We start from the raw sequence: 70170 nt of genomic DNA on the forward strand, positions 1-70170 counted from the left end.
GAGAAGAGGAGACGAGGGCGCCGTAGAGAGCTAGGATGAGAGAGAAAATCTCTCCTAGGGTTTTTTTCATAAGAATATGGAATATTTGAAAATGGGAAGGGGTAGATAATAATGATACGAAGTCAATGCTATCTACCAAACACGAAATTCAACATTGAGATGTAAGATGCATTGAAGAGGAAGCTTCCTATAGGGGATGAAGTCAATATGACTCAATATTTATAGAAAACAATCAGAAAGTCACTACGTTTGAGTTTCAAGGTCCTTTGTTTTATCATGTATATTGTAATCTGTTTTAGTGGTGCATTGACATGTTCTTTTATCTCAGTTCATTTTTCCCCTAATTCTCATCTCAGATCATGCAGTCACAAAAGGCTATAGCTGAAACACTGAAACTTTGGACAAATATGTAAAATTTGTTTCAGTTGAACCCAACTAACTCGAAAACATAAAGCTGAACATGAACACAAGAACATAACTTCATCTCAGACTAACATAGAAACTATGAATCCGAGGCAGAATTTTGATACACTAGTGGAAACAAAATGCAAACACAGCGTAAGAGTAAGCAAAAACCTTTAGTTGGCTCTGCTCCTAATTTGGAAAAACCCTACCGCCATGCCATGGCTTCAACAAAGCCTTTCTTATTTTGTTCTGTAAAGAATTTTTCTTTTGTTTTTGTTTGGAGGAGGGTTATAATAGGCAGTTTAGTATATTGTCTTCGCTAAAGGAAAATTTAGTTAGAAATGTGGTCCTTTTCGACCAAATTGAGTAGGGTTGTACTAGAAGTTTTACCTTGTAATTTTACTTTTCTTATAAAAATTTTTTAAAAAATAATTAAAAAAAAAGAAGGAAAATTTGCAAGGCTTGTGATTCGCTGTCATATATCGTCCACTCAGCAGAGTCCACACGAAAAGACAAACCTTTTCTGAAAATACAAGGACAGAATGTGTTTTCTGGAAAATGGTGATTGCAAGGCACAGATCAATCCTTACTGGGCAGCAGAAACCAAAAGTAACAAACAGAACAGCAGATTTTGGTTACATAGTGAAAAGCTCAAATATGAAATTAAAAACACTGCAGAGCTCTTACTCTTGAGAACCCAAAATAAGAATTAATTTATGATGAAGGATATGTTTTTTACAAACTTGAATAGCACTAGCTCGACTACAATAATTAGACAAAAGCTAATACAAAGTTTATCTTCCGTCTTGAACTCCTTCACTTGAACGATCACCAAATATCACTCTTCTTTCTTCACAGCCTCTCTGCTGATCTCAAGAGAATTTATGCATATGAAAACTTGATCAAGAACACTTATACATGGACCAAGTGTTTTGACTCTTGTAAAGACTCAAACTTAGATGAACAAGCAAGACTTCCAAATATTCTTGCGTTCAAGACCTCTATTACTATGAACGTCTCTTTTCTCAACATATACCAAGGAGGCCTCACCATGCACAAAACAAAACAGATTTTTCTTACCCTAATTCCACTCCTACAAGGAAACAATCTTTTGTTTTAAAGATAACCAATTAAAGACACCAAACCCTAAAATACTTGGGAAATCAATTACACAATTTGGCAAACAGAAAAAATATCTTTAAATAAAGAATATTAAACCCCAAAGATACTTTCCTAGACCAACCACTAATCTACCATGTATGCATGGATGCATTTACCTAAGATTCTCTTGGATCAGCTTGGAAGATACTTCACCGTCAATACACCAAGTTGGTCAAAACTTGTACCTACATTTTCTAACTTTGCCGCCTCCAGTTTAGTGTTACAGTCTTCATCTCCCTCTTTTCTAATCTTCAGCCAAAACCCGGAGGCCAGAGCATCATCACCACAAGATGTAACTCACAATCTCTCTATCAGTCTCTGTTTTGTTATATATCATGATGACCATACTAAAATACTTATGAGACTTTATTTCTTTCTGCACATTTGGGTTTTATGAAACAGGGAGGGTGGATTAAAGCCAATGGATACTGAGCAGCTCAGAGAGAATGTTCACAAGATGGTTGATTTCATAGCTGATTACTATAAAACCATTGAGAACTTCCCCGTTCTCAACCAAGTTCAGGTTACTCGAGTAAGGTTTTTAATGAGGCAACATTTGAAGCGTCATGACATCACCGACACCAAGTTTGAGTGGCACAAGGGGGAGTGTTGAAGAATATTTGATTTTAACGAGTCAACATTTGAAGAGTCATGATGTCACCAGTGACACCAAGTTTGAGCGGCACAAGGGGGAGTGAAGAATATTTTACTTTTGTGTGTCTGGTCAAACTAGGATTATTTTCTATAGTTGCAATAGGAGAGAATGTTCTAGATTCCAAGTTCTAGTTAGAATGAATCCTTATACTCCAAGATTATGTACTTGTACTCCCTATATATATGGTTCTTATTATCAATGAAAGACACACCAATTCTCTCTACAATTGCCTTTGAATCTCTTATTCTAAAACAAAATGCAGATGTACAAATTAATTTGTACAGGTTTTAGATAATAGTAAAAGGCGGAGTAGTCTGCTACTAGTGTTTATGTATGCATGTGGGCTTCAAGGGATATATATACCTTCTTCTTCTTTTTGAGAAGAACAAGGGATCTATACCTACGCCATATATATATTTGATGGTTTGCTTGATTACTTTCTGATTAGTATAAATTATAAAACTATTCATCAGCCAAGTTCATGCATGTTTCTTTCTTCATCAATTTGTGGGAAAGAAATCACGAAGAAAACCGCGATCGCAGCGTAAATGTTCTAGCAGAACGAATTTGAATGCTTGATGAGTCTCCAAGGGAAGAGTGGGTACCAAATAGGCTCATATGAATGTCCTGACAAGAAATGCTAGGACAGGCATCCGGAACAAAATTAGTTTCTTAGATAAATTAAACACAAGAAACTTGATATCACACAAAAGGCATGCACCAAGGAGGAGCATGTTCTTCCTGAATGCAAGCAATAAGAATCTTTAAGTCTCCCTCAACTATAATTTCAGAACACCGAGCGTTTATTGTATTTCAAAGACCCTCCCTCGATCAGAACTTGGTCAAAATTAAGCACATCAGAACAACCAATCTCTTATGGTCATGGCACTAGAGGAGACCCAAACAAGCTCAGAATACAATACACCATCTACCTCGCTAGCTCTCGTGCACACTGTCACTTACATTTAAAAGCAAAACAAAATTATTTCATTGGAAACAACACAATTTCCCTGGTTTTCATTGCAGGACAAGCGACCTTGCAAGCAGGAAGAGTTAGAATTTTTGTAGTACCTGGAAATTAAACATCAAAGTGTTCCACCTGAAGTACTCTGATGAACAGAATGCCCTAGTTTATCATACAAAGTACTTCCATTCCATTGCATGACAAGCCATGCACCCTTTGCGAGAACTCAAATCCCCCAAGAAAATCCATTATAAATTATGCATCTACCAAAAATGAAATTATTTAAGCAATAGCCCTTTCTCATGAACTCTTTTTTATACACAAACAACCACCCAAATCCACTGAACTTGATGTTGGTTTCAGTTGTGTCTGAAACTGCCACTCCTACAAGCACAAAACACCGCCATTACAAGTACTCAAATCTTCCAAGGAGAACATTTCAAGACAGCAAATATTGCATCAAGCAAAGATGAAATTCCATCTTCAGAAATCAGAAATATACATATGAGTGATATGACAAAGAAAAACTGTCTTTGCCACGGTGTTAATGTCAAGTAATGGAGGCCAATCCTGTGTACCTAAACAAAGAGATTCAATACAAACTCAAATTTTTTCTTGTGAAAGTGAGTGTGCTCAAATAAATGACGGCAATATCCACTCAAACGATCTTTGGGCTCATATGAAAAATCAAGATGAGCTGGATTCTCCTCGCAATTTCTGAAATGAATCTGACGCATATTGTAAATATAATTGCAAAGAAAGTATTTGCCTGTCCACATTTGATACTTTGATGCTGACAATGATCCATTCCCAGTAACAATATTGTAACTCCAATAAGGCGCTTCAAGTTGTACCGTAATATCTTCACTTTTGGATCGGACGTCCTTATTTTCCGATTCATACACAAGTTGGATTCCAAATTCCTTTGCTGGAAGAACGTCTCGATGACCAAGAGGGTCAAAGAATATAGCTCCATTATGCACCGAGACACGTAATTCATCCCCAGCCTCCAACTCATGGTTCTCAAACAGCCAATGACTTAGCCATAGCATCAGTCCATCCTCTTTAGGAACACCAACAGTGACGGGGCAGTATGTCCACATAAGACCCTTCGTGTCATTACTGACTTTAAGGTGCTGGCATGGGCCTAGTGCATATAGAATACATACATTTAAGCCTCGGATCTTAAGCTTAAGATGGGAAGGAACAGTTATAGACAACACTGAATCACCCATGCTTCTGTAGGTGTAGCAGTCAGGAATTGTGCTTCCATGAAGGAAAATGCTAAATATTCCACATTCATAGAGTCCCTGTTTCATGAAGATCATATCTTCAGAAATTATATATGAAGCTAGGTAACTTCACATTGTTCTTTTTTTTTTTTTTTTTTTTTTCTTTTCTTTTTGCCATCAAAGCTAATTAATCATAAAAATTATGCATATAAAAGAGAGACAGAGAGAGGAAGAAAGAGAAACCTGGAGTGGACCTGTCTTGTTTGTATCTGTCAGGTGATTGCTCATTTCGACTTCAATGCTTTCAGTGGATTCCAAATTGTACAGACCCATATATTTTATCATCTGTATGTCGATGCTTCTCAATGGTTTTATAGTGAATAAGCTTTGAACTTCAGCTAATTCTTTGCAATCCGTAAGATATGGTTGTAGGGATATGAAAAAGTTTGGTAAGTTCGTAACTTTTCTCAACGATGTACAACCTTCTGCATGCAAAGTACTTAAACTTGGTGGGAGCTCTGGAAGCATTTTGAGCTTGGTGCAGTCTCCAAAGAAAAGAGTGTCGAGCATAGTAAGAGTCTTTATGCTCTCTGGAAGACTTAGCATTGGGTTGTCACTTATATCCAGATGCTTTAACGAGGACAGAACACTAATATCATCGGAAATCTTTGATAGATTGCAACCAGCCAGACTTAAGCTTCCTAAAGACCGTGGCAAATATGCCAACGAGAAGCTGCTGGTTGCTTCAAGACTTTTTCTTGGTGATACCCACGAACAGATTGATAGCCATGGTTTATTTGATAAAAGACCGAGTTTCTCCGTATCACCAAGCTTTGAGCAGCCAGAAAGGATTAGCTCATGAAGAGATCTCAACATGATAATTCTTCTTGGAAGCTTCAAGAGATTTTTGCAGTCTTTTAGATTCAAGAATACAAGTTTCTGAAGTTCTCCGATGGATTCATCAATCTCGACAATATTTATGCAATCCTTAAGAATTAATCTCTCAAGGTTTGGGAGTCCGGACAAGTCTGGGGTTCTAACAAGACCCTGTGAATGACTGAGATCAAGGATTTTCAATGCTGGAAAAAACTGTTTCAAAGAGAAGTAATTAGAATGTAAAATAACCCCTAAATTTTTGACACAGAGAAACAGAGAGTAACATACCTTGGTTTCCTTCCATACAACTTGCAGGATGCTATGCTTCAACTCAAGAGCAACTAGATTTTTCAAACAAAAATCGGCTGGTATTGATTTCATGGGGAACCCTTGCCAAGACAACCATATTAGTGTTTTGGAAACTCTCCGTAGCCACCACTGACTTTTACATTATTGAGCAGGAGAAGTTGAAGATTGGGCATCTTTTTGAATGCCTCTGTCTTGAAGTCTGCCACACTCGATATAGAAGCTAAATTTGTAGAGGAATAGTTGATTGATTGCCAGGAGAAGAAACTAAGTCGACGCCGTCTTGAACAATTTCCATCTGATTCTTCGGCATGCCCTCGTTTATTGTTAAGTATTGCCTTGGAACTTGGAAGACATACCATCCATTAGCATAGAAAGGTTGAGCAAGAGACCCTTGATAGTTTGCGTGCCCTGCTAACATATTAGAAGACTGGGTAACTAGTTAGTGATTTAGTACACATGTACAATATAATTATGATTTATGAATAACAGAATGCTTCTTACCGATGCGTTTTTCAAAATATCATAGGCATCTTTTTGCGCCACTCTACTACGTTTTCCAGGGTCCTCAACTGATTCTTCGCGAACAATTCCTCTTCCCATGTCTCTGATTAATTGATGCATCATCAACCTGCCGTCATTAATTTGCAGTAGACATCTATCAACTAGATTTTGAACTCCACTTGCTGTGAAAAACTCAAGGTTGTCCAGTACTGTAAATGTCAAGTTTCTCTTCTTTCCTATGAAGAAACATCCTATATGAAGGAATAAAGTTTTGTCATGATGATCTTGTAGATAATCGTAGCTTATTCTAAGAATTCTTTGAATTTTGCTATCAGGAACCACATCTAACTTCTCTAATGTACTGTACCATACATGTACACTTTTTCCAAATAGAGAAGACCCCAGAACTTGGAGGGCTAACGGTAGCCCTCCACAGTGTTTTACTATGAGTGCTGAAACCTCCATGTAGCCTTCGATAGGATGAGCTTGTCTGAAGGCATGCCAACTGAAAAGCTGAAGTGATTCATGCTCATCCAATTCTGGAACCATGAACATGTTAGAAACCCCAGTGGCCGTTAACAAGTGTTTATCTCTAGTTGTTATGATAATCTTGCTTCCTGGATGAAACCACTCTCGCATTCCAAGAATCGCATTGAACTGGTCCAAGTCGTTCACATCATCAAGAACAATAAGTACTCTTTTGCAGCATACAACATTCTTGATTTTGCTTGTACCTTCATCCACGCTGTTTATCTTTTTTGTTTTTCTCCTTTGAATATCTGAAAGAAGGTTCCTCTGCAAGCGAACCAAACCATTAGGTTGTTCTGTAGTTGCTCTAACATCTGCAAGAAAACTTCTTCCTTCAAATCTATCCCGGTTCAGATTATAAGCAGCTTTAGCAATAGTGGTCTTGCCAATTCCACCCATCCCGTAGATGCCAGCCGCACCAACATCAACTGATCCATCTCTTAACCACATGTTGAGGTCTTCCACACGAGCATTTATTCCAACAGCATATGGAGCAACATTTAATGTAACGGGATCCATTTTTTTTTCAATCTCGTCAACAATATTTTGGATGAGCTGTGATTCGTACCTGTTGTAGATTGATATCAAAGATTTAAAATAAATAAAGCAAAATGAAATAACATTTCCATTTCGTTAGGGTGCAACGACTATTTGGCATCATATAAACAATGATAATCCTTCTGCTAATTCAAATTGAATACAGGAAATAACACAACTTAATTTCCTGAGAAAAGTTCTGTGTGGAACTGTGGATTCATGACAGAAGACAAAACTAAAGTCCAACAATTCCACAATGCTTTACCTACAATTCACTTAATTAGTTAGTATTATAGATATTTTGAATTATAACAGGGTCTTTAAGATTCTCAAATTGCATGTGCTTATGAAGAAAAAGTGAACAATTTAAAGTTAAAGTCCATGGTAGAGTTAGCTAGGGAATTATTTACTTACTGATCTCCTAAGACCATCCCTCCTAGATCGGCTACATCTTTAAGAGCTTTTCTCCACTTGTCCACCTTGCCGATCTCCTCCTTGAAGCGCTTTTCATGTTTGGCAAATGCATCTGCAAAACTCCTAATCTGCCACCTAACAACAGATGGATCCACCTTATAGAAAACTGGCACTACCATGTATCCATCGGTCCTTTTACGTTCCATGATCTTGGTAAGTTCGTCCAAGCACCAACTTGAGGAAGCATAGTCATTAGAGAAGACTATTATGGCTACTCGTGACTCATGTATAGCTTTATGTAGCTCTGTAGCTATATTTGCTCCTCTCTCAATTTCATCATCATCTCTGAAAGTGTGAATTCCTGCCAACTCCAAAGCTCTATAGAGATGATCACTAAAGCCCTTGCGTGTATCTTCGCCCCTGAAACTCAAGAAGGCATGATAATGACACCGGTAAGTGCTGGAAGTAGTATCCAGAACACCAGCCATTGAGAAGACTGAATTAATCTATCTTGCAAATCAATCAATGAATGATGAAGATATTGTGCTGGTTGTGAGAAAATGGATGGATTATGTGAAAGTCAATCCAATAACATGAGATCCCAAAAGGACCAGGTATAATGAGATTGAAGAGGAAGCTTCTTCTAGGGAATCTGGAAGTCAATATGAGTATGTGGATACAGCTAATTAAGGCTCCAACTTCTTTATTCATGAGAAAGGACCAAGTCTTACCTGTTTCTATCATACTTCTTTAGTTCTTTACGAATTCTTTCTCTGTTTTCACATTTTACTTAATTTCTCAATAAAAAATAAATAAATAAAATAAAAAAACTGAAGTATGAATATAAACGAGACAAGAATTGTGAATCAGAAGAAGAATTAATTCCGTCACTCTTGTGAAAAAATAAAATGCAGACCAGACTAACATATATATAGGGTTTAGGAAGATTAAAATTCTACCTCTACATGGTTCTGCTCATGTCATACAGTTCACATTCCATTTCAGGTAACAAAAATCTACTCATCCTGCAAAGAAAAAAAAGATCCGCTTGATTCTTTTTCCCTCTGAAGTTAGTTCGACAGTGAGAGAATCCTTTTCATTTCCCTAGCTCCTCCGTTTGCTATAACCTTGATAGGAAAAGCAGAGTGTCGATCAGCACCAAAAGAGGCAGGTCATTATCTCTCCATCTCGTTTTTTGTTTAATATGGAGATCCGTATCCTTACTATTCAATTTGGGTAAGAGCATCATTTGATGGTACCAAGTAACAAAAACAAGAGGAGCATTATAATTTCATCTCAGACTATAACAGAAACTGTGAACCAGCGGAACAATTTTGATAAAGAACATGCAAACAGAACACTAGTAAGAGCAAGTATAAACCTTTAGTTGGCTCTGACCCTATGGATCAAACTCTGACTGGAAGAAACGCCATGGCGGTAGGTTCAACAAAGCCATTCTTATTCTCTTTCCCTTGTTTTTATTTGGAGAAGGGTACAACAGGAAGTTTAAATATATTGTTTTCGCTAAAAGAAATATTTGCAAGGCTTGGGAAGTTGTGATTCGCGGTCACATATCGTCCACTCAGCAGAGTCCATACGAAAAGACAAACCTTTTTCTAACTTTGCCGCCTCCAGTTTAGTGTTACAGTCTTCATCTCCCTCATTTCTAATCTTCAGACAAAACCCAGAGCATCATCACCACAAGATGTAACTCACAATCTCTCTGTCTCTGTTTTGTTAGATATGATGATCATACTAAAATACTGATGAGACTTTATTTCTTTCTGCACATTTGGGTTTTATGAAAACAGGGAGGGTGGATTGAAGCCAATGGATGCAGAGCAGCTCAGAGAGAATGCTCACAAGATGGTGGATTTCATAGCTGATTACTACAAGACCATTGAGGAATTCCCTGTTCTCAGCCAAGTTCAGGTTACCATACCATCCATCATCTCTCACTTACATTTATATGCAAACCCAATCATTTGATTGGAAATAACTCAAAAGTCGAATTCTTTGTAAATTGTCCAGTGATCCTAATATTTTGGCCCAGATCATGATTGCTGGCTCTCTTACTTTGAAATTTCCATCAGTGTAACTTTGTTTAGCCACATATTGCAGCCTGGATATCTCCGTGAACTTCTACCTGATTCTGCGCCTACTCAACCCGAATCTTTGCAACATATTTTTGATGGTGAAGTTTCATGATTGGGTTCTCATGTTCTAGACATAGCAACTTTCAGTGCACTTCATTATGCTGTCACTTGTTTTTTCTCATATGCTTGAGTATGTCATTCTTAAAATCTATAAAATGTTGCGTTATGTGAAGAACAAAGTGTTATGTGATTGCAGATATTCAGGCTAAGATACTACCAGGGGTGACCCACTGGCAGAGCCCAAACTTCTTTGCTTATTATCCTTCTAATAGCAGCATTGCCGGATTTTTGGGAGAGATGCTCAGTGCTGGTCTTAACATTGTGGGTTTTAGTTGGGTAACTTCTCCTGCAGCTACAGAGCTCGAAATTATTGTTCTTGATTGGCTCGCCAAATTGATTAAACTTCCCGACGAGTTTCTTTCAGCAGGTGTGGCTCTAGTGACTATTTTCTGACTGAAATTGTTTGTGTGAACCTTAAAGCTTATATTTTGCCAAAGAAAGAATATAATGCTTATATTTGATGACTAGGAAATTTTCTTCAGCTGTGTGTAGTGGGATGAGAATCACATATTTAAAATTGACAGTAATTCAATTGCGTTGAGCATATGGACTTAAAGTTGGAGATGTTGTTGCAGGACAAGGTGGTGGTGTGATACAAGGCACTGCAAGTGAAGCTGTTCTGGTTGTAATCCTGGCTGCTCGTGATAAGATTTTGAGAAGGGTAGGAAAAAATGCCCTTGAGAAGCTTGTTGTTTATGCATCTGATCAAACACATTCAGCTTTGCAGAAAGCCTGTCAGGTATCATAGTTTCTCTTTTTTCTATTCTTATTTTTACACTTCAAATTTTCAGAGCAGAATGTTTATAACCCATTTATAGTTCTTAGTAGATGGGCAGTGAGGATAATTTCAAGCAGGTTATTTATGTACTAACATGATGCCATAAAATCTGCAGGCATTCTCTCAATTCTTTTGTTTTTTGCAACTTTTTATCTCTACTTCATGGTGTTTGCATGACTTAATCAACATGCATTCTTGTATTTATTGTTTAACTGCATATTGATTATGTATTTCAATTTTCTTGGTGTTTCTTGTTTAACGGCAGATAGCAGGAATCCATCCTGAGAATTGCAGGACGCTGAGTACCGACTCAACTACTAATTATGCTCTTTCGCCCAGTGTACTTAATGAAGCAATTTCAAATGACATCACCAGTGGTTTAATTCCTTTTTTCTTATGTGGAACAGTATGAAACAAACACTTTGTATACTAGTTTGTTTTTTACCATTTTGTTCTCGATCATACCTTTTCTTTTCAAAACCTACAAATTGGTTTTGCCTTGTTATCTCAGCTACTGAAATTTTGCATTTGAATTTACAGGTTGGTACTACTTCTTCAACAGCGGTTGATCCTTTGGGAGAACTGGGAAAGATTGCTAAGGTAACTAGTTATTTTAAGATCAATACAAATATCTAATCTTGGTTCTGCATCGCCAATCAATTTTTTGAAAAACCGTTTAGATATTAAGACCTGGCAGAATAGTTTTTTGGTGCTTGTTCCCAACTTCCTGCTTGTAGTGTTGTGGTGTTGGAAGTCAGTTTTCACAATAACGGAACACAATGTAATCAACACACATTAAAGCCTTTATCCAGTTTTAACATAACGGTATTGCTTTGCATCTTCCCAGAGCAACGAAATGTGGTTCCATGTGGATGCTGCATATGCTGGTAGTGCCTGTATATGTCCAGAATACCGCCACTACATTGATGGTGTTGAGAAAGCAGACTCATTTAACATGAATGCACACAAATGGTTTCTCACAAACTTTGATTGTTCGGTGCTTTGGATCAAGGTATGTCATTTTTCTGTTAGTGTGAATTTTTTGTTTGCTTATTACTTTGAAGATCCTCTGCATTTTTTCCACTGCTCCTCTGAATCATATGCAACATCTTAAGAAGGATTCAGCCTGATATGAAACTTAAGAACCTGACGCATACAGTTTTACAAAAAGAATACCTCTGGGAGTTGAATTGAAATGCAAAAAATTTTATTTTCTTTACGTCAACCTTTTGCTCTCATCTGTCAGTTCATGTTGCCTATTAATACAGCAGATACTTATTTCTGATAACAGGATAGAAATGCTTTGGTCCAGGCCCTGTCTACAAATCCTGAGTTCCTGAAAAACAAGGTAAACTTGTTTCCACATTATTATCTTTTGGGAGATTCGACATGAAAACAGACCACATTTAAATCCAAATTACGAATATACATTGATGCCTATGTTTATGCTGCCAGGTTAAGACCTAAGAGTTACTTGATGTTGTCCGACTTTTCTCTCTACCAGGCTATTTGTTTGCTTAATAATGCTGTTGATACTGCAGTCATCTGAAGCAAACATGGTTGTGGATTACAAAGATTGGCAAGTTCCACTTGGACGTCGGTTTAGGTATGCCTTTAAACGTATTTTTGCAATACGAGATAGTGAGTACAATCTTTCTGTTTGAGAAGGTAGTATAAGTTGCTTTTGAGCTTGATTGCTTGAATGATAAGAAAGCTTCATGTCACATTCTAGCAGATTTATGTCATCTAATGGTTCTCAAGCTGTATGCTTTAGAATGAACTAAATGTAATTCATCTTAAAGAACTGACTGATGCGTCCAGATCATTGAAGCTATGGATGGTGTTACGACTTTATGGTTTGGAGAACCTCCAGTCCTACATAAGAAACCATATCAATTTGGCCAAAAAATTTGAAGAGCTTGTTGCTCAAGACCCTAGGTTTGAGGTAATGGCATTCTCCATGAACTTTTTTGTTTGACTACTATATTCTTAACTTGTGTGACTTCTTCAACTACTTTGCTTCTTTCTGATAATTTGCCATAACTGGCAGATTGTTACTCCAAGACTTTATTCGTTAGTTTGTTTCCGCCTTCTGCCCCCTCATGGAAATGAGGCCTGTGCGAGCAAATTGAACAATGAACTATTAGATGCTGTAAATTCAACAGGGAAGATTTTCATTTCTCACACGGTAAGCTCACAATCAAACACCTCCGGACACATTGACACTATGTCTTGGTTCTGGTTTTAAAATGGTCATTATTGTAACGTGTACCTAATGAGAGATTATTATACAGGTCCTGTCTGGTACATACATATTACGTTTTGCAGTAGGAGCTCCATTGACTGAGGAGAAGCATGTGAATGCAGCATGGAAGGTTTTGCAAGATGAGGCCTCTGCACTGCTAGCAACCTCTTTAGGATGACCTTTCTTCCCACTACTTCTTAAGCCTTTTTTTTCTGTCGCAGTGCAATGCCAATTAAAACCCATAACATATTTTTACATTTAAAAAAGGCCCTTAATCGTAATTTTCGTACAAAGGTACAGTCAGCTAGCTAGTCATGTCTGCACAACCAAATGCCTCGAAGGCTTTAGTTCTTTTTTCATTTTTCCCCTTTCATAGCCAATGCTAAAAATGCTTGAAAAGAATGCTATTGTTTTTGAGGCATTTGGATATGAGGAGGAAAAAATAACCAATAAAAAGAAGACATGTGTTCAATAACTTATGGAATATTCTTCACATTCTGGTTAGTCAAGTATTATCCATTAATTATCTCAATATATACCTATGCCGTTAAACTCAATTGCACAACTTAATTGCTTCAAATCCCTCAATGAGCAATTGAGGTTTGAGCATGTCAATGAGGTTGCTTTCTCTTGGGATGTCATTGGGTCCATTATATTTTGCAGTGGGATAAAGAAGTAGATACTCTTACTCAAAAATGAGGCCGGTATAATCCCCTCGCTATACACATGGCTCAAGAGCTCTTGTTTTTATTTATCTTTGTCCATCTCTTACTTCGTCGGAGGACAAAATAAGTAGAAGGAAGAAGTTAGTAAGTAAATAACAAAATTGTCCTACATATATCCAAGTGGGCTTTACATCTGTATATTTTCATTATTTTGATCTAGAGGACTCGTCGAAAGTTGGAGAGAAAATGGTCATTTCCCTTCAATTCCAATCCTTAACGTTTTTCTTTTTATTTTCTGTTCCAACTTATGAAGGGGCTCGAAGGGATTGATTACGGTTCTAATTAATTACCAAGACCTTAATTAGTTTTCTTTTTATAAAATTAAATCAACTAATTAGTTCAAAAATAGAAGTTTTTGATGCTCTACAATCTCAATTTAGAGATAATTAACAGAAGGAATCTTACCCAGGATTTTGTACACCCTCTAGTGGCGGCGAGATTTTCCCGACGGTTGAGACTTGGAGGCTTCATCATCATCTAACAACCATTGCCTCCATCTTGGTGTGGTGGGCGGTGTCGTTTTTAATTTCGTCAGGGTGTTGTTTTATCTCGTCGGATCCAACTTGTAGGGACTTATTGACTTTTGGGTTGGTTCGAGGGCCTTGACGTGGATTTGATCGGCGACAAGGGCTGGTGATCAGCAGCATGGTGTTTGGTTGCCTGCATCTGTTGTATATCTATTTTGATCTTCTCTGGTTGTGATATATCAATTGTTGGTTTCGGTTCATCGGCGATTTTTCAGTGCGCTAGAGGAATATGATTTACTGGAAGTGTCGACTGCAGGAACCTTGGCGGCGGCGGTGATAGACTGGCAGAAGGTGCAGGTTGCATGTGCTCTCGTCGACTTTGCTTGGGTTTGGGCCTTGGGCATAGACCTAGGTCTTGTGGGTGCAAGTTCACATGGTTTTTTTTTTAACTCTGCTAGGAAAGCTCTTAGAGAGCTCTTTGTTTTTTTTTTTTTTGAAATGAGCCTTTGTCAAAATATTTGGTTTCATCGTACTACAATTGTGTGCTTGGTGTCTGAAGTCAAGTGGAATACATTACCTATAATGCGAAGTGTTTTTGTTTAATATAGATTACTCAGTGCTCATATTATTATCATAGAGTAGTTGTCTTTGTACTATTTTAACTCATTTTCAGAGTCATATTTAATACTATTAATCAGAATTTTTTGCTGGTGTTTCTAATTAAGTTATTTCTCTCATAGGAATCATTTAAAATGGATCCCACAAGCGCCGATTTTTTTCATTTCTAGTCTAAATGAAAAATATTTAGGTCCAATTGATCTAGAAATGAGTTGGTCCACATAAAAATGAAAAATTGAGTAAGATAACTGATAGGGAAAAAGATATAAACAGTACCCGACCTATGGTCCACTAGTAACTTCAGTACCCAAGTTTTCAAAACTATCACAATGGTACCCAAAATATCCTGCCCGACCCAACTTTCATACCCGCCGTCCATGACGGCGTTAATTATCATGCCACGTGGCATTTTCTTAGGGGTAAAACCGACCCTTACCTCCACCATTCCCAGTTCCCACCATGGTTGCCATCTGCAAATCCAAACGCAGAGGAGACCAAGGCTAATCTGCAAGCATCTTTAGGGGAGGTTAGGGAAAGAATATAGGCTCAAATCCATTTTTCAATCACAACCCAAAGAAATCTTGTGTGTATGTTTCAAATGGAAAATTAGGAGGAAAAAATTTCTATTTTCAACGAGAGAGAGAGAGAGAGAGAGAGAGTTTAGGGAAATCGGTGAGCGATCTCGGTGGTGGAATCGCTGGTTGAAGCCCCACAGCTGGCCAGACGAGTACACCAGGCCGAGCGCTGGTTCCAGCAGCCCCGCGTCTCCTCCTCTCCAGCCCAGCGTCCCCCCCCCCTGCCGCAACCCCTGCCGCGAAGCCCCCGCCAGACCAGCAGCCTCGCCTACCCCCCCTCTGCGCGTACATCTCCCTCCACGCTATTGCCCCAGCATCAGCAGCCCTGGGTCCGCGTCCCGCGCCTGCTCTTGCGCAGCCCACCCAGCGCAGCAAGCCTACAGCCTGCCCACCCTCGATCTACCAGCAGGGGAAGGAAGAAGAAGAGAGAAAAGAAAAAAGGAAGAAGAGAGAAAGAGTGGAAAAAAAAATTGTGACCCAGCCCAAAGAAAAGAAAAAAAAGAGAGAAAGATGGGTGATGCCTGATCAGATCCAAGAAATGAAGTTAATTTGCCCCAATTCTGGGTTTCATTCTTTTGCCAATGGTCCGGAGAAGATGATGACAGAGTTAGGAGGAAGAAGAAGATGAAGAGAGCTTGAGGAAGAAGAAGAAATTCAGTGAAATGACGAAAATACCCTTCAAAATTTGACAGTTGACTAACTCCGTAACGGCCAACAGTGTTTTAGGTACTAAAGTTGGGTCGGGGTCCGAACTTCAGGTACTATTGTGATAGTTTTGAAAATTTGGGTACTGAAGTTACTAGTGGGCCATAGGTTGGGTACTGTTTATATCTTTTTCCCTAACTGATATTATGTATTTGATTGCTGAGAGATTTGTGACGTGTGAAAGTAAAGATAAACGTCTATAAACATCTAATAACCTAGTGTATGTTGCAAGGTCCATCACCATTCACAATCACATTTTGCCTGTTCCTAGCATACAAATCTCTGGCAACATTGTATCAAAATAAAGAATCTGTGGCAACATGTAGCTTTGCTAGCCTTGGACCACTAATGTACCATTTTGAAATGAGCTCCTTTTCGCCATCACAATCAAAATGTAACACATATGATATGACTTTGTGATCAAGAAAATTTGAAAGGGATTTGAGTAAAAGGCTAAGCGGTTGAATTGAGTGCTTGACCTTTCTAGCTGCGCATCATAATTGCAGAGAAAAGGATGATGGATTATTTCCAGGATCTAAGTCATCATCACAATCCACTACACCCACAAGGAGACAATGGTTTTGAGTCATCTCTCATAAATTATGATCTTGTTGAAGATAAAAAGGATATTTATTGACGATACAACAAAATTTATTGTGAATTGCAATACATCATCTTACATGACACATGTTAAAGAAATAGAAGAGACAATTAAATGAAACATTGACACAAGGATTGCAAGGCAAAAGAAAAACCATTCCATCGCGCAAAGAAAAAAAAAATCTTGTGTTTAATTGTTTGTAATGGCACCAATTCTGAAGTTTCTCAGCCTGGCTTTGATTTTCAGTGTGATTGTAGGAGTGGACTGTAAGTGCTCTAAGAACAGGCTCAAAGTCACACAGTATCGAACAGGAGAGTTGTTGCTCACCAAGCCAGTGTGGAGGGTGAAGATCACCAATGACTGCCCCTCTACTCAACTCGATGTTAAACTAAGTTGCAAGGGATTTCAAGCCGTGCAAGATATTGGTCCTAAGCCAATCTTGGCCAAATCCGGTGGCGAGTGTCTCCTCAACGATCGAGCTTCCAAGTAAGTTTGTTGACTATGGTATTGCTATGATTTACTCCTTAACTTGATTAGAGTTATTCAAGTAATTTTTGTTCATCAGTTTTGTGTTGACTAGGGTTACAAGGAAAAAAAGAGGGTGTTGCCATATATACTCAGCAAATACAGCAAAATTTTCACATTTTAAATAATTAACTAACCTCTTCACACACATTCGAAACTATTAGTTGAATAAAGAAAGCCAAGGATAGCGGAAGCAGATTAATTGCTTGGTTTGTTAGAATGGTAGTTCGTCTTCGTCTTCCCAACCTATCTATGCGCACGAGGATTTCATTTTCACCTATGCTTTTGGCATTCGGTTTCCTTTTCACCTGCTCTCCTCCCGAATTGCCTGTTCTTAAGAGTTTGAGCTAGCTCAGTTAAAAATAAAAAAATAAACAAAATAAGAGTTTGAGGCTTTAAGCATGTAGTCATGTACCGAGTTATATGACTGCATCCAATGACAACGTCGTTAATGTAACTTTCATTGTGGATGAAGAAAGAAGTGGCTTAAAATTTGTTATCTAATTCGATATTATAGAGAGAAATATATCAATACCTAGCCCATTTATTAATATCAAGATTGTGTCGATTGCCTCCACATGGTTAGGACAATTGAATTCCAAGTCCGTTTCTCAAATTTAGAATTGTTGAAAAGAAAATCCTTCTCATGGATTTGATCAAGGTTTTGTAAAGGCGAGTAAGTAGCACTGCGGCACTGCCTATATTGTTTCGATCAACTGCTCACTCATGAATCTTGTATTGGGGAAAAAAGAAGAACGAAAAATTAGACATTGACGACTTGAATTGTCAAGTTTTGCCGCATGCAAATGTGATTGATTTTCAATGAATTAGCATACAAGCTGAATTTTATTATGATTAAACGTGGGCATAGTTAATATTTAATCTTGGTGGAAATCTGAATTTTTGATTGACAATAATGTCGGACTTCATGCGCAGACGATGTGTAAACCAAAGAGAGCCACTATACCATCAGTTGATAGTTCTCACATCCTTTCCCAGGATTTTGTTCCTTCGGGTTTTGATGTTGGATAGGTTCTGTTGTACTCTTGTTCTGCTCTTTTAATATTCGTTGTTTCTCATCCAAAAAAAAAGAGCCAGTATATGATGACGGGTGTGGGGCTTATATTCAGGCTGCTTTCTAGCAACTCCGCCGTCTCCATTAAACCCTCAAGCCCCAACCCTCAAAGAAGGACTAGATTTTAACCTCCTTGATCAGTCTGGCTCCATATTCGTCCACCGATCTAATTTTTAATCTAGCTGCAATCATATTTCTTTTTAAGGAATTTGATAATTTTTTTCAAATTTAATTGGCCATCTATTGGTTTTTCTAGCGCTTGCAAACTATGGGAGAGATTATGAATTTTCCTTTCTTTAAAGAAATGGTATTTTCTGCGATTATATTGACAAGCGGAGTGCTAGACAATTTTTCCTTAAGGGCAACAAGTTTTTTTTGTTTTTTTCTTCTTATGTTAAGTAAAAGAGAATTCAAGAGAGATTGATGAGAGAATTGTGTATTCAACATTGAGAATAGGAGCCCTATATATAGGGATTACAAAGTACATGTTCTAATGTTACAAGGAAAACTATTCCGAATAGCACTAGGAATTCTAGAACATTCTCTCCTATTACAATCATGAAACTAATCCTAGTTTGAATAGGCACACAAAACTGATTTTCCTTCTGTTGACACCCAAATTTCCACAAGTTCAAATTCTATGAGTGATAAGCGAAGAGGGCAAGTCATCAACCTCGTAACCTAATTGGGCCTTCAAGCAAGCCCATTTCACGTCAAAAGGAAGCCCTCTATTTAGCAAGCAATACGAGAAGCCCAAATTCTCAAACGATTGACATGCATTTTCAAATGAGCCAACACGCTTATTTACCATGCGATACGCGTAGACCCAAGCTACGTTTGGGGCTTATACGGAAGGGTGTGGTGTGGAAGGTAACGGATTCTGTGAGGCCTATTGTTAAGTTAAGGTCCATCGACAATTTTGGGCTTGGGGATGAAAATTCATACTTGAGGGTCTAGAATCTTAACAAAGGTTAGTAGAGATGAAAGCAGGCCAGCAAAACCTAAAGCCCACTAGAGTTATTTCTTTACCTGAAGTCCATTACCCAAAGTCCACTGCAGCAGCTAGCCCAAAGCGAGCGTTGAAACCATCTTCTTCCCCAAACCAGAAATATCGCTCTATCAAGGTTGCTACTGGGATTAATGCTTCACCATTTCTTGCAAGAACCCAGAATCTATGGAGAAGCTTTGATTCATATACCCAACAATCCCGTTTCAATTTCCAATAGCCCTCAAACTTTGTGATTACAATTTACAATAGCAGAAAATAAGGGATTAGAATCCCTCAAAGATCACAGCAGCACAAAATTTGGGATCTTCACCTCCCTATGCTTATACCATCGACCTTCACTCTCATAGCTAGACCCAGCTTTCACCCTTTGGGTTTCATGGAGAAAACAAAACATGAAAGCTTTAGGATTATCCCACCAAAACTAAGATTACCACTTCAAAACCCCCAGTTCTTAGAACGAGTCTTTCCCTCCTATCTCCGCTATAAAAAGCGGGTTCATCGCCGTTGGAAGCAAGCATCAACAACCCATAAACATGCAAGAGATCAAGCTCTATCTCTGAATCCCTAGCCTTCAATTTCTCCCAATCAACCTTAACCCAAAACCTAGAAATCATGCCATTGCTGGAACTCTCTCTCTCTCTGCTAAACTCCCAAGCATCTAGCTCCCACACCATACCTACCTATAAATTCTGTTCTCGTGAAATTAAGTCCAATCGTTGCTGTTATCATCTAGTCCAATCGTTGCTGTTATCATCTAGTCTTATCGCTGCTGTTATTATCTAGTCTAATAGCTGTTGTTATCATCTAGCAGGTTGCAATGAAGTTGTTCTTAGGTCCAACCTTTGAACAATTTTGGGCCTAGTCTTGCTTAATTAAGAGGGTCTTGCCGTAAAAGGTCCAAAACACAAAATCACCCTCACAACTTCAACACTCCCCTTTGTGCTGCTCAAACTTGGTGGTGACGCTTCGCCCGTTGCTTAGTTAAAAACCTTGCTCGAGTGAAAAACCCTGTGGGACAAAAAACTACCTCGAGGAGGAGAAAAAGAGTACAATACATCCTTCACTCTTCTAGATCGAACATGTAGACATCATAACTCCCCCTGATGTCGATGTCTCCCCCTGATTTCTACAATCGTGGGAGTTCGGATAACTTTCTCAATCTGATGCTCTTCACATGTTTCTCGAAGGTGGATTTAGGTAACGACTTAGTGAATAAGTCTGCTACATTATCTCTGATCGGATTTGATTCACTTCAATCCTTAGAAGTGATTGTTGTTGCTGATTATAGAAGAACTTAGGCGATATATGCTTGGTGTTGTCGCCCTTAATGAAACCTAACTTCATTTGCTCAATACAAGCTGCATCATCCTCATAAATGCATGTAGGTTCATCCGTGGTATACTTCAAACCACAACTTCCTTGGATATGTCTAATTACAGACCTTAGCCATATGCATTCATGTACAGCTTCATGTAGAGCAATGATCTATGCATGATTAGAGGAAGTAGCAACAAGAGTCTGTTTTGTAGACCTCCAAGATATCGCAGTGCTTCCCATGGTAAAGACATAACCCATTTGGGAACGACCTTTGTGAGGGTCAGAGAGGTACCCTGCATCAACAAAACCCATCAAAACATCATTATTGTTTTGGTGGAGGGGAGTAGGAAGATGCCGGCCACCATGGACGGTGGCGGCAACATGGTCGGTGGTCAACTTTTGGACGACGGTTTTTTGCCTCTTGGGGTCCGATCCCAAAATTTCATCATTTCTTTTCTCTCTGTGGGGATAAAATATGCCCATATCAATCGTACCTCTTAGGTATCAAAAGATTGTCTTTGCACCAATCTGATGGCAGCGTGTTGGCGCAAAACTATGTCGAGCTAACAAGTTCACTGCGAATGAGATGTCCGGTCTTGTGCATTGAGCTAAGTACAATAATGCGTCTATTGCACTTAAATAGGGCACTTCAGCCTCTAATAATTCTTCGTCCTCATCCTTTGGACAAAACGGATCTTTTCCGGGCTCAAGACTACGGCCAATCATGGGAGTACTCACAGGCTTTGCTTTATCTTCATTAAAGCGCCTTAGAATTTTCTAAGTATATGCAGACTGATGGATTAAAATCCCATCACTACGGTGCTCGAGTTCTAAACTGAGACAAAATCGTGTTTTCCTAAGATCTTTCATCTCAAATTCGGATTTCAGGTATTTAGCAGTTTCCTTCAACTCATCTAGAGTTCCAATTAGGTTCATTTCATCGACATAAACTACTACGATTGCAAATCCGGAACTTGTTCTTTTAATGAACACGCATGGGCATATTTCATTATTAATATATCATTTTCCAATTAAGTAGTCACTTAGATAGTTATACCACATCCGTCCGGATTGTTTTAATCCATATAGTGAGCGTTTTAATCTTATTGAAAACGCGCTCCGTGGTTTAGAGCCACTTGATTTGGGTAATTGAAGTCCATCTGGAACCTTCATATATATCTTTGAATCTAGATCCTCATAGAGATATGCTATAACCACATCCATAAGCTGCATGTCAAGTTTTTCAGAAACTACCAAACTGACAAGGTAGCGGAATGTTATAACGTCCATTACGGGAGAATATGTCTCCTCGTAGTCGATTCCAGGGCGTTGTGAGAAACCTTGATCCACAAGGCGGGCTTTATATCTAACCACCTCATTTTTCTCATTACGCTTTCTAACAAAGACCCATTTATGGCCAATAGGTTTTACATATGGGGGTGTCTGCATTATAGGCCCAAATACCTGTCTCTTTGCTAGTGAATCTAATTTAGCCTGAATTGCATCTTTCCATTTAGGCCAATCCGCTCTTCGTTGACATTCTTCGACAGAGCGAGGTTCGATATCATCATATTCTATAATTCCTTTTGCAACATGATATGCAAACACATCATCAATAGCCATAGAATTTCTATCCATCATCTCATGGACACTAGTGTAATTCATGGAGATCTCTCTATTCTCTGGAATTGGTTCTGACATTGGAGCGTCCCCCAATGATGTCTCTTAGACATAACCATAATCCGGAATATTCTCATGAGATAGATCATTTACATTGATGATTAATGGATTGTTTTGTGCCAAACTCGCTTTCTTTCTTGGGAGATAATCCATCAAACCTATGGGCCTCCCGCGCTTCCTGGCAGAAGCCGTGGGCCTAGCCACTGTGTCACCCATATAGGGGACGTTGGCGCCATGTTCATGTACTCTTGAGGTGGCGTCATGTCCTCTAGTTTTAGGGACATCAATCCTTGCAGGCACGTTTGCAGTAGGTATATATGATCTCGTCACTTTAGAGATATCAGAAAACGCATCAGGCATCGATTCTGCTACTTTCTGAAGATCAAGAATTCTCCGCACTTCAATTTCGGACTGTGCGGTTCGGGGATCAAGATGAGACAGAGTGGGGACAGACCACGACAATTCTTATCGTTCCAGTTGAACATTTATGTTCTTATCTCCCCCTAACAATGGGAAGTCTGTCTCATCAAAGTGACAATCCGCAAATCTAGCTGTAAAGAAATCGCTTGCCAAAGGTTTGAAGTAGCGGACAATTGTTGGAGAATCATATCCAACATAAATGCCTAATCATTTTTTGAGGACTCATTTTGGTGCGCTGTGGAGGCGCAATTGGCACATAAACAGCACACCCAAATATGCGTAAGTGTGAGACATCGGGCTCATACCCAGTCACCATCTGGGATGCAAAAAAGGGTTGATTGGCAGTGGGCCTTAGACGAATAAGCACAGCTGCATGCAATATTGCACAGCCCCAAGCAGAAATAGGGAGATTGGTGCACATTACCAATGCTCTAGCGACCATTTGTAATCGTTTAATGGCGGCTTCTGCGAGACCATTTTGGGTGTGAACATGAGGAATATAATGTTCAACATCAATCCCAATGGACATGTAATAATCATCAAAAGTTTTTTGTAAACTCCCCTGTATTGTCTAATCTTATAGACTTAATAGGATGATCACGTTGGTGAGCCCTTAACTTAATAATTTGTGCTAGGACTTTAGCAAATGCAGCGTTCCTTGTGGACAATAGCATGACATGTGACCAGCATGTCGATGCATCAACCAACACCATAAAATATCTAAATGGTCTGCAAGGTGATTGAATAGGTCCACAAATATCACCTTGGATTTGTTGCAATAATGGTATATTTTCTTTAGTGTCCTTTGCATAGGATGGTCTCGATCCTAATTTTTCTAAAGAGCAGGTTTTGCAGAACGAATGATGGGCTTTAGAAACAACCAATGAGGATTTTAGTTGAGCCATGAAGTCACAATGGACTTTAGAAGTAGGATTTGGAGACAAAAGAGCTGTGGTGACGTCAAAGCCACCTTTAGGCTGCAGGGGGATGGTGGAGCCGGTCGGTGAAGGCCAGTTTTGGGGATAAACGGCGCCGTGAGGCTTAGAGGCTCTTTCGGGGTCCAAATCCCGATTTTTACTTCTTTTCGTTCTGAAAAATGGATGTATGTGTGAAGTCTTTCATATACGGATCATCATATCACGACCTGGGTGTCCCAAACGGTCATGCCAAAGCCTATATGTGTCGGAATCAGCCTATATGTGTCGGAATCCAATAAATCATTTCTCATAACATGATTAGATTCAATTATTCGAATAGTGGTTGCATAAAACCCACTAGATCGATACATAAGTTTCTCTAAGACTCTTTTATGTCCGTAGTCATTAGAGGTGATGCAAAGGAACTCTTGTCCATTCTCACAATGTGTTTCCACATGAAAACCATTGGCTCAAATATCTTTAAAGCTTAATAGGGTTCTTCCTGCCCTAGGAGCATAAAGAGCTTCTGTGACATTTAAAGTTGTGCCATTTGGCAACATAAATTGGGCTCGTCCTCTACCATGAATCAATCGAGATGATCCAGCCATCGTAGTCATAGAAGATCGAGTAGGCGTCATCCATAGGGATAATTATCTATTTTGAAGGATGGTATGTGTAGTTGCACTATCCGTGAGGCATTCTAGCTCTCCGGGAAACATACTGAAAAATAATAAAGTTCTAAATTAAAATATGTCTAAGACATTGAATAAAATAAATCGATACTTTATTAATAATAGCCAATGATTACATCAAAGTTTCGTGACCATAATCTAATCCAAAATAGAAAATCAAACTGTAGACAAATTGTAGTCACTCAATCAGTTCGGTGATTCCAATTTGGTTGTGACCAGGGAAGGTAAGGCGAGATTTTGGTGGAGCATTGCTCACTTTTAAAACCGTTCTCTCAGTTCAAACCTTTCCTAGACATCACAATTACTCTTGAGTACGCGTAGAGGGAAAGAGTTAATACAATAAGTCATTTTATTGATTTAAGGCACAATTGCCATTACATCATTCTTGGAAAAATAAAGGACTATGCTAATCAAAATCTACAGCATCCTTGTGCAATTCCTTGTCAGATTTGAAGTCCGCTATGGTGAGATTGACGTTGGCATCATCACCATCTTCTTCTTCTTCGGCAAGATAGGCTTCATGCTCTCTAAAGTCTCTATATGCCTTGTAGTGCACAGCTAATTGATTGCTTGCATTGCATTGCTTGAACCAATGCTCACTTGATCCACATCGATGACATACGTCATTGTGATTGCCTCCCTTTAATTGAGGTGCATTGTTTGCACTAGGGTGGCGTCCCCTAGAAGAATTGGCGCCATTCCCACAACCTTGGGTAGCTCCACCACGTCCTAGAGCCCCATGGCCTCCTCTCCCATGTTGCCATGTGTTGCCACGTGTTCGTCCTTCATTCTGATGATTACCTTCCTTTGTAGGGCTGTTATATGGACCAAAACATCCGTTGTGTCCCTTATTTTTAGGGTTCCGCTCCTTGCGCCCTTCTTTGGGTGTATTATTATAATTCGCCTCTTGAACGCTCTTAGTTTCGACAGGCCTTGAATTATAATTCTTCACGAGGATATTATCATGTTTTTCAGTTACAGATATAACATTAATTAGCTGATGAAACCTCGTGATCCGTCCAGTATTGTATTCGGTTTGATATTGCTTTGATACCAAGATTGCTGAGATGGGGAAGGTGGAGAGAGTTTTCTCAATTAGCTCTTGCTCCGTGACAGGTTGTCCATAGAACCCCAACATGGTTTTAAGGCGTAGAGCTTCTAAATTAAACTCAGCTACGAACTTGAAGTCGGCGAATCGTAGATTGCTCCATAGAACTTTCAAGTCGGGGAGGAGGGAGTCCTTGACATTGCCAAAACGCTCTTCTAGCGCAACCCATAATTCTCTAGCATCCTTGATTGCCATCTACTCCAATCGGAGTGATTTATCCATGCGGTGTCTTATCAAGATGAGAGCGGTGGCATTATTTGTAGCCGTACGCTAAAAAATAAGCGCAGGATTTGGTGCTTGAATTACGGGTAGGATCCCTTTTGAAGTGAGATGGTTCTCAACATATGTGACCCAACTATGATATTCTGAGCCAGTTGAGTCAAGTATAGGGAAGTCAAGCTTCGGCTTCGACATTTTGAAATCAAGAAGAAGAAATATATTAGTTTCGGAGTTAATAACTTCCACGACAGCTAAATAATAAGATTTCTGAGCTATGCTACCAAGAAATTGATTTCCAAGAATGATTGGATTAGACTGAAACAATGATGTTTATATGGTCATAAATCGATGCTTACGGACGCTCTTAGTCCGAAGTTTTACAAACGCTCTTAGCTTTTTAATAGCGTGAATCCCCACGATTCAGCTTTTCAAGAATTGAACCCACGTTATAAGAAATGTGGGATGTAGAAGAAGGGAGGTTGCAAGTTCCCGAACAAAAAGAAGAGGAATTTAAATTCGGAAAGCAGGAACTTTAATTTAAAACTTTCTTGTTAATTCGAAGCTTGAAACCTTAAGTCTTGAAATCTTGAAAACTTGAGATGATGTAGGTCGAGTTAGGAAACCTTAGGTGGTTCGGTAGTCATAGCGGCAAAGAGTTTTGATTGCTGCCGAGTATTGCAGGGAGTTAGGTAGATTTGGTGGCTGTTTGGCTGGCTGGAAGAGCTGCACGGGCAGCAGGAACGAGTGGTTGTCCGAGAGGATGCAGTGGGGAATTTGGAAAAGAGGTGCAGCAAAGCTGCAGGAGCAGCAGCATCTTGACACAAAGCTGCAAGCGCACGGGCTCGCAGGTGGCAGCAATGGGCGAGGCAGGTGCTGCAGGGAGTAGCAGACGTGCGGCAGGACTGCATGGGGCAGCAGGTGGTGAGGCTAGCGCGAGCTAGGTGCAGCGGTAGTGAAGGAAGATTTTTCGGGTTTTGGGTTTTGGTTTTTGTTTTGTGGTTATAACTCGTGCTGATAACGTGTTTAAGTAAAAGAGAATTAGTGAGAGATTAATGAGAGAATTGTGTATTCAATATTGAGAATAGGAGCCCTATATATAGGGATTACAAAGTACATATTCTAATGTTATAAGGAAAACTATTCCGAATAGGACTAGGAATTCTAGAACATTCTCTCCTATTACAATCATGAAACTAATCCTAGTTTGAATAGGCACACAAAACTGATTTTCCTTCAACATCTTATTGTTTTAAGATGGATTTGGTAATTTTAATGAGTTTTACTTGCCACTTGTGAATTCCTAGCTTGAATAACTAGAATTAGGTACTTAATTTTGGTGTATGCATTTTTGATTTTTTTTTTTTTTTTTAATCGAGCCCGAGGGCAAAAAAATATATTCATCATAAGCCAGAGTAGGTCATTACATACCCTTCCGCTGCCATATAGACAGACAAGAAAATAATTGTAGTACCCACAATGGTACATAAGAAATAGACCTGGTCATTGTACAGTCAAGTACGTAGACATAGCGGGATCCCCCTTTAGTACTACGCCAGAGGCTCTAAAAGTGCCCGGTCCTCCCAACCTAACTTATAAAACAGTAAATCTAGTCGCCTAGAGACCTCAATTAGTGTACAACTAGAGACACTGAGAATTAAGTCGACAAAGCTAAGACCAAATGCTAAACTAGGTAGGAAAAAAATCCACTAAACTGCCCCAAAAAAGAGCTAAAGAAACTAGAAAATAAACAAAACTAACTAATGGCCCAATTGGCCCAAAGAAGAGCGAAACCCTAGGCCCAACTCGCTGACCCAACCCTGTTGCACTTCCACCTTCCTATGTTGAAGACGTCGTACGCCACATGCCGCAAGCAAGCCACTACCATGCCTGCACCATACCATCACCGCCCACACCACACAACCACCACCGCAAGGACAACAAAGAACCCGAAAGACACCAGACTCAATCCAAAATTAAAAGGATCCCCTGTGTCCCTAGAGCATCGGCTACATCCCGACGATGCCGTTGCGCTCCCGCTTCAGGCCCGTGCCGCCCCTTGAACCAGACCCCACGACTCCCCTAGCCAAAGAGAAGCTTCGACCCAAACAAGACCATATCAGCATAAACAAGCTTCGAGCCACTGCAGATCCATGAAGCCAGTAAACCCTAGACCATCATCGCATGTCCAACAACTTCATAGTGATGACAAGGCAAGCCCCACCAACGCAGAGTGCCGCCGGACGAGAGGACGTCGGCTGAAGACTCGACCTTTCCTTGGTGAGCGTGCGGCGCTGTAGTTCAAAAACTTGTAATTGGGAAGAAACCTCCCCTTTTGTTGAAGCTTGTGAGTTAAACTCTTGAAGAGAATATGTATATTTGGTTATATTGGAGGAGAATCGAACTACTAAACTAGTCTAGTTTCTTTTTTAATGTAGTGTTTGATTTTAAATCAATCAAATTAACTTTGCTTTTTGAAAAAAAGGAAAAAAATTATGAAATGCAACACTTTATTTTTGACAACTAGTCGTGAAGATGGTTACTTTTGGTTTTTAAATGAGTTTACTCTCTTCCTTCATTTCTATAAAGAACTTGAACTCAAGCATGCCCATTGTTTAAGTTGTCATTAATAACTTCTTATTTGTCTATCAAAACTGCTCGATCACCATTTGGAGTTTTTGGATCAAAATATGATGCCAACATAATTAAGCTTGGTGCTACTCATATGGCTCGTGCAAGCTATTGCATACTATACTGTAGTACTCATCAATTTATCTGCAAATTGCCTACATAAGATTTCTTGTTGTAAAGGATTTGATAGTTCCCTTTGCTGCCTTCCCAATATGAAGTAGCCCATTAATTTATGTTGAAAAAATACCATGACTTTTACTCCCCCTCTCTCTCGCTCTGCTAGGGTTAGGGTTTTGAGTTTTTAAGTTGTGCAACGTCCCATTTTCATGGCTGCTGCTATTGCCTCCATGACTGCCAGACTTGCGACCAAACTGTCGCTCAAGGAAGGAGAAGAACCGGTAGATTTGGGGAATCTTAGGGTCTTAAGGAAGGAGTTTCTGGCCCGCAATTTCTACTTCGTGGGTAGGCTCAACACTTGCAGGGCGTTAGTGCTAGATTTATTCCGAAGTGCAGTGTGATCGATGTGGAGGTTGACGGGGACCGTAGAGGTTCAACCATGGGGTGACCGCATTCTATTTTACGTTCACTCATGAATGGGATGTCGCTCGGGTGAAGAAGGGTGGTCCTTAGGGTTTTCACTAGCCATGATCCTCTTAAATGACTACGATGGCTTCTTGAAGATCTCTAAGGTGAAGTTGGACTTTGTTTGGACTTGGGTTGTGCTGCAGAGTATTCCACCGGGCATATTGACGGAACCTACCGTCTGGTTAGTGCGTGGGACAATTGGAGAGGTCCTGGAGGTGGAAAGGATAGCGCTATGCTGGGGAGAAGCTCATGTCTAGCTCGTCCTATCCATCAATGAGCCAGTGCGTGTGGATCAGAGGGTTAGGGCTTCTCCAATTGATGTCTTAGCACTTCGATTTAGGTATGAGAGACTTCTAGGGCACTACCGCTCCTGCGCCTTGTTGAATCATGTTGGCTAGCGTTGCCCTAGGAAGGAAGAATCGGAGACAGATACCGCTATGGAGGTGGGGTCACAGTAGGCGGCGGGGCCAATCATTCCAGCCTTAGTCTTTAGGGAAAATGTCCAGCCTTCCATTTTTTCTTCTCTGCTATCTGCTTTCAGGGTTCCCAACTTGTTGAAGAAGAAACCGATGCAAATCCGATCACTTCCGGAGCTAGTGACGACATTAGGGACTAAGGGGACCTCTACTCAAGCTCCGGTTGTTGGGGTATGTCGTCCAAGAGAGGAGGATGATCCTAAAGATGGTTAGAGATCCAAACACAGCTTGGCTCTTACTCTGGTCAATCTGCAGTCAGAAAATCTTGGTATATACTTCTCTTCTAAGGGTCTGGTAGATGTGAAGGTGACCTCAGCTCCTAAGGTCTACAAGAAGAAGGGCAGGCCTCATGGTCGAAGAAACAAATCTAAAGGCTCGCCGGTGGTGTTTGTTTGTGGAGGGACTAAATCCATGGTGTCGGGTTCTACTGAAGGAGGGCCTGAAGGTGTGCATGGAGTCCATAATGGCCCAGCAGGATTGGAACCCGTTTCCTAGTCCGGGTAGGAAATGATTCTCTACTTCATCTAGGGTGGGATGGGTCTTGCTTGATTATGGCGACGTACACCAGGAGGGTCTTAGGCGTCAAAATGATCAAGGAAGTGTCTCACTTTAGGAGGCATAGGGTTTCGCATTTTATTTTATTGCTTTTTTGCTAGTAGTTTTCTTTGTTTGAACTTTAGTTTTTTGGATTTCCTCTTAGTTTTTAGCACTCTAATGAGCTTACATTGTAATCTGAGGGGTGTTTGTACCCTTCATGCTTGACCGAGTGAGGTTGTCTTGATTTTATACAATGAATTAGTCTTCCATTGCCCTAAAAAAAAAAAAAAATTTCTTGTTGTAATTGTTTTTGTCCATCTTAGAACTTGTCTAAGGACAAAATTAGAAGAAGAAGAAGATGAAAATGTCTAACAAAATCGTGTCTATGTATAGAGAGGCGTGAACAATTGCATCTGTACATTTTGGAGCTGAGTGAGGTTACCTCAATGAAGCACAGCTCTGCTAACAATTTCTAACCCTTTTTTTTTTTAACAAAACTAACTTGGTCTTGGTAAGCAAACATGACTTAGAGCGAATTCAATGGATTAGCTCAATGAGTTTTTACCTTCTTACTTTACTCGTACTACGCTCTTGATAATAAATTTATTATGGGGCTCATACATATGAGGCAAGATTAAAGTGGCTCCCGAGTATGGTGGGAGCAATATCATAGTAGCTCATAGTTTAGCTTTTAGTTATTTTATCTATAAATTTGATAAAAATAAAGAGTACTGTTAAAAGGGTACTCTATACTTTGCTTTTGGTATATACAACATACCAACTTACCAAGCTACATTTCATACAATAGTTCTCACATGGTCAATAACTAAGCAATGAAATTATGTTTAGTCACCATTAGATGTAAATATAATGGTGGAATTAAGTTGAGTTATTCTATTTTTCATCGTTGATCAGGTGAACACCACTAACCTTTCATTACTTTCAGTTTGTCTAAATCAACCTTCATTTGTCTTTAGTCATCAACCACCATTGGATAATTGTTGTGCTAAAATAAAATCCTGATTAAAATGAATTGTTCCATCGAGCACAAACGACATCGCTTGTACTCGAAAGCTATATATAGAAGCGTGATACGTGTCATAAAAGGCCTGACCTTCACACTATGATCAATGTTAACATTGCAATTAATAAAGCCCAATATTCAATATTCTGACTAATTTGGATCGTCGTAAAAGCCCAACTCGAGCCCACCAAACTATTATAGGAAACAACTCAACACATTTTCGTATAGTTGTCATCCGAATCTCCAAGACATACAGTTGGCAATAGAAATATATTCTAACTCCGTACCTTTACATAAGCATCTCCACATTGAGTGACGCTTGAAAGATTCTTAGGTATGACAGGTGTGCCATGTGGCAGTACGCCCACCCACAAATGGCGTGCATAAAGGGTACAATCGCCAATATTTGGCATGAAAACTCGTGTTCGATATAATGCACTCAAAACAGTTAATGACAGTTGTCGATCTTTGTGACATTCTTTTCGCTCAAAATGAGTCCACGTAGAAGAAGTGAAAAGCTTCCATTAACGTTTTTATTTTAATGTATAACTATTATAACAAGCAAACAACCCACTTTGATGAGATCCAAATAGACGACCCCATAAAGTCCGTGGTAATGAAGTTTAAATTGCTTAGGGACCTTGTCTTTCATTTTTCAATCAATCAAGAAGATTGCTCCACTTTACCTTACTACTAAAGAGATCGAAATGAAAGTATTCGCTCGTGAATCAATCTGATATCTGGTCTCAAAGAGATCGTAGTAAATCCCAATTTTTTTTCTACATCATTTTCAAAGGAAATGAATTGTAGATGGAGTTGAAAGCTAGAGTTTTATACTAAAAAAAATGTATAAAGCAATGACAAATTAGTCGGGAGTAGTCTATGATATATAATTTTTTTTTTCTAGTATTTCGTCAATTAGAACCAAGAAATATCACAACTTATATCAAAGAGATACAACAGAAACCCTAGCCTCCCAACGAGCTTTCAACAGTTAGAGAATTCTTGTTTGTCCAGCAGTGCGTTCTTGGATGTCGTCTTCGGACGGGCATCTAGGCGGCATCCCTTGACGTCATACAGCTGTTCCTGGGTGGTGAGACTGGTCTCCATGGCCGCGATCTGGCTTTGTTGGGTCAAGGAGGACAACTGTACTGCGGGTTAGATGAAGGCAGAGTAGACGACATGATTCGTTATTGACGGCGGTTGTAGGGGTGGTCGGGAGGTAGCCGATTGCTCCTGAATCTGGGGTTGATGGTGATTTCATTGCTTTTCTTTGGATTGGCCGATGATTGTGGGCACTCATAGAGTGGTTACCGGTTTTGGTCATCGACGTTTGTGGCTTCGTTGTTACCAGAGGTGACAGAGAGGGTGCGGCGCACTGGAATTGCTCATCATCGGGATTCGCTCGGGCTCATGTGATTGGGCTTGGTTTATGGGTCTTGCTCTTGGACTTATGGTCTTGTTAGTTTTTTTTTTCTTTTTTATTTTCTAGTCTCTTTTTAGGCCTTTCTTGGCAATCTAGTGATTTTTTTCTACCTAGTTCAGCATTTGGTCTTGGTTTTTGTCGGCTTAATTCTCAATGTCTCTAGTTGTACACCAATTGAAGTCTCTACACAACTAGATTTACTATTTTGAGAGTTAAGTTGGGAGGATCGGTCCTTCTATTTTTAGGCTTAGTTCATCTAGCACCTTTAGCGTAGTACTAAAGGAGGATTCCGCTGTGTCTACGTTGTTGATTGTACAATGAGTATGTCCATTTCCTATATACCACTGTAGGTATTACCACTACCTTCTTGTTTGTCTATAAATGGCAGCGGAAAGATATGTAACGGCCTATTCTGACTTGTGTTGAATATAATTTTTGCCCCATGGACTCGATTAAAAAATATATATATAGGTATTCAAGGAAGAAGGAACAATAGCAAGGTTATATGAAGTGTAGACTTAAACTATACGAAGTGGAGGCTATTAAACAAGCAGACTATAAGGAGACATAAATCTTCTAGGCTAGACTCCTTAAACTGTTGTTCAATACAGAAACACAAGGAAGCGTGAAGGCAACAATTATTAACCATGCAAGTATGTCACTAAATATATATTCTGGAACAACAATGCATATATTTGTTAAATCAAATATCCCCACCAAGGAGGGAGATCATCAATATCAGTTCAGATAGTTGCACGTCCTATTTGACTCAATCAGCAATGTCTACATAGATTTTTATGCAAAACGAGATGCAAGCATGTAACAATGTAAATAGAGGATTGGTACAAAAACTTTCATCCAAGTGTGAAAGTTAAAACTAATAGCTGTACTCTGACCATTGTCTCTTCAGTGATTGCATAAATTAGAAGATCAAACTACAAGTAAGCATGAGTCCATAGAAATCAATTCTCATAAAATCAAATTACTAGGAATATAAATCAAATTACAAGGACAAAACTCCTAAGATCATGATCTTTAAAGAGAATATAATGAAAAGTAGTAAACTAGAAAGCATAACTAGACTAGTAATAGGAAACCTAGATAACATGATCAATAAGTAACAAGTCTAGCATCCTTTGATTACAATCAAATATATCTTTATGTTGGCAATCCACAATCATGATTAGCTTCTTCCTTTAAGACCGCAACCAACAATTATTAGGACTCTTAAACATAAAGGAATGCAAACGTAGAATATTGGACTCAAGTAGTTATAGCTAAACGTGTATATTGGATTCGAGTAGGAATACTCAATCCTAGAACTCTTGAAGGACCCTAAATTAAACCCTAAATCTTCAAGAACATAATTAAAATAGCAAGCGTTGGACCTTTATTTGACCACGAAATTATAATCCAATTCTTGAAAAGAAAAATAAAGAGATTATTGATGTACATACCTTGAACACACAACAGTTTTGAACTTTTGATTGTGTTCCAAATCAGTAAGATAGTGTTTAGGTTTTAACTATAAGAGAAATTGGTTGTCGTGGTAAAATAGAAGCAGGAATGATAGAAAAGAAAAGGAAGAGGTAGAGGGTAGAGAAGTGAGTGGTTCATTAAGGGTAATAAAATCATATGGTTATCTTTCAACTAAATTAGAAAATAAGGTTATAAATCATTTTGAAGAGCCAAAAAGGGTCATTTTTCAAAATTTCTCTTGTTTCTATCATATTCTCTCGAGGAGAAACTAAGTCATTTTTGTTCTAAACGATATTTCGTAGCATGGTACATGACACAAAAACGTTTGTTCTACGACCAATATTGGTGCTACGATCAAGCATATTCTACATTCAATCCTTGAACAAATCCAAACCGATGCTGGTGCTGCTGTCAAGCAGACTCAACATTCAATGCGCTTTGACTAATCCAAATAAATCAAAACGTCAAACTCGAGCCAATGAACTATTACTAAAGGCTACTCGACACATTTTCATACAACTGTCAACCGACATAAGGACTCCCACCTCGAGGCAAGCATACAGTTGGCAAATAAAAATACAACGCAACTATATTCTTTACCTCGGGGATGGGGGATGTTGGTCAGTGGGTCTCACTAGTAGCGTACATAAATCGTGCAATCGTGATTAGCAGTCAAATCTCACATAACGTAACATGATATATTGAAGAAAATAAACGATAAATTCCAGCAATCGCCTCAAAGTGATTTGCACATAGAAACACTAGAAAAGTTCTCATTCACCTTTCTATTTAAAAGAATCATTATTTTCATGTGTATGACAAATAATTAGGATGCGTCTATTGCCACCCTACCGTTTTCTTAGTTCACCCTATAAATATTTGAATTATTGAAAGACTATATTACCCAAGTGTAAAATAACTACTAATTAAGTACATTAATTTTCTAAAATCTAAATTTGTAAGGAAAAATAAATAAATAAATAACCAATGAATTAAATAGAAAGATTACTTAATTTCTCATTAGATAACATTAATCTTCATCTTCTCCACCCAAATTTGTATTTATTACTATTTTTTTGTCTTTTTGTTACCTCTTCATCATGAATTCGTTATTTAATTCACAGAATCATTAGTGTTAACTACATCAAAATCTTTGCAATACCTTTTGTGAACACTGAAAGTAAAAATTTAAAACACGCAAGAAAAATCTCAATATCTTCTTCATTGCGCTTAGTTGTTAACTAACTAATATTTTGACATAGATTGAAATAGATGAACATTGAAGTAGAAAGAAAAAAAATTAAAAAAATGGAAGTAAATTAGATTATGATTTTGTTAGGAAACTTTAATATATTATAGTTTTTTTTATTGGTATAAATTAAATGTGAGATTTTAATTAAAAAAAATCTCTTTTAATTCGATATGTCATATAAGGATATTCTAGGAAATAGAAATGGGTTACCTAAGTAAATTTAATAATTGAAATTAAAATGTAGGGTGTAATGAGTAAGGAGGGTGAACAAAGAAAATAGTAGGGTGGAAATAGCCGCACCCAATAATTATTACCAATGCACTTGAGTTTCGTTCATGTAGATAGCCTGTCATCCCTAGATGGCCGAGCTATCCAAACAATCCACATAAACCCTAACTCGAGATTGAGTCCTAATATCTAGTGAAATAGAGATATAACACGAGCAAACAAAAGTGTCGGTCCTATTAGTTAATATTTGTAACATCATTAACTCGAGATTGAGTCCTAATATCTAGTGAAATAGAGATATAACATGAGCAAACAAAAGTGTCGCTCCTATTAGTTAATATTTGTAACATCATTACAGTGAGAGTCATGAATCCAAATCTCACTGAAAAGAAACGGATAAAGAGAATATTACGAAACACTGACACAACACCTTGTGTCAGTTGACCATAATTAAAATGTTGAAAATCATGTAGGTGTATGCAGAGCGGTCTCAATTGATTAGACATAAACTGGTCCAACTCAGGTGGGGTTAATGTGAACTAGGATTTGCCCAAAGTCAAGCATTAATCTGGCCAGAATTGAATCCCAATTTGAAAAAAGAGTTTCGTGATAGGTACCCAGAAGCTAACTTTTGGAAAGATAGTAGGTTTGATACCAAAACATGTGAATGTTTGGTGGTTTAACAAGTATGAACATAGGTTCTTGAAGCTTTGAAATCTTGGTTAGAACAGTACTATAAAAACTTCTCTCTAAACAAACTTTAAAAAAAATAAAGTTTTTGAAAAGAAAAATTAACCTAATTAAGTAAAGAAAAAGGATAACAGATCTAAAAGACATAAAGTGGAGTCTTCCTTCTCCAATAAGTAAGTATCAATGTGTAGATGAATTAGGTTCGTTGAATGCTCATAATTATCTCGAAATCGTTGGGCTAAAAGTATGTGATTAGAGGTAGGTTTTGATGCATGCGCTATTGCTCATTGTATCATCTATATATATAGCATGCGATCTTCACATATACTTTCTGCACTAAAAGGTATCAATGCTAAATTTTTAATCCGCAAACCAAAGGTAGGAGTAAAAAGGAGACCCAACTCCAAAAGGAATAAGTTTTGATTCTCCTTTTGAAATGCATGGCAATGTACTACACTCAATTGCCAACTTTTCAACCTTTTACCTACATTTCTTTCTGAACTTTTGATTTCATGACACAGAAAGGAACCTCCTTTTCTTTGGGGCTACTTTCCTCATACCTCATTGTACTGGCTTTTAAATGCAATGAAAGTGTTGGGATTGCCTTTTGAAGCTGCACACTTTACTCATCTCCTCTAAAATTGAGTGAATGACAGATGATCATGAACCAGTAGTCTAACTTACCCCACAGTCACATGAGCATGTCAGCTTGGTTAGAAAGAGATTTTTAGTTCATCCTCTTTAGGGATGGACCATTACCAATACTCACCAGAAAAGGATTTTAGATTTTGTCACCATCTTCATGTCTAGGTAGAAGCAGCCAAGGTCGGTGATAAGTAAGGTACCTGATATGTTCAACGCAAAAAATAAGCAGAAATTTTCCATTCAACCCCACCACCCAAAGTCATGAATTTCATCATGGTAGTTTAAGGGGTCCCCTAGTTTAATCTTCAAAACCAAAAGGGCAGTAATGGAATTTGACTTCACTTTAAAATGAAAATGAGAAAGGAATTATTCAAAAATAATACACACACCCTTAAGAGAAGGAGTTGAGAAGAAAAGGAGTTGAGAAATGAACTTCCAACCACTAGTGCACCCTGAAGAGGAGTTGAGAAGAAAAGGAGTTGAGAAATAAACTTCCAACCACTGATGCACCCTAAATAGGAGTTGGGAAGAAAATGAGTCGAAAAATGAACATCTAGCCACTAGTGCACTCTGAAGATGAGTTGAGAAGAAACATAGTTGGAAAATGAACCTCTAACCACTAATGCACCTCGGAAGAGGAATTGAGAAAAAACAAAAATAGTCTTAAAACGAACATCTAGCCACTAATGCACCCTAAATGAAGAGTTGAGAAGAAAAAGAGTCGAAAAATGGACATGTAGCCACTAATGCACCCAGAAACGGAGTTGGAAAATGAAACTCTAGCCACTAATACACTAGGAAGATGAGTTCAGAAGAAACATAATTGGAAAATGAACCTCTAACCACTAATGCACCTCGGAAGAGGAATTGAGAAAAAACAAAAATAGTCTTAACACGAACCTCTAGCCACTAATGCACCCTAATGAAGAGTTGAGAAGAAAAAGAGTCGAAAAATGGACCCGTAGCCACTAATGCACCTAGAAACGGAGTTGGAAAATGAAACTCTAGCCACTAAACGAAGATGAGTTGAGAAGAAACAGAATTGGAAAATGAACCTCTAACCACTAATGCACACCGAAAGAGGAATTGAGAAAAAACAAAAAAAGTTGAAAAATTGACCTCTAGCCCTTAATGCACGTAACTATTGCTTAATGAGACTTTCCTTAACTAAATGATTATACGAAGCAAAAAAGTGAAATCTGGACAACCAAAAATTTTGATTCTAAATCTAAAAAAATAGTGGTTTAGCTTAAAAAATCAATAGAACTTATTATTGTCTCAAAATTAATAAGCACCCTAGTATTTCCAATTTCCTCCATTTCTAGGAACAATTTTGTGATGTAGCAAATTTTATTTACTTACTTATTTAATAAAGCTTAATATTAGAGTTGTCAATTCTGACACTGACCCGATAACCGATAACACGACTCGAAACCCGAATGAAATAAAACGGGGTGACTTGCACTATTAAAAAGCGGGTCGGCCGCTATGACCAATTTAATAAACGGGTCAGTCACGGGTCAACCCACCAACGCGAAGTGAACCCATATAACCCATTTATTAAATTAGTTGGATTATATATTATATATAATCCGTGTAGACGACCAATTTAAAAAAGTTAATATTATATGTATATAAAGGTTGAATAAGATTTTTCTCACTTTAAACTAGAGTTACCACTTCACCATTAATACTATAAATTCACTAGTATATATGCACTATATGCAATTTTTTAGATAAATTGGTCGCAATGTTAACTCTTAAATGAATCATTTTGTGACACAATCTATTTATTAAATAGTTTACGCGGGTTGAAAATAGGTAAACCATTTAATAAATAGTTTGAGTTTGAGTTTAAATTTTCGACACGATTATTAAATGAGTTGGGTTTGAGTTTGTCTTTTGTGACATGACAAATACTTTAACCCGACACAACTCATTTACAGCCCTACTTAGTATTTTCAATTTCCTCCTTTTCTAGGAACAATTTTGTGATGTAGTAAATTTTATTTACTTATTTTCCACTTACCAAACACAACAAGTGTATCTCTTATCTCATTACCAAACAAGGGAGATGACTTGGATTGGAAACAACTCTCATTTCTTCCACAACCTTAGTAATGAAATGCTAAAACCTTATTGAATTTTTTTTAGATGATGATATTTATAGAACTTCAAAAAGCTTATCATTATGGCATCACAGTCATAATGTCATTATTAGAATCTAGTAATCCACCACCACCCACCACACAGAGACACACCGTAAAGTGTTAAAGTATAAACAAACAAAATCCCACAGATAACAAGATTATTAACAAATGGACTGTCAACTCTCTCATGCTCATATCTCAATTTTAAAACCACATTATGATGGTGAGATCCCTATCATGATCTGATGTCCATCAATAACCACAAACCCATGCTTATAATCCACAATATTCTTTTTTGATCTCCCCTATTCTGCAAAATAAATTGTAGTAAATGAAGCATATCACAAACCTTAAATCAAGTTTGGCTCGATTCAAGGTTGAATAAACCAGCACACACCTGCAACATATGCCACATTCCACCAAAACTACCCTTCCTCAAATCGCTTTCTGCTTTTAACAGCATGCACAGAGGGTTTAAAAAACAATTGTTGTAAATAAAGAGGAAGAAGAAGAAGAGAGACTCTCTCTCTTCCCGGACTCCTACACGTTGAAGTCTCCAGCTTTTGTCATATTCCATGAGTTTCTAGTTCATTACACGTTCTGGGTTTTCTTCATTCATTTTGCAAAGGAGGCAGAGAGCCTGTTTAGGTGTTTTCATACTTGTCTTCATCGCTCACAGGCTTGTCTCCACCGCTGGTTCCCCATTAAAGCCCCTATTTTGAGGTCAGTTTTTGGGGGTCCTTCTTGTTCTTTTCTGCATCAGAGTTTATTGCTTTCCTTCGTCATGGTCCTTTGTCCGGTTGTGCTCGCTTAGAGAACAAAAGAAGAGAAATTGAGAGAATCCTTTTTCTCATCTCTCTCTCTCTCTCTCTTTCTTCGTTTTCCGTGATGATGAGATAAAATCTGTTTGTTTCCATGTGCAATGTGTCCTCCTGTGCAGGTTTTGTATTGCATCTCAAAACCCAGATGGTGAAATGCCCAAACGATTCGATCTCTCTCGCTTCTTATTAATACTAGCTCCTTGCTTTCACTACTCTTCTTCTTCTTCTCCAATTCAGTCCTTTTGCTCTGTTCAACAATGGGTCTCACTCTCTTGCTTCACAAAATCTCAGCTTCTTCTTCATCTTCAAACCCAGCTCAGCTATCCCAGACGACCCCTTTGGGAGCTGTGCAAGGTCTGCCCTTCCTGGAGCTGTCTTCTATTGTCATCAATTTGGCGCTAGTTCTTGCGTTTCTCTTCATCGTTTCGGCCCGGCGGATGGTTGTCTGTCTGGGCCGGATTAGGGTGCTGAAAGACGATTTGGGTTCGAATGGGAACCCAATTCAGCATGATAGTGCTGTTGATAGGGGAATCCAGGAGGTTAGAGTGGGCACAGACTTTAAATTTTCAGTGTTTTGCTGCTTCTATGTGTTGTTTGTGCAAGTTGTGGTGTTGGGTTTTGATGGGGTTGGTTTGGTTAGAGGAGGAGGAGGGGGTGGTAGTGGGAGGGTGGTGGTTTGGTCTGTGCTTTGCTTACCAGCTGCACAGGGCTTAGCTTGGTTTGTGATGAGCTTCTCGGCTTTGCATTGTAAGTTCAAGGCGGCCGAGAAGTTCCCATTGCTGTTGAGGGGTTGGTGGGCTGTCTCCTTTGTGCTTTGCTTGTGCACTTTGTATGTTGATGGGAGAGGTTTTGTACAAGAAGGCTCGATACACCTTCATTCTCATGTTGTGGCTAATTTCGCAGTCACACCGGCCCTAGCGTTTCTCTGTTTCGTTGCAATTAGGGGTGTGACTGGTGTGATTGTTTGTAGAAACTCTGAGCTTCAAGAGCCATTGCTCGAAGAAGAAGCAGGGTGTCTTAAGGTTACTCCTTATAGTGATGCTGGGATTTTCAGCTTGGCAACACTATCTTGGATAAACCCTCTTCTTTCAATAGGGGCAAAGAGACCGCTTGAGATCAAGGATATTCCTCTTCTTGCACCACAAGATCGAGCCAAGACCAATTATAAGGTCTTGAATTCAAATTGGGAGAAATTGAAGGCTGAAGATCCTTCAAATCAGCCTTCTTTAGCCTGGGCAATTCTCAAGTCATTTTGGAAGGAGGCAGCTTGTAATGCCATTTTCGCCGGCTTGAACACTCTTGTTTCATATGTGGGTCCGTATATGATCAGCTATTTCGTTGATTACTTGGGGGGAATAGAGACTTTCCCCCATGAAGGGTATATCCTTGCTGGGACCTTCTTTGCAGCGAAGCTAGTTGAGACCTTAACAACCCGGCAGTGGTATCTTGGGGTGGACATTTTGGGTATGCATGTAAGATCAGCTCTAACAGCAATGGTATACCGAAAGGGACTCAGGCTTTCCAGCTCAGCCAAGCAAAGTCACACTAGTGGAGAGATTGTTAACTACATGGCTGTTGATGTGCAGAGGGTAGGGGACTATTCCTGGTATCTCCATGACATATGGATGCTTCCTCTGCAAATTGTTCTTGCCCTTGCAATTTTATACAAGAATGTTGGAATTGCTTCTGTTGCTACATTGATTGCCACCATTATCTCCATTGTTCTTACTGTTCCTTTGGCAAAGATACAAGAAGATTATCAAGACAAGTTGATGACGGCAAAGGATGAAAGAATGAGGAAGACTTCTGAGTGCCTGCGGAACATGAGAATTCTTAAGTTGCAAGCTTGGGAGGACAGATACCGACTGATGTTAGAGGAGATGCGTAGTGTGGAGTTTAAGTATCTACGCAAAGCCCTCTACTCGCAAGCTTTTATCACATTCATGTTCTGGAGCTCTCCTATATTTGTTTCAGCTGTCACTTTCGGTACTTCTGTATTTTTGGGTACTCGTCTCACTGCAGGTGGTGTTCTTTCTGCTCTCGCCACTTTCAGGATCCTCCAAGAACCACTCAGGAATTTCCCTGACCTGGTATCAATGATGGCTCAGACAAAAGTTTCCCTTGATCGTATTTCTGGATTCTTGCAGGAGGAAGAGTTACAGGCAGATGCAACAATTGTCCTGCCACGGGGCATCACAAGCACGTCAATAGAAATTAAAGATGGTGTGTTTAGCTGGGACCCTTCCTCTGCAAGACCAACGTTATCGGGAATACAAATGAAAGTGGAAAGAGGGATGCGTGTTGCCGTATGTGGAATGGTTGGTTCTGGAAAATCAAGTTTTCTCTCTTGCATCCTTGGGGAGATCCCGAAAGTCTCCGGTGAAGTAAGTTGGTATCATGAACCCTTAGTTCTGTTTTGCATCTGAAGTTTATTTTTGAAGTTCTGCCTTAGGATGACTGTTAAGCATAAATATTTCATAATACTTGTCTCTCTTCGTAACATTTCAGGTAAAGTTATGTGGTACTGCTGCTTATGTTTCTCAGTCAGCATGGATACAGTCTGGTAATATAGAAGAAAATATTCTTTTTGGCAGCCCAATGGAGAAACCAAAGTACAAGAAGGTTATCCATGCTTGTTCACTGAAAAAGGATTTGGAACTTTTCTCACATGGAGATCAAACCATAATTGGTGATAGGGGTATAAATTTGAGTGGTGGCCAGAAGCAACGTGTGCAGCTTGCAAGGGCACTCTATCAGGACGCTGACATTTATTTACTTGACGACCCCTTCAGTGCAGTTGATGCACACACTGGATCAGAGTTGTTTAAGGTTAGACTTTCTGATAGTATCATTGATATCATGTTTCTGCTAGTTTGACCATGGCTGAAATTTATAAATATGGAAATGCAGGAATACATATTGACAGCATTAGAAGACAAAACTGTTGTTTTCGTGACCCATCAAGTCGAATTTCTGCCTTCTGCTGATTTAATCCTGGTATAGTCTTCAAAGTTGTAACATATTGTTTCGGCAAAGAAAGGTCCACATTGCCATCTTCAATCTGTAGCTTATGTGTATAGTTTAGTCTGGCAGCATCTGTTGACTTCAGTTTTTAAGGTGTTTCATACATGTCAGCTGTAGTGATGGTATTATCTCACTGGTTGGTTGGAGAATGTATACCCATGTTTCTTTTTTTCTCTATCTTTTTTGGGGTACCTCGGTTCTTCCTTTTCCATTTTTTGTCAGTTTAGTTTCATAAATCTGTTTTTACATAATGTATGATTGTATGAGAAGTCTTTCCTAACCTTCATTTCAATATCTGTAGGTTCTTAAAGAAGGGTGCATCATACAAGCAGGAAAATATGATGATCTTTTACAGGCAGGAACTGATTTTAAGACACTAGTCTCAGCTCACCATGATGCAATTGAAGCTATGGATATTCCCAATTATTCATCAGGCGACTCTGATCACAACTTGTGTCCAGATGGCTCTGTTGGACTTGGCAAAAATCCTGATTTACCAAGCAGCAGTGTTGATTGTTTGGCAAAGGAAGTGCAAGAAGGTCCATCAGCTTCAGAGCAGAAAGCAATTAAAGAGAAAAAGAAGGCAAAGCGGGCAAGAAAGAAGCAGCTTGTACAAGAAGAGGAAAGGGTAAGAGGAAGAGTCAGCATGAAGGTTTACTTGTCATATATGGCTGCAGCATATAAAGGATCGCTGATTCCACTCATAATTATTGCACAAGCAATATTTCAATTCCTTCAAATTGCTAGTAGTTGGTGGATGGCTTGGGCGAATCCCCAAACACAGGGAGATCAGCCTAAAGTGAGTGCTATGGTCCTTCTTGGTGTTTACATGGCCCTTGCATTTGGGAGCTCTTGGTTTATATTTATTAGGGCTGTGTTGGTTGCTACCTTTGGTCTAGAAGCTGCACAGAAATTGTTTCTGAAGATGCTTAGGAGTGTTTTCCGCGCACCAATGTCTTTCTTTGATTCTACTCCTGCTGGACGGATCTTGAATCGTGTAAGTTTCTTATTTATCTGGAATTTTAGTTTGTCACAAATATGAAATACACCAACTTCTTTCATTGGCATATAAAATTTCATGAATCATTTAAAATCTATAGGTATCAATTGATCAAAGTGTGGTGGATCTTGATATTCCTTTTAGACTTGGTGGGTTCGCTTCAACGACAATACAGCTTATAGGCATTGTTGGTGTGATGACAAAAGTTACCTGGCAAGTTTTGCTTCTTGTTGTTCCTATGGCAATTGCTTGTTTGTGGATGCAGGTAATTAAAATTTATTGCTTTGAACTAGTGTTAAGAATTATTTTGTATTTTGGAAAAAAGAAGAAAAATGGTGTTGCGCAATGTTAGCATCCATTTCTAGCTGAAAAATTGTTGAATATTGGACCTGAGTGTTAGCATTCCTCGATGCAGAAATACTACATGGCTTCATCAAGGGAATTAGTCCGAATTGTTAGCATTCAGAAATCTCCAATTATCCATCTTTTCGGTGAGTCAATTGCAGGGGCGGCCACAATAAGAGGATTTGGACAGGAAAAAAGGTTCATGAAAAGGAATCTTTATTTCCTTGATTGTTTTGCTCGCCCATTCTTCTGCAGTATTGCTGCTATTGAATGGCTCTGCCTACGGATGGAATTACTCTCGACTTTTGTATTTGCTTTCTGCATGCTTTTACTTGTGAGCTTTCCACATGGAACCATTGATCCAAGTAAGTTCATGTTTTCTATTGCTGAAAGTTGTCTCTATGTTATCATGAGGAACTGAGTGTGGTAAAAACATTGTTGAGGGGAAGTGGTGAGTATATGTATACTTCTATTTCAGTGTACACAAAAGAATGAAAATTCTTTAAACTAGATGGTGCAAATCAGAGTATGACATGTTATCTTTTTCATGTTGACATTTTCCATTTGGCATGACTATTAATTATAACTGAATTGGAATCTATGAGCTCATAATTTTGAACTAGCAAGTATCCTATCTTATCTTATTTTTAGCTCAATTCATTGTGACCTTTTCATTCAGTATGACATTTCAGTGTGCACTGTAGTGTAAAATGCTCATTTGCTTTCTTAATAAACTGAAGTGGTCTTTAAGCTGGATCTAGTGTTCACTTATTTTAAATTTTAGTCACACTACATCTCAAATTTTAGTTGACTTGATGGGAAAATGTTAAAAGAGTAGATGTTAACAATAATTGGTTTTCCCATGTAGGCATGGCGGGTCTTGCTGTAACATATGGCTTGAATTTAAATGCACGGTTATCACGGTGGATACTTAGCTTTTGCAAGCTTGAGAACAAAATTATTTCCATAGAAAGGATTTATCAGTACAGTCAAATCCAAAGTGAAGCTCCCCCAGTTATTGAGGACTCTCGTCCTCCAACTAGATGGCCCGAGAATGGAACAATTGAACTGCATGATTTAAAGGTATGCCCAATTCCAGTTTATCGTTACTTGTGCCATGAGTAAAGGGGGTTAATTTTGTTCCTGTGCCTATGATTCAAGTGATAAGTTTGGTTATGCTCAGTGTTGGGTGAAACTTTTAGTTTTAAAATAGATTAAATATTTCCATTGAATTGGAAAATGCTAACAGTTCTGCTTCCTTCTTCCTTTTGAAGGTTCGTTACAAGGAAAATCTTCCTGTAGTGCTTCATGGGGTAACTTGCACTTTTCCTGGCGGAAAGAAGATTGGAATTGTTGGGCGTACTGGAAGTGGCAAATCCACTTTGATCCAGGCCTTATTTCGACTGATTGAACCAGCAGGTGGGAGGATCCTTATAGACAAAATAGATATTTCAACACTCGGTCTTCATGATCTTCGTAGCCGTCTCAGTATCATACCCCAGGATCCTACCTTATTCGAAGGAACTATTAGGGGGAATCTTGATCCCCTTCAAGAGCATTCAGATCATGAAGTTTGGCAGGTATTATTGCTGTTTGATATTCTATCTCTCCATTTTAGAATGAGTATATAACCATTTCTCTGGAATCAAGTAATCTTCTTTACTTAGCAGCAGAGAATATTGTTTTATTTGATTATGCAGAATGTTCTTAGTTTAGAATGCAAAATTCTAACCAATCCTTGGAAACATTATTATGCGGCTCACTAGCCTTTTTCGCAACAATATACCAATCAATCATTTTACTTTGTTGGATAGAAGGATATTCCTCATATTATGACCTATTCTCTTTGTATATTTATTGTGTTTTAATTGGTGCAGGCACTTGACAAATCTCAGCTTGGAGATGTAATCCGTAAAACAGAGCACAAGCTTGATTCACCAGGTACCCACTCCACTCTAAAAAATGAAAATTCTGGATGTCTTTGTTTTTGTGTGATTTTCAGTGAGTTGATTTATTATTTTGCAATTGCAGTGCTAGAAAATGGGGATAATTGGAGCGTGGGGCAGCGACAACTTGTTTCTCTGGGTCGGGCATTGCTTAAGCAGGCCAAAATACTGGTGCTTGATGAAGCAACAGCATCAGTTGATACACAGACAGACAATCTCATCCAGAAAATTATTCGAACAGAGTTTAAGAACTGTACTGTGTGCACTATAGCGCATCGTATACCAACCGTCATTGACAGTGATCTAGTATTGGTTCTGAGTGATGGTACGTACAGTTACATCTTATTGAGTTGCAAGAGACTGACTATTCATAGAAAGGAAAATATTCTAAAGTCAATTTAAAAAAATGAAAATATTTTTATACCCGTTTGCAAGGTATTGAATATGTTTGTGCATTAGTAAGAAGCTCAACTTGAGGAGGTTATTCATTCATGTGTCTCCCAAGTAAGGACGTCTTCTTCTGCATTGAACCTTCATTACCTGATTCTGCATATTCGCTGAGATATTCAATATTTTTGCAGGTCGAGTGGCAGAGTTTGATACTCCTCAACGGCTATTAGAAGATAAATCGTCCATGTTTCTAAAATTGGTAACTGAGTATTCATCAAGGTCAACTGGTATACCGGATTTTTGAATCAGATGGCATGCCATAGAACCTTTGATTCAACGGCAGCAAGAACAAATGGTACAAAATGAAGCAGTTGACTCCACTTTCCTTGCTGCTGCTGCTGCGTTCGGCAATTGGGAAATATATAAAGGTGCATGTCATGTTATCAACCCAAAACCCCATAAGAGGAAACTTGTTTACAATCTACAGGGATTACGCGTTAATTCATCCCCCAACAAATCGGGGACTTCGTTCATGTTCAGTGTACTTGGTCAGAAATAAGTCGGGTTAGTGAGGTTGATAATAAATAAAAGTAGACAAAAGAGGCAAAAATTTAGGGGCGGAGTCGTGTCTAATCATGTTCAATAATGTGTAGTCATTAGATCGAATCAGTAGGTCTATGTAGTTAGGAAATAGGTGGAGCTGGGTTGTAATGTTTTTGATCTGAAGGACTAGTTAATGTTTATTCCACAATTTTGGTGGCAAGAGTACAGTTTTAGTCTTTTAGACCCTGGTGCTAGAATCATAAATCCACTTTTTGTTCGTGCTTTCCACGGCACTGAATGAACTTCATCAAAACTTGACCTGTAACTTATGCAACCTTCTATATCCTCTTCTTTTGCTATGGATGGTTACATGCAACCCTGTTTTGGATTCACAGGATTTCATAATACTTCGCTTCTCTACATTTTGGTTTTTCTTTATTTAGAGAAAAATGAGTTTTTTTTGCTCTAACATATAACTATCCTCATTTTAGGGATAGTGAGGGAAGAGAAAACAAAATTCTCTAAATTTACAGCAATCTTTAAAATTTTTAGGAATAATATGAAAATTTTAGAGATTGTTGTAAAATAGAGAATCTATTGAAGTTGGAGGAAAAAAAGATGCTAAAGCTTTGACTTTTGATTTCCTATAATGTAGAAATTATTGCGAAGCTGTTAAGAGTTGTTGTACATCTATATAATGCAGCATCTCCAGCATCCTTATCAAATTTCTTCTAGTGTCTTTTGCTAACCTGTATGGCACTTGAATGTAATAATTTGTTATTTAACAAGAGATTTTTCTTTTATTATGTTTACTTTACAGTATTTTCTTTCTGTAATTCAACTGACCTACCGGACGCTTTGGTTTTGATTCAAGGGACTCTATAAACACAATCTGTTGTTATTATGTTTTTAATGACAAAAGATTGCACACACTACAAGCTAAAATGGAGAAACTCCTTGTACAACCAGAATAAAAGAAAAAAAATAAAAGGCATTTAGAGGATCTTTTCAAAATTCAGCCCTTGTATACACTACCTAACATTTTCTCTTAGGGGGGTGTATTGTATTTGGATTTGTGCAGACTTTTTTTAAATGACAGACTTTTTGAAAAGTCCACAGACTCTTTAAAAAGTTGATATACTGTTATGGATTTCTTAAAACCATTGATTTTAGCAACAGACTTTTATTGATTCATGAAAATCTATATACTTTATTATGAATGACTTCTACATATTTCCTATGATGTACAAAATATAAAAAAAAAAAAAAAACAATGCAGCCCAAACACAAAACAAAATAATAACTTGTTGTCTCTTCAATGCTCCAGTATCTTCTAATAGAAATTGACTCAAATAAATGATTGTTAGTCTGTCTAGCGAGTTTGTTCTCATTCCTAATCTCCCAACAACATAAATATACAATATAGATAACTTGATGTCTATAGTTAATTATTCTCATCAATTTTGTTTTCACCGATTAACATATAGGGGCCGTGACCACTTACCCAATTTCATCTTCAAAATTGCCCACTTACTCCAGTAAGAGATTATTGTGCCCACTTACCCATTTAAAAATAAAAAGACTATTTTAGACAAATTTTAATTATAAAATAAAAAGCATGCCACTCTCTCTCTCTCTCTCTCTCTCTCTCTCTCTCTCTCTCTCTCTCTCTCTCTCTCTCTCTCTCTCTCTCTCTCTCTCTCTCTCTCTCTCTATCCTTTACTTCCCGAGGCCGTCGTCGGAGGCCTGCATACCCGCCACCAGCGCTGGTTCTCATTCTCTTTCTCCAGATCATCCTGCATCGCCTCTCCGCCTTCCTCGGAGACCTTATCTTCCGGCAATGGAGCAACCCGGGCCGGGTACGACACCGGGCTTATGGAAGGCCAGTCGTTCACGAACCGGGCGTGTTCTCTGGTCTACGGCTAGGCTGAGTGTCTGGTGATGTGGGCACGGGCTGTGCTGCTCTGTTACTGTGGTGCTGAGCACGAGGTCGGACGGTGCGATCTGGCTGTGTGTTGCAGGCTGCATAAGGAAGACTGCGCTTGCAAGGCAGGGGTCTGGTGCTGCAGGGATCGCCGGATCGGTGCTGGGATGGGCTACTGGGCGCAGGTCTGCAGCGAGGTCTGCGTGGGCTGTGGGACGCGCGCTAGAGGCCGGTAGGGAGCAGCGCTGTTGCAGGCGTTGGACTGCTGGGGGATGCCGCATGCAATTGGGTTGGGGTGGAGGCCCGTGTGGGCTGGCGGCAAAAGGAAAAGGCCGAAATTTTTTTTTGTTTAGGGTGGCTGCAAAGAAAAAAAAATTCTAGGGTTTTGTTTTCTCCTTTATGTTTTTCTTCCCCCTCTTTCTGGTCAAATGTGTAGGAGGCCTCCAATGGTTATTGCGGTGGTTTGTTTCTCCAAAAAATTGGCCAATTTCAATATGGGATGTTGCTAGCAGTGATTGTTTTGTTTATTATGATTTGGTTGGGCAATAATAAGATCATTAGTGGGCAATAATAAGATCATTAGTGGGCAATAAAATGATTATTGGAAGATAATAATAAGATTATTGGGGGGCAGTAAACAGATTATTGGGGGGCAATAATGTGTTTATTGGGGCAATAATAAGATTATTGCGGGGCAATAATAAGATAATTTATTTGGATAACCATACTAAAACTTTCAAAATTATAAACATCTTCATTTTTCATTAATTATTGATCCCTAATGAACTTGTTATTGGGGGGCAATAATATGATTACTGGGTATTATTGAGGGGAATAAAATCAGACGCCAGAATCCGATCACCGGTCAGGTCGCCGGATTCTGGTCGCTCGTCCCCGGATTCCGGTCACCGGTCCCCGGAGACTGCGACCGGCCATTGGTCACCGGAGCAAAGCAAGGTGGATGATGACTTCCCTCTCTAAGTGAGAAAGAAGGAGAGGGCAAAAAAGTCCCAAAAATAAATAAAAAGAATTAAAAAAGAATTAATTGGGTATTAGGGAAATAATCCCTTAGAGTGTTTTGGGTAAATGGGGTTAAAAAACTGTTGATGGAGCAAGTAGGCAATTTTTAAGCTGAAATTGGGTAAATGATCATTTCCCCTAACATAATATATTGTAGCAATATCGGTCAATGTCTTAGGCTATAACAATTGAAATTCAATTGTTTAACCTTTTTTTGAACCATAATATAAATTCAAATTAATGAGAATAATTAATTAATAAAATAAAATTTAGTATGGTTCAAGGTCTTAGGGTTAGACCACAATATTAGGGTTCAAAGAATCACAATTGAAAAAAAAAAAAAATCACATTCAACAACTACAATGAATATGTTGGGTATCAAAAAAGGTTGATATCATAAAAGATTAGAGAAAAGACAAAAAATTAAGAAAGAGAGATGATGAAGGACAAACTTCTTCGTGCGTAGAGAGAAGAACTTTGATACACTTTTTTTTTTTTTTTTTAATTTTTTTTAAGAGGAAACTTTGATAGACTTTTTGAAATATTTGGTCTGGAGGTTGGAAAATTATTGGAGTTTGGTATGTATAGTTAACACTACAAAGTCCATGATTATCTATGATTTTCTAATTCCATAAGTATGAATGATATTTTAAATACCTCTGTACTTTTATTCATTTTTAAAAGTACTAATTGAATACCCCTAGATTTTGGTGGAATTCATAAAGTCTTTAAAAATCCTAATTGAATACCTCAAGACTTTCATGGACTGTTAAAAGTCTATATTGAATACACCAAGACTTTTAAATTCCATAGATTTCTTTAAAAGTTTCACTAATTCCATATACAATACACCCCCCTTAGACGATTCACCATATCAAGATCATCTTTATGGAAAGCTAATGAGCTTGAGTATCGTTGAGTCACGGTTCATTATGAGAATAAGTTAGCCTAACTTTAATAAATGGGCGGGTTCATGCGGGTTACAGATTTAAATGCCAGGCCTAAAGTTAGGTAAGTAATTTGCCCACTATCATTTGGTGTAAAATATTTTTCTCTAATGAAATGTTAATAGATTGAGGTCCCAGCTTCAAATCTCCCCTCCGTCTTTGTAACCGCTACCGGATCATCGGATTTACTACCAAAGAGGCCAAGTGAAAATACTAAGCCCAAAATACACTATTGGGCCCAGTATCAAAAGCCCACCGTATGAGATAGTAAAGCATGCCCAACTGCCATCTTGTTCACACTACCCCGCCCTTTGATTCTCGCTCCGGTCTCTCTCCGTCCGTCCCTCTCAGAGCTGAAGCTGCAAGTGAGCAACACGATGCAGGCGATTACGAGGCGCGCTGGGCAGCGATATCTGAATCCCTCATCGTCGCTCAAGTCAATCTACCCTCTCTCCGATCACCGTAATCCCTCATTATCTCTCCACTTTTAGGTTTTCGGCTTCCGGATTCTCAATCTCCGGTAACTTCAATTTCCTCGGGGCTTTTTTTTTTTTGCAGATTATGGAGCTGAGCGTCCCAAGTACGGATCTACCCTCGCCACTAAGGGAGTGGGGCACCTTGTACGCAAGGGCACGGGTGGAAGATCATCTGTTAGGTAAGGTTTCCTTTCTTCATTTCTTTTTAGGCAAATGAAGAGCTTGGAAGGTTGAATTGCAGTTGCTCTGGTTTGTTTTCTGAGGAAATGTAGGAAAATGTTCAAACTATTAGTCAAAATTTATTTTACTCAATTTGGAGCTGAAATGAGGCAATGAGAGCAGGGTAGGTTTCTCACATTCTCGTAAATGGAGTTTATGTTTGTCATTGAAGCTAACTACCAGCTCAAATCTTGGGAGAAAATTGTAATAGTTCATGTGAGGTGAACGATATTATGCTATTGATGGTTTAACTATACAGTTAAGTCGAGCTTTTTGTATCTAATGATGAAATTGGAGAAGAAAACCTAGAAAATATAGAAATTTGAACTCGTCCTATAGTTAAGCTCTTCTTGGTCTTTTCATCATCTAGAAGTAAAGTAATATGCACTATGCTGGTTAGTGGTTACGATGGATTATTTGTTTTAGATGACATTATGAACCTTGCAAATTTACTCGGAGGGATAGGCTTGTACTTTTATATTGCTCACATCTGTGATGTTCATGTGATTTGAAAATTATCTGTCTCTTCAGTGGCATCGTCGCTGCAGTTTTCGGATCTACTGGGTTCCTTGGTCGATATCTTGTACAACAACTCGGTGAGTATATGTTTATAGTATCTTTTAATAGGCAATTCCCTAGAACTTGATTACATTTCTAGTAGGAGGTTGTTGGACTTAACATGATTCATTAGGTTGTTATTGCACTGAACTTGAATGATGGGAGTATGTTTGAGTCTTTTTTCCTTTACAAATTTGCTTTTACCCTTTTAGTGTGTTAGTGTGCTGATTCTTACTTTTCTTCTAGCCAAAATGGGAAGCCAGGTATTAGTTCCGTTCCGTGGTTCTGAAGATTCCCATCGTCATCTCAAGTTGATGGGAGATTTGGGACAGGTATAGTACTCTCTGTTGTTCCATATAGTATAATATATTTTTGTTTCTTATTACTCGAATGAATGTTGTTATTGATAAATTATGTCTCTGATTCACTTACTCAGATAGTACCAATGAAATACAATCCAAGAGATGAAAACTCAATTAAGGCAGTAATGGCGAAAGCTAATGTGGTTATCAATCTTATTGGTATACACACGTCACTCGTAATTTACATGTTATAGATATTTAGATCTTGGATTCAATGAAGGAAATCACACTTTGTAGCTTTGCAGGTAGAGAGTATGAGACAAGAAACTTTAGCTTTGAGGAAGTGAATCATTCCATGGCTGAACAACTCGCAATGGTATGTATCCTGCAGTGACTATCTTGCCTGTGCTTCTCAGCTTAGTCATCCATTCATCTTAAAGAATTGTTTTGCAAACCATCATCCATACAATGAGAACAAGAAGTGTTGATATTCACAAGATCATATTGCCATAATTCAATTTTTTGTAGTGTATAATGATACTACTGCACAACACTGCACTTTTCTTTTAAGATAGCAAGAAATTTCTTATGGGATCTGGAAGTCTAATCTGCCCAATATGCAACTATTAAGCAGTCAGTTGGAAAAAGTTACATAACTTACGTTGGTGAAGATATAGAAGTTGGATGTCAGCTGCGAGATTGCATGTATCGAATAAAATCATATAGATATTGGCTAGGAAGTATAGAATAAGTTTAATATTGCAACACATACAGGTTGCACATGAAGAGGTTCTTTTTATTGATGTACTTTGGATGTTGAATATTTCTTCTGTTTCTTACCATGATTTTTCATTACCTGCATTTTTTTTCCTCTACTCACTCTTTCATTTTGTAGCAATTCATTCGCTGGTCTGTTTCTTATTTTACTTATAGCATTCAATCTTTTGAATGTGATCGCAGATTTCCAAAGAACATGGGGGTATCATGAGATTTATTCAAGTTTCTTGCTTAGGGGCATCTCCCTCATCACCATCCAAATATCTAAAGGCTAAAGCTGCTGCAGAGGGTGCTGTTTTAAGTGAACTACCAGAGGTAGAATTATAATACTTTGATCTGATCCTCAGATTTTGCCATGTTTATTTCAGGATCATATCTTTTGACAACCTCTTATCTTCAACAGGCCACAATTATGAGACCTGCTGTGATGATTGGTACAGAGGATCGAATTTTGAATCGGTGGGCCCATGTTTCGAAAAAATATGGCTTTCTTCCACTTGTTGGGGATGGGTCTACCAAGTATGTCTTAAATATATAAATACAAGTTAACAATTAATTTCTATAATGAAACAACTTTCATCATGCACTTGTATGCTGTTTTCTGACCCTCATTTGAATATTTTTCTCATAATACCTGCCCTGTAGAATCCAACCTGTATATGTTGCTGATGTTGCTGGTGCAATTGTTTCTGCCCTGCAAGATGATGGCACAAGTATGGGAAAAGTTTATGAACTTGGTGGGCCTGAGGTCTATACAGTGCACCAATTGGTAATTCTCATCTGTTTCTCTGAAGTTGCTGTGTGAATATGAAATGTACTCTTACTGACTTCCCAGAGTAATGCAGGCAGAAGTTATGTTTGACATGATCCGAGAATGGCCACACTACGTGAAGATTCCTCTCCCAATCGCTAAGGTGACTATGCAACACTCTTGGTGTTGGAAGTGTGTATCGAGTTGCTTCCGTTTCATAATAACTCTGATAGTTCATCATAATTTTTCTAAGCAAAGGACTTCCATATGATTATTATGCCAACTTAAGGTCAATAACTAAAATAATACATCAGGGGTTGCCTTAAAAGAAACCTGTTATGCTAACTCAAAAGATATTTGGAAACTTAAGAGTTGGAGTTAATACAAAATGTATCTTTTTCATTGACCACTGAGGGGGTTTAATCACTTCTGCCATAATCGTGATTATGTAGTTAGACTGCCTTTACTGCAAACCACAATACATAGGACCTGCAGGTGTCTTAATTTGTAAGAAATTTCCAGCAACCATTGTATACTTGCGTTTGTCTTCATTTTCCATCATGTGATATCCGTACCCAAGTGTTTCTTGTAGTGATCATGTCGTCCATATAAGTTTATAGCCCTGTAATGTGTTGTCTCCTAGCCCTGCCAATATATGTCCTCTTTTACACAATTGTGTTGATGTACACCTCAACTAATTATGGTTTTAAATGTTGCAGGCAATTGCAATGCCACGAGAAATACTGCTTAAAAAAGTTCCATTCCCATTGCCAAATCCTGAAATTTTCAACCTAGATCAAATCCTTGCCCAAGCTTCAGATACAGTTGTCTCAGGAAATGGTAAATTTTAGGATGAGGCTTGTTGTTCCTTCTTCTCATAGTTTTTTCATTATTTTATTGTTTACAGTTAATTAATTCTCTTTTCCTCAATTGTGTGGGATCTGTAGCCTTGACTTTCAATGATCTTGGAATTCTTCCCCATAAGATCAAGGGCTACCCTATTGAGTTTCTTATCCAATATCGTAAGGGAGGCCCAAACTTTGGTTCTACAGTCAGTGAAAAAGTATCTCCAGATGCTTGGCCATGAGCTTCTTAGGCATTCTTAAGTCCAAAATGCTTTTAGTCCTAGAGTGCAACCCTTGGAGACTGAATCAGGTTTATAATGCAAAACTTCAGTTTCATTCAATCTATTTCTCGAATACTAAATCCAGTTACTTCTGACCGTTCTCTATCAAAACGGTGGATGGTGATATACTTGAGTTTTTAGGGGATACTAATGATATTATCCTTGGCATGACAGGTTTTCAGAGGCTGCCTTCTTCTGTTGAGAAATAGTAGGAAACAATAAAAGATATGGAGATTATTCTTTTGCGGTTCATATCTTTAACATTTGACTCAATTTCAACCATTTGTAATTTTCCTGGTATTTTCTTTCTTTTTGGTTGGTTGTTCATAAGCCCTGAGTTATGAGGGGAATTCCATGTATCTTATTTTTTGTTTAACATGAGTAATGTTATCCTCCCCTATGAAATAGCTTCTACTTCTGCGGTACAAGCAGCTCCTGATCTTTTTCGGAAGTAGCTGTAGAGGTTCCTTTGCAGCCTGATAGATAGCTATACACTAAAGCATGTACCAACAAAAATTTCAATCAAAAATAACATGTGCTACAGACTATGTTTGAAAATCCAGCTCTATATTAGACTCGCGTACGTCCCATAGAAAAGTAAATAATTTTATCTTAGAAAAGAAAGATGGATGATGTATGCACTTTGTGTATCGATCTGCCAGGGTTTTGTGGTGTAGCTGCCGGCCTCGCTATACCTTTGTCATCTTCACAGATGGCTACTTCGGGATTGAACTCCTTGACAACCTTTTTTTCCTTTGTAAGTGCTGCTGATTGTCCTTACCGTTGTGATCTGGGAGGGTGGTTTTGTTCTCCAATCTGATCCTCTCGAACAGTAGAGGAGGTGGTGACCGCAGTGGATGGTGGTAGTTATGTGGTAAGACTCTGTCCGCCTTGGTCTGGTTCATGGAGGGAAATTTTCCTTCCGGTGGTGGTGATTGATAGCTCTAGACGGGGCTACTAGATATGGAATGGAGGCTAGATAATCCTTGGAGGGCGGCATTGATGGCTTGGGGGGTCACGGTTTCTCATTCGTGGCGGTGGTAGAGATTAATGGATTTGGGAGAAACATGGTGGCTCGACTAGCGTTGGTATTGACTGTGATGATGATTGCTGTTGCGTCAGTGACGGCTATGCTGGTGATAGAGGTGGCAATATTGTTGGCTACAAGGGCAGCTTTGGTGGCGGTGGTGGTGGTGGTGGCTCGACCCCCAAACTAGAGTTTTGTCTAATTTGGCATTTTGGCCTCTATTTGGGTTCACATGGCTTTTAGATTTATAGTTTGGACTTCATCTTTCTATAAAGAATGACGATATGAATATTTTCTTCAGAAACTGAGATTTCGTTTTTTATTTGAGCTTAGTCTTAAAGTGGTGTGCAAGGACTATGTTCTTGTAAAAAATACTGTGTAAGGAGTAAGGAATATTTCTGACAACCTTAAGACAATCTTACTAGATGTGTCGTTACTGTACTATTTACTGAAATGTATAATAGATTAGCTTTTTCTACCAAAAAAAAAAAAAACATTATTCCTATTGGAAGTTTTGAAAAAAACTTGCTCAGGTGAATGTTTACAGAAATAATTCTGACGAAATTTGCTCAAGCGAAAATTTGCAGAAATAGCCGTACTTCGTGCCTTACTTACTGCTACCATACCTTACTGTTCATCACTACAAATGTATTTCATACCTTACTTTGTGCTTAATTTGTGCACATGTTGCGATAGAGTAAGTTTTATGTTAAGTAGGTTTATGGCTTGTTCCTTAAATCAAGAGAAAGCATTTGAGAATTTGAGAGAGTGATTGAAGTTTGTTTCTTCACTCCATCTCCTCCATATATAGGAGATGTAAATCCTTTTTTATTAATGAAGTAATATACTAGAAAACTTCCACATTATTTTCTTCAATTCCTTTCTTAGATTTTCCTTTGAATGAGAATATTGGCTTTCCTTGCAAAGTGAATGTGTAAATACCAAACTCTTAATGCAAGCAAGGAATCAAGAAGCATGAATTGGAAATATGGTCCGTGAGAAACTTGAAGCGGAACCCCAGACAGAGCAAATCTCTCCATCCACTATGGAGCTAGATCCCGATCATGATTCTTTGGATGTATCAATTTAGAAGGAAAGAACACTGGGGCAGCATTTGTCATACCTACAGGCACCAAAGCTGAGTCGCACACGCATCATTAATTGTTGCTGCATCAACATTTACATAAACAACAATGTTCAGGTTGCCAACAAGTCCCTATTGCATGGTAGCTTTGTCAAAATGAGAGATCCTGGAGTTCACTTGGTCTTCAGAGACATTAAGTTGAGTAAGTCTTTATAAGAACAACCAAGAAGAGGAGAACGAAGAAAGATAACTCATCTTCTTCTGAGCCAGGGGCTTTTCTCATGTTAATCTTTGCAGTTTTAATTCCATTCCTCTTGTTGCTTTCAGTGTTTTGTCCCTGAAATTGATTCAGATTTGTAGGAATCTTGGCTGCTATGTATAAGCTTCACTTGATTCAACTATTTGACATTTGTGTTTGTAAATAAGTATATTGTAAAGTGGGTGATGGTAATTTGAGTGATCGACTTAGCAATGCAATTGTTAGGTCTCAGTTTATTTGCAGATTAAATGTCCTGCTACCTGAAGACTAAATCACCAAATAAACCTCACTCTTCCACTTGAGTTGGCTCTCTCTTTCTCAGAGAATCCAGTTTCTCGAACCAAACAGGGGTGGAAATAGGGGATCTGTGGAGTTCTGAAGAAAAATCTGTATAGTTTTGATAAATATAAAGTTCAATGAATTTATTAAAGATGCTTTAGATATTTTATTTTGATCCCCAAAATGATTGTATTTTGTGTAATGTAGTGGATACATGTATATGTAGAAGGGTCATGAATCATTCATAATGCAGTTGTATGTTACGAAGAGGACTAGTGCATGTGGTCACTGAAATACTAAAGGCTAGTGCATTAGTGGTTGCCCACTCTGTTTGGCCTGCACATTAAAACTATGCTTCATGGTTGAAACATATCGAATCTGCAACCCACAGTTTAAGTATTCATAAGAACTGAATTCAAAGAGATATATATTTGACCAGCCCATCAATTGGAGTACTCGATGAAGGCAAAAATAATGTTGTTAACTCGGATCTTATTCTGACTGTAAACTTTGTCAACCTTGGTTATATAATATATCCAATGTTTGTAATTGCTATTTTATCAAGCTCAGTCATATCAATGATAAAATTCAGGCATATAACAGACCCGCAGCATCACGCGGCTTCTTACCTAGTTCAATCTATTTTAGAATAGATATCAAAAATTAATAATCTATATGACTGATTGCTTCTCACCATTCTCTATCAAAACTGTGCGATCTGAATATTATTCATTAGTTTTCTGGGGACTGATGTGATGTTATCCTTGGTTTGGCAGGTTTTCAGAGAGGGTTGCCTTCTGTTGAAAAATTGTAGGAAACAATAAAGGATATGGAGAGTTATTATTTTACGGTTTCATATCCGTAACAATTGACTGAATTTCAATCATTTGTAATTTCAAGATAGCATGGATTTTTGTTTCAGACCAAAAAAAAAAAGATAGCATGGATTTTTGTTTCTTTTTCGCTGGTTAAAGCCCTGAGTTGAGGGGAATTCCATGTATCTGCTTTTGGCTCAGCTTAGTAAAGAAGTGTTTATCAAAAAAAAATTTAGTAAAGTAGTGTTTTCCTCTTGAACTAGAATCTTACTTTCAGCACTAAAAACCAGCACCAGATTTTATTTTGGGGGGCGGGGGTGTGGGGGTTGGCAAAATAGCGCTAAACACAGTAAACAATTTTTCAGCCTGATAGAAGCAAAAATACTAAACTGCATAATACCAAATACTACTGCAATAATCTTCTGCCATAGACTATATATGCAGTATCTACATTATGAAGCATTCTATTCTCCAATTCTGGAACAGATAGTTTGGTTGTATAGCAATTTTTTCCAATTGGATTCAACATGATTCGTTTTTAAAAATTCCAACTGGATTCAGCATGACTTTATTCTGGAACAGATAGTTTGGTTGTATAGCAATTTTTTCCAATTGGATTCAACATGATTCGTTTTTAAAAATTCCAACTGGATTCAGCATGACTTTTTTTAAAGTTTTTTCAACGAGAATATTGGCTTTCCTTGCAAAGTGAATGTGTAAATACTAAATACCAAACTCATAATGCAAGCAAGGAATCCAGAAGCATGAATTAGAAGGAAAGAACACCTAAAGGGGCAGCATTCTCTCAAACTTGAAACAAGTCTCAGACAGACTGCAAATCTCTTAGTTTTTCTATGAAGCCAGATCCTGGTCATGATTCCTTCGAACGTATCAACTTAGTAGGAAAGAACACTGGGGCCGCATTCGTCATACATCCGAGCGCCAAAGCAGAGTCTGCCACGCATCATTGCTGCTGCATCAACATCTACATAAACAACAATGTTCAGGGTGCCAACAATTCCCTATTGCATGGGAGCTGTGTGAAAATGAGAGATCCAGGAGTTCACTTGTTCTTCAGAGACATAAAGTTGGGTAAGTCTTTAAGAACCAAAAAGAAGAGGAGAAAGAAGAAAGAGTCGACATCTTCGGAGCCGGGGGGTTTTCCCATGTTAATCTTTGCATTTTTAATTCCATTCCTCTTGTTGCTTTCAGTGTTCTGTCCCTGAAATTGATTCAGATTTGTAGGAATCTTGGCTGCTATGTGTAAGCTTCACTTGATTCAAGTATTTGACGTATCTTTTTTTTTTTTGGTGAAATATTTGACATGTGTGTGTAAATTGTAAAGTGGGTGATTGTAATTTGAATGATCAACTTAGAAATGCAATCGTTAATTAGTTCTCAGTTTAATTTGCAGATCAAATGTGATGCTACCTGAAAACTGAGTTACCAAATATGGGAAAATGAAACCTAACTCTTCCATTTGAGTTGGCTTTCTCTTTTTCAAAAAATCTAGTTCCGCTTCCGCAAACAAAACAGGGGTGGAGATTTGAGATATGTCGAGTTTGAAGAAAAATTTGTACAATTTTAATAAAAATAATGTTCAATGAATATTTTATGGATAGATATTTTATTTTGGTCCCAAAATAATTGTATTTTGTGTAATGTAATGGATACATGTATATGTAGAAGGGTCATGAATCATTCATAATGCAGTTGTATGTTACGAAGAGGACTTGTGCATGTGGTCATTGAAATATGAAAGGCTAGAGCATTAGTGGCTGCCCGCTCTGTTTGGCCTGCACATTAAAACTATGCTTCCCAACCCTGGCGCATAGTTGATATTTAGCTTCCTTACATGCTGGGATGTAATAGCTCCTAGATTAAAAATAATGCAACTTCGTATGTAGAAACGACAATGGAGGATGCTATTTGTATATGAAGCATATATTGTCACTTCACCACTAGTCCTTTTCTTAATTTGTTTTTCTGATGTGAAAAATATGCAAGTCAATGTCGACTTCGACGAGTCCTTGTAGCAGATTTGTTTTCAGGGAACATGGTGGCCAAACAGCATTTTATGTGATTAGTTATAGTATCCAATATGTAACTAGTAGACATTGTTTAAAACCTAACAAATTTTAGGTGATAGGCATGTAATAAAGTATGTGATTAATCTTACATTAGAAAATAATCCCAAACTTCTTCCAGAGTTTTGTTTGTTGCTCGACGTGTTGCTAGTGGTTACATGTCATTGGAATACTGAGGGTCTGCTTGTAACTCATTTGGCCAATTTCGACACCTTGGCAAATTTATCAGCTTTAAGCCTTTAAGAGACAAGTTTCATTTCTAATGTAATCAAGCATTTAATTGGTATTCTTCTCAAAAAAAAAAAAATATATTTAATTGGTAGAATACACATTTGTATTAAGATTTAAGTCATGTATTTGATTTTGATTTTCGGATTATTTTTTGGATGATGTATTAATATATTGGGATAGCTTCTAACGAGAACTATTAAAATGAAGACTTTATGAGGATCTCACAACTATTAGAGATCCATTTTCCTATCACATTTCTCCAGATCAACCGTTAGTTTCTAATAAGGACCATTATAATGAGGACTTTATGAGGACCATTATAATAGGGACTTTATGAGGATTTTAATAGGGACTTTATGAGGATTTTCTAATCAATAGTTGAGAGATCTATTTTCTGATCACATTTCTGCAAATCAACCTTTAAATATTTAGATGTTCATGAGTAGATCATTTATGCAAACTTTCAGTCAAATTGAGAATCGTTAAGGTATTCATAATTGTCTCATTGATTTGATCCAGTTCGGTACCTTAAAGATTAACAATATGAAAGAAATTTTTTAGAAGTGATCTACTCATGCATGCACAAATATCTAACGGTTGATTCACAATAATTTTCAGATGAAGTCCTTATTTTAAAGATCCTCATTAGAAGATCTCCCTTAATATATTATTCCTTTTAGATGTTGGATACATGTATTAACTCCCATCCTTAATCGATCAAGAAGAACAAAAATAAATAATCCGAAAAGTAATGTTGATAGGGGCAAATTACTTGTGGGTACCATGATCATGATCATAATCATAATCTCCGTGCTTTACATAGAAAAATAGATGGTGGCACAACATAAAGCACCCAATTATCCAACTTAGGGAAGTCTTTGATTGATTCCATGTTTCTGAGGTAACTAAATTGATTGGTCAGGAAATTATTTATTAATTAAGACAATCCAAAGCTGCCTCATGAAATCAAGGATCCTGCTCCCCACATACGTAGGAGAACGCCATCCGAAAAGTGGGGCATCAATCCATGGTTGCAATTCCAAGTCTCAATAGTCAAAACCGTGTTATTTAATTTTCATGCTTTAGTAGAATGCATCAATATGAAGTTTTTTTTTTTTTTTTAATAGAAATGAACTTAAAATTTTATTCTCTCTGCGACGCATCTATTCGAAGGTCATGCTCAGTTAGTAATAACCTCCAGACTATAAATTGCCTAGAATAGACTTTAGAGGTCATGCCCAGTTACTAATTTATCCGACTTATGTAAAAATTAACTGCCTATAGCAAAATGGCCATTTAAAGAATCTGGAGGTCTAGAAAGATCACCGAAGTAATCCTTACTAGGGACATAACTACCACCCCAAAATTACCCATGGGTAAGAAAACCTAGATACACTCGGCCATATATATGCAACCAAAATTCACCAAGTCCCACCGACAACAAAAATCTTGATGCACTAACATAGGTAAAGAATATTAAAAAAATAATTTACAAGCGGTTATGTTATAGATTTATATACGTTGAAATTTGAAAAAGATTAAGGAAAAATTACTTTCCTTCATTATATATCAGGAAATAAATCTCATATTTTAGTATACCCTTTTAATTCATTACCATTTGAACACAAATCAGGTCAAATGACAATAAGAATTCTTTTGGAAAGTAACTAATACCTTTGCTCATCATTTTGTATCTTTTCCTTACATTTCATTTCTCTTTTGTTACAGCATCTTAGCATCTACTTTGACAAGGAATGTTCACAAATTAAGATTGCTAATAATTCCCATATAACTTTTGCCAATAATTCTCACATGAGTCATAAATGCACACTTTTTATTTCCTCATTTAGAGATATTATTAAAATGAAATATTGCCAAAAAAGAAATAAAGTCAAAACTACAACTGTTGCAAATATTGTCTGGTCATATGGCATGGGAAAACAGTTGTAAATTTTTTCCTTTCTTGAGTGACGTCACCTCTCTCCACGTGGCGAAATCCCACCGGCTACCGACATACGACAACGCGGCCTGATGCTAACATGCACCCCCCCTTATAATATCGCCACTCTTCGCTCGCAATTTCCATCATATTTCATTTTCTCTCGCTACCCATATATTTTTCTGTGCTCTCTCTCTCTGAAAAACACAGCAGCAAATTAAGCCGAAAGTTTCGATCTTTCTTCAGCGAATCAACGTCACTGTAAGTCCTCTCTCTTTCTCCATCTCTTCCCAAATTAAATTTACAGTATTGCCGTTGCCTTCCCAGAGCTTCTTTACTCTTTCTCTCCTCTAAAGTTTGTTACTTTTTCCCCATATTCGTTCCCTGCAGAACAACCCCTAACAGATCGAACCGACTCCCTTCGGCTCTGCTTCTAGATTTGGTCAATTTTTGGTATTTTGGGTACTAAACTTCCGGCCCCGGAAACTTACATATCACTTGATTCATTCATTACAGAGAGAGCTGTGAGTATTCTAAATGTATGTGCAAGTCTGTTTAGAATATAGCCAAACAGTGTGAGGTGTTGTTTTGGTGATTTTGTTGTGGATTTGGTCTGTGGAATTTGATTTTCGATTGTGTTGGAAAAGAATGGGGTTTTTGTGAGTGATTGTGTGATTGATTGGGGTTGGATTTGGGCGTCAAATGAGGCGGCGGTCGCCGACGAACTTCCCGTCGGAGCAAATGGAGAAGGGGACGGGGAAGAATCAGAATAGCAAGATTTGTTTCTTGGCGTCATTGTCGGTTTTCTTCTGGATGCTCTTGTTGTATTTTCATTTTATTGTGCTGGGTGGTAGTACTGTGGAGCAATCTGTCAAATTACAGAATGGTCCTATGTATTCGGAGTTGCAGCCTGTCCTTGTGACCAGTCCTCCTCGGGTGGAGAATCTAAACGCCGAATCGGAGCAACCCCCTGTGACTTATCCTCCCCCATACACTGAACCGAAGCCTACTCCTGTGACCAGTGATCCTGAGATGGAGAAGCTAGACACTGAATCAAAGCCCACCATTGTACCTGTTACTCGTAAAATTGGGCCCCCTTCGGAGACAACTCAGAGTCGAGGGGCTGAGAAGTATCCGTTTATGAGGGCGCTGAGAACCGTGGAGAACAAGAGTGATCCGTGTGGCGGGAGGTACATTTATGTTCATGACCTTCCGCCGAGGTTTAATGAGGATATGCTCAAGGAGTGTAGGAGTTTGAGCCTGTGGACTAATATGTGTAAGTTCACAACCAATGCTGGGCTTGGTCCTCCACTTGAGAATGTTGAGGGGGTGTTTGAGAATACGAGCTGGTATGCGACAAACCAGTTTGCTGTGGATGTCATATTCAGCAATCGGATGAAGCAATATGAGTGCTTGACAAACGACTCATCTCTGGCGGCAGCTGTCTTTGTTCCTTTTTATGCTGGCTTTGATATTGCCCGGTATCTTTGGGGTGGATTCAATATATCAAGGAGGGATGCAGCTTCACTGGATCTGGTTGATTGGCTTATGAAGAGGCCAGAATGGAGCGTTATGGGTGGCAAAGATCATTTTCTTGTTGCAGGCAGGATTACATGGGATTTCCGGAGACTTACAGAAAATGAAGAGGATTGGGGCAATAAGCTTCTCTTTTTGCCGGCTGCTAAAAATATGTCAATGCTTGTGGTGGAATCAAGCCCATGGAATGCCAATGATTTCGGTATTCCTTATCCCACATACTTCCATCCAGCAAAAGATGCTGATGTATTAATTTGGCAGGACCGCATGAGAAACTTAGAGCGTAAATGGCTCTTCTCATTTGCTGGTGCCCCACGTCCTGGCAATGCCAAGTCGATTAGAGGGCAGATTATTGATGAATGCAAGAGCTCAAAGGTTGGTAAGCTGTTGGAATGCGATTTTGGTGAAAGCAAGTGTCATTCGCCAAGCAGTATCATGCAGATGTTTCAGAGCTCCCTTTTCTGCCTGCAACCTCAGGGTGATTCATACACACGAAGATCTGCTTTTGATTCGATGTTGGCTGGTTGCATACCTGTCTTCTTCCATCCGGGGTCAGCATACGCGCAATATACTTGGCATCTTCCAAGAGATTATACAACATATTCAGTGTTCATCCCGGAGAATGATATTCGTAAGAAGAATATTAGCATAGAGGAAAGGCTTAGTCAAATTCCTCCTGAGAAGGTGAAGGCCATGAGGGAGGAAGTTATAAACCTTATTCCTAGGCTGGTATATGCGGATCCCCGCTCTAAGTTGGAGACTTTCAAAGATGCATTTGATGTTTCTGTACAAGCAATAATCGACAAGGTTACAAGGGCAAGGAGGGACATGGTTGAAGGCCGTACAGATGATAACTTTATTGAGGAGATTAGTTGGAAGTATGCTTTGTTGGAGGAGGGACAGCGTGAGGTTGGACCTCATGAATGGGATCCTTTCTTTGCAAAGCAGAAGGATGGCAATGGCGATTCTGGTGAAGCTGCAAAAAATTCTTGGGAGAATGAACAGCGACAACACTCATGAGTGGAAGATAGGAGCAGAGCAATAGGAATTCCAATGGCTAATGCATCCTGCAGTGAGTTTGGGCAGGTACGAGTTCTAGGTGGTACCTTGCAAAGAATACTCAACACAGAACTCATCTTCAAGGTCTCCATGCCTACAATCTTGTTTAAAACCAAAACACAGACATATTTACTGTTTCTAGTGCAAATTTTCCTATAGGATATATATCTTTCTTTTTGCCTTTGTGTATTTGGCCAGTAATTCTTTCTGATGTATTTAGCCCGAGTTTTTCATCTTATCAATCTACAGGAAATAAAAATAGTGATTATCAAGCCTTTACTTGTGTCGTGCAAATTTACACTTGCATTCAGTTTATTCCATACCAGGAGAAATATGTTACCACATGCTGTTGCTTGTGGGATTTATTTTGCATATCTTTCAGTCATTTCCGAAACAAGAAAAGTCAGCTTTTGGTTGATTGGATATGCTTCCCCACCTCTCCTTTCTTAGGAAGAGATGGATGTGAAACCCTGTATTACATTTTCAAGATTCAGATCTCTTTTCGTTTCTAAAGTCTACTCCTTAATTTAGTTGAAGTTAGAATGAGCTGGAGTCGTTTTTTAATTGGTTTTGATTTTTGGGCAGTGTAGAATGAGAATTGGGTCAACTAGACGAAAGAATCAAAGGTAGATTAAACCAAAAGAAACCACAAATCCCATTAGATAGTGTATTGAAATTTAAGAAAACAGAGGATGAATCCGTAAATTTGAAGCTCTTATTAATTATGCGTAATTACATATTAATTTACAGGGTGTGCTTATATAAGCTAGTGAACACCCTGTGTAGTGTAATGAGGAATGAGACAGATCTACACTAGGGTTCCACCGACATACGCGGAGAAGACCAAAGCTAGAGGTGTGCATATAAGCCAGCTGTGAAACGTAATGAGCAATGAGAGAGAGATCTACACTAGGGTACTGCCAGTCACGTACTCGGTGAAGGCCAAAGCTACAAGACCCAACATGGCCAACCTTCCATTCCAGAGCTCTGCATCCGAGGTAAAGATCCCGTCGGATTTGGACTCCACGGTCACTCCTTTCAATAGAGGAACCAAGGATGCTACTGATAGCAAAATACTTGTGCCGATGAACAAAGGTACTCCGGGGCCGTTGGATATCTGAGCAAACACATCTTGCCCCTTTGATAGTTCGACAGCCAGAGCTGCAACGAAGCCCACCATTGCCAGCCTGCCGTTGATTCTCTCCGGTGCTGGTCCACTGAATGCAAACACGTCTGAAAACTTGGGAGATGGTGGAGAAGCTGCTGGCTGGGGATCCTTTGAGGCTTTTGTTACAGTTGTTGGTTGCTTCTTTTGACCATCCTGCAAATGAACCATGCAAGCTTAATATCAATGATGTACTGCAACATCTTAAGTTGAACAAAATTCATCCCAAAAGTAGCCACACTCTAGAGATATTTGATACATTATGTCGTCGTACAGAATAAAGTTCACACATATGAGGCTTTCTGATAAGAAAATGTTTGTTGTAATTACCTCGGCCATTGAGCGAACCCTGAGATAGCTCGAAACTGCATAACTAGCCGGAACGGTACTCCATAGGTTCAGTGGTCTGTTGTTGCCTGCAGCTCCGTAGGCAATGGAGCTTCCAAGGACTGATTGCATAGCAGTTGTTGCAGCCATTGTAGATTCAAGCTAATTGAGCAGGCTTTTGATTGAAGTTTGTTGAAGATGTAAAAATCAATGTTGGTTTATGAGTGTGGAAGTTGCATGCCTTGGAGTGACTTATATACTACTTGAGGCAGCAGAGCTCAATGGCTCATATTTTGGCACCCCAACATGGTTTGGTTTCATAGTGATGAGTCATATGACGCGTAGTATGGAATTACAAGACATACGTGGTTTACTGGTTTTGCTCATACAACGAATCGAACATGACTAGTAGTTTGGTGACTTGATGCTGATTTCTGTGGTCGCATTTGGTTTAAGGTTTCACAGTTTAGTAACGAGCACGTAGCACATTTACAAGGTATTTTCCCAAAGGCTTCTCAGCTAGCTAGGTGCCAATAATCAAAAGACTAAAAATCTTCACGGTGAATTTGCTACTTGTCGTCCTGGCTGCTTACATTTGTTAGTATAGAGTTGTTTATTTCTCCCGACATCCGATAAAACTAGACATGGTGACCTTGCGCTCTGATGGCTTGCCCAAATTGACAAATGATCCAGTTTTTTTTTTTTTTTTTTTGAATTTGTATTTGTATTTTTATCTCTGAATGTGGCGAGGTGCTTAAGACATTTTTTTATGGTTGGTTTACTAAAGAAAATGTACAATTACAACACATAACATATGAAATTGTACGTGATTTACCACCGTTTAAAAATTTATTACTATTTATCAAATATCAAATTTATTACCAAGTCATAGGATTTCATTTGTTATATGCTTTAGGTGTTTTTGGCATATATGTCAGTTCCGAATTCATATGGGTTTGATAAAAGTTTGCTACGATTGATGCACAATTAGATAATTAAAAAGAGAGCTCTTACCAGATCAAGCTCATAGACAGCTTTTCTTGTTTAGGTATCGTCAGTAACGTGAGGATTCAGTTCGTAAGTGTAATCCCAATTGTTCGCAATTGTTTTAGGGTTTCGCTTTTGGATCTATGAGTCTTTTAGGAAAGAGAGTTTAGATATAATCTAATTTTGTTGTTCATGAAATTTAGTGCGCTACTATAACAAAAAGATCGTTGTATTCTAGATTTCTAGGAGATATTTGCTATTGAAATCTCTAAATACCAATCAGGAGACAATTTCCTCTTAAGAAGATATAACTAAGTTCTAAAACTGACCCAATTATTTAAGGTTTTACTTTTCTATTTAGCGTTTTGTTTGCATGAATGACTTCTTGATTTTCTTGTACACATAGAAATTAGACCACTAAATTTACCAACATTATGTAGGCTAGGCAATGAGTCCTGTTTAATTTTGATAATAGGACGTTGCTCTGTTGAAGATAAATATTGATAAATTTTCTTATAATTGTATATATAGTATGGTTGATATTGGTAGGATTATATCTCTTCAAAAGGGTTGTACAACATAGGGAAACATTTTAATTACTTCAATACAGATGAACAAGTTGTAGATTTCTTGGCATAGCCGCATAGGTATTAAATGTGATATCTCATATTGGGTGTGTTGATAGATCTGTGAATGGATCAGATTGACCTAAATCCAAATCCGTTTACTTAAAAAAAAGGGAAAATTCTCATACACCCCAAATCCACTAATATACTTCCCATGGAAATGTCTGGAATACGCAGGCCGTAACTTGCACCTCAGGGTTAGGTGCATTGTTGGGGGAACGCTGTCCACACTTTAGGATAATAGTGGGGTATTCGGTAATTTCCAACAGACGGAGGTCGATCATAGATGGTTTGACATTGGAATCCAAAAAAAAAAAAAACTATTATTTATCCTTTTATTATTATTGTTACTATTTCTTTTTGGCAGAGTGTTGCCTCTATCCAGATGCTTCTGCTTGTTCTTGTTCTTGTTCTTCTTCATCACCAATCCTTTACACTTTAACCCCATACAATATGAGACAAGCTGCTGTCTTTTATCTTTTCCTCTTTCAAACTCGCTGGCTTGAAGCTTTCTGGGCTTTGAAGAAATTCAATGTCATTAGATTGAGCATGATTACATAGGCTATTAAGAATTGATAACATCCTTATCGTTTTCAGGATTATGGAGACTAATTGATCAAATCCTTTAATAGCTGGGAGTGTTTGAATGTTTTTTTCCTTTTTTTTATCGGTCCGTGCTCATGCATAGATAGTTAGTTAATGAATCCCCGGATATGAATTTTTTTCAAAGATTGACATCGTTCTTGAGATGAAGGCAAACAATAAATAAAGTGTTTGAATTTCATATCTGGTTATTCTTCAAGATGAAGACCTTGATCGAATTCATTGCTTGAAGAAGTTTGTGTCGGTGAGAAAGAAAAATTCTTCTTTCGGGTATTTGTAGGATTTGCGAGTTTTAAGGCCAACAATTTGATGTTTGGGACACACCACCGGAGTTGTGATGATTCAATCCAAGATTGTAGAAAAATTATATGAAAGATTGTACTGCAGTTCCTATTCTTCTGCAGTTGTTTATGAAAGAGCGGTGAAGCATCAAGTGTTTACTGTGGGTATTTCAGACTTATCATAAAATTTGACGCCGTTAGAGGTTGTAAGTTACAACCTGCGTATTCTAGCCGCCTCACACCCCACCAACTTATTTTTCTTCCCACTCACACAAATCTTTTCACTTTTTCCACTACTGTCCAAAATACCACTTCCTATTCATCTCACCTCTACCCCTCCTTTTTATTTTTAAGTTTGTCATTTATGTTTTTTAAAAGCGTGGTGGGCCCATCTTGAAATTATTTGTCTAGATATAATTGCAGCTAAATGGCATCCTCTATTCGACGGTAAACAGTAAATTTTCTTTACTATTCACAATATCGATCGCAGATAGACTTGAATTAGTTGCTATTTGTAAAAATATTAGCAAAGAATTGAAAAAAGAAAGAGAAAAATTGAAAAAACTGAAAGACTATAGAGATAGTCTTAACAGAGAAACTCCCAACTACTGGGATATTATTTATAGACTCCAAACTAGGATCTATAAAATAGAAGAAGATATTGATAATCTTTTGTATGTTCTAAAAGAGGAACAAAAACCGCTTGACTATTTGAGCATTGGTTAGATCCGCAAATCACTGGTATCAGAGCTTGTAAAATAGCTCAAAGGAGAACCCCTCCTAAATGGGGACAATGTCAGAATTGCTATTAGAGAAAATAAATTCTCTACTAAAATCTTCTGATGAGAAATATCAGAAGCTATTACTAGAATTATCTAGATGTCAAACTCATCTAGAAAAAGTACCTGCTATAATCCACCAATTAGAAAGATTGGAAAACAAACTGGATTATATCAAGGATCTTCCAAAAACGGAAGAAGAAAAACTAACGAGTGTTAGTAGAAAAATTAAAGAACAGCAAAAAACGCTGGATTCTATACTGAAGGACAAGAAAGTGCCTACAGTAAAAAAGAAAACTAATGGATTTAAACCATTAGAAAAA

General features: G+C 38.3%; 6 protein-coding genes across 9 annotated transcripts; 4 read left to right on the plus strand and 2 right to left on the minus strand.

Annotated features, from left to right (window-relative positions):
• Positions 1-3521: 3521 nt before the first annotated feature.
• On the minus strand, positions 3522-8279 carry LOC112171502 (disease resistance protein RPV1). Its single transcript, XM_024308678.2, has 6 exons — positions 7583-8279; positions 6104-7199; positions 5946-6010; positions 5582-5735; positions 4661-5506; positions 3522-4495 (listed from the first exon to the last, which is right to left on the minus strand). Exons 1-6 carry the CDS (start codon positions 8068-8070, stop codon positions 3764-3766), a joined length of 3381 nt encoding a protein of 1126 aa, XP_024164446.1. The 5' UTR covers positions 8071-8279; the 3' UTR covers positions 3522-3763.
• Positions 8280-8998: 719 nt separating this feature from the next.
• Positions 8999-13124, plus strand: LOC112173098 (phenylacetaldehyde synthase). Of its 2 annotated transcripts, XM_024310645.2 has the most exons (14): positions 8999-9019; positions 9114-9289; positions 9394-9514; positions 9704-9776; positions 9935-10165; positions 10374-10537; positions 10842-10982; positions 11117-11176; positions 11424-11588; positions 11868-11924; positions 12118-12182; positions 12398-12521; positions 12627-12764; positions 12871-13124. In XM_024310645.2, the coding sequence occupies exons 1-14, from the start codon at positions 9014-9016 to the stop codon at positions 12997-12999; spliced, it is 1650 nt and encodes a 549-aa protein (XP_024166413.2). In that variant the 5' UTR covers positions 8999-9013; the 3' UTR covers positions 13000-13124. The 2 variants fall into 2 exon arrangements, with proteins under 2 accessions (XP_024166413.2, XP_040365208.1); XM_040509274.1 differs by lacking the exons at positions 12398-12521; positions 12627-12764; positions 12871-13124 and having other exon boundaries at positions 12032-12151.
• A 25718-nt stretch (positions 13125-38842) lies between these two features.
• LOC112173957 (ABC transporter C family member 5) lies at positions 38843-47041 on the plus strand. Of its 3 annotated transcripts, XM_024311645.2 has the most exons (12): positions 38845-39317; positions 39535-41799; positions 41924-42244; positions 42326-42412; positions 42741-43436; positions 43540-43704; positions 43855-44149; positions 44653-44867; positions 45059-45364; positions 45662-45725; positions 45816-46055; positions 46312-47041. In XM_024311645.2, the coding sequence occupies exons 2-12, from the start codon at positions 39673-39675 to the stop codon at positions 46422-46424; spliced, it is 4629 nt and encodes a 1542-aa protein (XP_024167413.1). In that variant the 5' UTR covers positions 38845-39317; positions 39535-39672; the 3' UTR covers positions 46425-47041. The 3 variants fall into 3 exon arrangements, with proteins under 3 accessions (XP_040365222.1, XP_024167413.1, XP_024167415.1); XM_040509288.1 differs by lacking the exon at positions 46312-47041 and adding an exon at positions 46166-46236 and having other exon boundaries at positions 38843-41799; XM_024311647.2 differs by having other exon boundaries at positions 38845-41799.
• Positions 47042-50837: 3796 nt separating this feature from the next.
• LOC112174626 (NADH dehydrogenase [ubiquinone] 1 alpha subcomplex subunit 9, mitochondrial) lies at positions 50838-55168 on the plus strand. The gene is made up of 13 exons (XM_024312429.2): positions 50838-51016; positions 51113-51209; positions 51781-51845; positions 52054-52139; positions 52244-52328; positions 52415-52485; positions 53070-53201; positions 53290-53405; positions 53532-53655; positions 53732-53800; positions 54357-54477; positions 54585-54792; positions 54938-55168. Exons 1-12 carry the CDS (start codon positions 50932-50934, stop codon positions 54722-54724), a joined length of 1191 nt encoding a protein of 396 aa, XP_024168197.1. The 5' UTR covers positions 50838-50931; the 3' UTR covers positions 54725-54792; positions 54938-55168.
• Positions 55169-62622: 7454 nt separating this feature from the next.
• On the plus strand, positions 62623-65358 carry LOC112169532 (xyloglucan galactosyltransferase MUR3). The gene is made up of 2 exons (XM_024306571.2): positions 62623-62745; positions 62875-65358. Exon 2 carries the CDS (start codon positions 63187-63189, stop codon positions 65038-65040), a length of 1854 nt encoding a protein of 617 aa, XP_024162339.1. The 5' UTR covers positions 62623-62745; positions 62875-63186; the 3' UTR covers positions 65041-65358.
• A 414-nt stretch (positions 65359-65772) lies between these two features.
• LOC112169533 (early light-induced protein 1, chloroplastic) lies at positions 65773-66809 on the minus strand. Its single transcript, XM_024306572.2, has 2 exons — positions 66575-66809; positions 65773-66400 (listed from the first exon to the last, which is right to left on the minus strand). The coding sequence occupies exons 1-2, from the start codon at positions 66719-66721 to the stop codon at positions 65984-65986; spliced, it is 564 nt and encodes a 187-aa protein (XP_024162340.1). The 5' UTR covers positions 66722-66809; the 3' UTR covers positions 65773-65983.
• Between the last annotated feature and the right edge of the window lie 3361 nt (positions 66810-70170).

The sequence above is a fragment of the Rosa chinensis genome, chromosome 6, assembly GCF_002994745.2.
Source record: "Rosa chinensis cultivar Old Blush chromosome 6, RchiOBHm-V2, whole genome shotgun sequence".
Classification (NCBI taxonomy): Eukaryota; Viridiplantae; Streptophyta; class Magnoliopsida; order Rosales; family Rosaceae; genus Rosa; species Rosa chinensis.

What these genes read in the sequence shown, in the direction of transcription:
- LOC112171502 (XM_024308678.2), bottom strand. Translation starts at nt 8,070, where the DNA reads ATGGCTGGTGTTCTGGATACTACTTCCAGCACTTACCGGTGTCATTAT. An exon ending in GGGATGGTCTTAGGAGATCA is followed by an intron (nt 7,200 to 7,582) that starts GTAAGTAAATAA and finishes AATCTACAACAG; the next exon opens with GTACGAATCACAGCTCATCC. An exon ending in ACAAGACAGGTCCACTCCAG is followed by an intron (nt 4,496 to 4,660) that starts GTTTCTCTTTCT and finishes TTCATGAAACAG; the next exon opens with GGACTCTATGAATGTGGAAT.
- LOC112173098 (XM_024310645.2), top strand. An exon ending in CTGAGTTCCTGAAAAACAAG is followed by an intron (nt 11,925 to 12,117) that starts GTAAACTTGTTT and finishes TTGATACTGCAG; the next exon opens with TCATCTGAAGCAAACATGGT. An exon ending in CCACTTGGACGTCGGTTTAG is followed by an intron (nt 12,183 to 12,397) that starts GTATGCCTTTAA and finishes TGATGCGTCCAG; the next exon opens with ATCATTGAAGCTATGGATGG.
- LOC112173957 (XM_024311647.2), top strand. Translation starts at nt 39,673, where the DNA reads ATGGGTCTCACTCTCTTGCTTCACAAAATCTCAGCTTCTTCTTCATCT. An exon ending in TCCCGAAAGTCTCCGGTGAA is followed by an intron (nt 41,800 to 41,923) that starts GTAAGTTGGTAT and finishes GTAACATTTCAG; the next exon opens with GTAAAGTTATGTGGTACTGC. An exon ending in CTTCTGCTGATTTAATCCTG is followed by an intron (nt 42,413 to 42,740) that starts GTATAGTCTTCA and finishes CAATATCTGTAG; the next exon opens with GTTCTTAAAGAAGGGTGCAT.
- LOC112174626 (XM_024312429.2), top strand. Translation starts at nt 50,932, where the DNA reads ATGCAGGCGATTACGAGGCGCGCTGGGCAGCGATATCTGAATCCCTCA. An exon ending in ATATCTTGTACAACAACTCG is followed by an intron (nt 51,846 to 52,053) that starts GTGAGTATATGT and finishes CTTTTCTTCTAG; the next exon opens with CCAAAATGGGAAGCCAGGTA. An exon ending in TGTGGTTATCAATCTTATTG is followed by an intron (nt 52,329 to 52,414) that starts GTATACACACGT and finishes GTAGCTTTGCAG; the next exon opens with GTAGAGAGTATGAGACAAGA.
- LOC112169532 (XM_024306571.2), top strand. Translation starts at nt 63,187, where the DNA reads ATGAGGCGGCGGTCGCCGACGAACTTCCCGTCGGAGCAAATGGAGAAG.
- LOC112169533 (XM_024306572.2), bottom strand. Translation starts at nt 66,721, where the DNA reads ATGGCTGCAACAACTGCTATGCAATCAGTCCTTGGAAGCTCCATTGCC. An exon ending in GGGTTCGCTCAATGGCCGAG is followed by an intron (nt 66,401 to 66,574) that starts GTAATTACAACA and finishes GTTCATTTGCAG; the next exon opens with GATGGTCAAAAGAAGCAACC.